Source organism: Cherax quadricarinatus, chromosome 89 (genome assembly GCF_038502225.1).
Source record: "Cherax quadricarinatus isolate ZL_2023a chromosome 89, ASM3850222v1, whole genome shotgun sequence".
NCBI classification, from domain to species: domain Eukaryota; kingdom Metazoa; phylum Arthropoda; class Malacostraca; order Decapoda; family Parastacidae; genus Cherax; species Cherax quadricarinatus.
The window spans coordinates 582,762-643,709 of NC_091380.1; the positions used below are offsets into that span (position 1 = coordinate 582,762).

Consider the following 60,948-nt stretch of genomic DNA (forward strand, 5'->3'; position numbering starts at 1 on the left):
TGAGCCGCCAATTACAGGGAGACCCAGAAGATCCACAAATATGAAGGCCTGCTCCCCTTGCTATAACTTCATCCCAGTAGGGTTGGAGACCCTTGGAGCATAGGGCAAGTGTGCTCTCGAGTTTCTCAAAGAGATGGGTGAAAAATTCGTCACAGAAACCAAGGATCACAGAGAAGCCAGCTTCCTCCAGTGTTATGATCCAGAGGGAAAATGCCTGCAGCATTCTGGGGGGCAATATGGCAGATGTTGCAAATGTATAGAATAGGAAGTAGGTTACCGAAAGGGGTGAAGAGTTTTTATGAGGATAGTGAGGCTCAGGTTAGAGTATGAAGGAGAAAGGAAGATTATTTCCAAGGAAAAGAAGACCTTAGCCAGGGATGTGTGATGTCACCATGATTGTTCAATATACATATTTATAGATGGTATTGTAAGAAAAGTGAGTGTCTGGGTGATGGCAAGAGGTGTGGGGTTAAAAGATAAAGAATCTAACACAAAGTGGGAATTGTCACAGTTGTTCTGTGCTGATGACACTGTGCTTTTGGGAGATTCTGAAAAGTTTCAGATGTTGGCAGACGAGTTTGGTAGGGTATGTAAAAGAAGAAAATTAAAAGTGAACAAAGGAAAGAGTAAGTGATGAGGATAAATTTAGGTAATGAAAGACTGGATATCAGAATAGAAGAAGTATGGAGGAACTGAATGTATTTAGATATTTGGGAGTGGATTTGTCAGCAGATGGAACTGTGAAAGACAAGGTGAATCTTAGAACTGATTTGGGGAAAAAAGGCAAGTGGTGCACTGAGGAATCTGTGGAGACAAAGAAAGTTATCCATGGAAGCAAAGAGGGGAATGTATGCTCTTATAAGGGTGTGAAGCATGGGTGACGAATGTTGTAACAGGGAGAAGGCTGGAGGTAGTGGCGCTGTCTTGTCTGAGGACAACATTCAGTGTGAATATAATGTAGAGAATCTGTAGTGTGGAAATTAGGAGGAGGTGCAGGGTTGCTAAAAGTATTGTCCAGAGGGCTGAGTTGAGGTTGTTCAGACATTTAGAGAGAATGGAATGAAATAGAATGACTTGGAGAGCATAAAAATCTGTAGTGGAAGGTAGGCAGGGTAAGGGTCGGTCTAGGAAAGGTTGGAGGTAGCGGGTAAAGGAGGTTTTGTGTGTAAGGGGCTTTGACTTTCAGCAGGCATGCTGGAGACAAATGGTTTTTGTGACTTCACGTGCTTTTGGAGTGTAAGCAAAGTAACATTTATGAGGTGATTCAGGAAAACAGGCAGGCTGAACTTGAGTCCTGGAGATGGGAAGTACAGTGCCTGCACTCTGAAGGAGGGGTGTTAATGTTGCAGTTTTATAACTGTAATGTAAGCATGCTACTAGCAAGACTGATGGAGTGAAATATGGTGAAAGTGTTTCTTCTTTTTCGGGTCACCCTGCCTTGGTGGGAATCGGCCAGTGTGTTAATAAAAAAATTAAATAAATATTATGAACACATCAAAAGCTATAAGTGATGGTGGAGGGAGGTGGCTGGAGTCAGTGTGAGCTGAGCAGCAGAGAGGAGCAGACGTGTTGCTGGGACTCCCAACCACCACTCCTCATCCATAATGAATGTTCCTTATATACAGCAAAATGTGACCCTATGAGGCACTTAACCCATGGCATCGTTGTGAAGGAGTGCCAATGAGTCACCTCCATGTAGTGGCCCTGGTTTATTTGCTTCAAGATGGCTCTGATCTGGGATATAACATAAATCTTCTCCTCAAAGCTGAAGCCAAACCGGTTGTGGTGTTTGTCTTGAAGCTGGAGTGACCTCGTACAAGAGTGAAGCAAGTGACCTCATACAAGAGTGAAGCAAGTGACCTCGTACAAGAGTGAAGCAAGTGACCTCGTACAAGAGTGAAGCAAGTGACCTCGTACAAGAGTGAAGCAAGTGACCTCATACAAGAGTGAAGCAAGTGACCTCGTACAAGAGTGAAGCAAGTGACCTCATACAAGAGTGAAGCAAGTGACCTCATACAAGAGTGAAGCAAGTGACCTCATACAAGAGTGAAGCAAGTGACCTCGTACAAGAGTGAAGCAAGTGACCTCGTACAAGAGTGAAGCAAGTGACCTCATACAAGAGTGAAGCAAGTGACCTCATACAAGAGTGAAGCAAGTGACCTCATACAAGAGTGAAGCAAGTGACCTCGTACAAGAGTGAAGCAAGTGACCTCGTACAAGAGTGAAGCAAGTGACCTCATACAAGAGTGAAGCAAGTGACCTCGTACAAGAGTGAAGCAAGTGACCTCATACAAGAGTGAAGCAAGTGACCTCGTACAAGAGTGAAGCAAGTGACCTCGTACAAGAGTGAAGCAAGTGACCTCGTACAAGAGTGAAGCAAGTGACCTCGTACAAGAGTGAAGCAAGTGACCTCATACAAGAGTGAAGCAAGTGACCTCGTACAAGAGTGAAGCAAGTGACCTCGTACAAGAGTGAAGCAAGTGACCTCGTACAAGAGTGAAGCAAGTGACCTCGTACAAGAGTGAAGCAAGTGACCTCGTACAAGAGTGAAGCAAGTGACCTCGTACAAGAGTGAAGCAAGTGACCTCGTACAAGAGTGAAGTGACCTCGTACAAGAGTGAAGCAAGTGACCTCGTACAAGAGTGAAGCAAGTGACCTCGTACAAGAGTGAAGCAAGTGACCTCGTACAAGAGTGAAGCAAGTGACCTCATACAAGAGTGAAGCAAGTGACCTCGTACAAGAGTGAAGCAAGTGACCTCGTACAAGTGAAGCAAGTGACCTCGTACAAGAGTGAAGCAAGTGACCTCATACAAGAGTGAAGCAAGTGACCTCATACAAGAGTGAAGCAAGTGACCTCATACAAGAGTGAAGGAAGTGACCTCGTACAAGAGTGAAGCAAGTGACCTCGTACAAGAGTGAAGTAAGTGACCTCGTACAAGAGTGAAGCAAGTGACCTCGTACAAGAGTGAAGGAAGTGACCTCGTACAAGATTGAAGCAAGTGACCTCGTACAAGAGTGAAGCAAGTGATCTCGTACAAGAGTGAAGCAAGTGACCTCGTACAAGAGTGAAGCAAGTGACCTCGTACAAGAGTGAAGCAACTGACCTCATACAAGAGTGAAGCAAGTGACCTCGTACAAGAGTGAAGCAAGTGACCTCGTACAAGAGTGAAGCAAGTGACCTCATACAAGAGTGAAGGAAGTGACCTCGTACAAGAGTGAAGCAAGTGACCTCGTACAAGAGTGAAGCAAGTGACCTCGTACAAGAGTGAAGCAAGTGACCTCGTACAAGAGTGAAGCAAGTGACCTCATACAAGAGTGAAGCAAGTGACCTCGTACAAGAGTGAAGCAAGTGACCTCGTACAAGAGTGAAGCAAGTGACCTCATACAAGAGTGAAGCAAGTGACCTCATACAAGAGTGAAGCAAGTGACCTCGTACAAGAGTGAAGCAAGTGACCTCGTACAAGAGTGAAGCAAGTGACCTCGTACAAGAGTGAAGCAAGTGACCTCGTACAAGAGTGAAGCAAGTGACCTCGTACAAGAGTGAAGCAAGTGACCTCGTACAAGAGTGAAGCAAGTGACCTCGTACAAGAGTGAAGCAAGTGACCTCGTACAAGAGTGAAGCAAGTGACCTCGTACAAGAGTGAAGCAAGTGACCTCGTACAAGAGTGAAGCAAGTGACCTCGTACAAGAGTGAAGCAAGTGACCTCGTACAAGAGTGAAGCAAGTGACCTCGTACAAGAGTGAAGCAAGTGACCTCGTACAAGAGTGAAGCAAGTGACCTCGTACAAGAGTGAAGCAAGTGACCTCGTACAAGAGTGAAGCAAGTGACCTCGTACAAGAGTGAAGCAAGTGACCTCGTACAAGAGTGAAGCAAGTGACCTCATACAAGAGTGAAGCAAGTGACCTCGTACAAGAGTGAAGCAAGTGACCTCATACAAGAGTGAAGCAAGTGACCTCATACAAGAGTGAAGCAAGTGACCTCGTACAAGAGTGAAGCAAGTGACCTCATACAAGAGTGAAGCAAGTGACCTCATACAAGAGTGAAGCAAGTGACCTCGTACAAGAGTGAAGCAAGTGACCTCATACAAGTACAAGAGTGAAGCAAGTGACCTCATACAAGAGTGAAGCAAGTGACCTCATACAAGAGTGAAGCAAGTGACCTCATACAAGAGTGAAGCAAGTGACCTCGTACAAGAGTGAAGCAAGTGACCTCATACAAGAGTGAAGCAAGTGACCTCATACAAGAGTGAAGCAAGTGACCTCATACAAGAGTGAAGCAAGTGACCTCATACAAGAGTGAAGCAAGTGACCTCGTACAAGAGTGAAGCAAGTGACCTCGTACAAGAGTGAAGCAAGTGACCTCGTACAAGAGTGAAGCAAGTGACCTCGTACAAGAGTGAAGCAAGTGACCTCGTACAAGAGTGAAGCAAGTGACCTCGTACAAGAGTGAAGCAAGTGACCTCATACAAGAGTGAAGCAAGTGACCTCGTACAAGAGTGAAGCAAGTGACCTCGTACAAGAGTGAAGCAAGTGACCTCATACAAGAGTGAAGCAAGTGACCTCGTACAAGAGTGAAGCAAGTGACCTCATACAAGAGTGACCTCGTACAAGAGTGAAGCAAGTGACCTCATACAAGAGTGAAGCAAGTGACCTCGTACAAGAGTGAAGCAAGTGACCTCGTACAAGAGTGAAGCAAGTGACCTCGTACAAGAGTGAAGCAAGTGACCTCGTACAAGAGTGAAGCAAGTGACCTCGTACAAGAGTGAAGCAAGTGACCTCGTACAAGAGTGAAGCAAGTGACCTCATACAAGAGTGAAGCAAGTGACCTCGTACAAGAGTGAAGCAAGTGACCTCATACAAGAGTGAAGCAAGTGACCTCGTACAAGAGTGAAGCAAGTGACCTCGTACAAGAGTGAAGCAAGTGACCTCGTACAAGAGTGAAGCAAGTGACCTCGTACAAGAGTGAAGCAAGTGACCTCGTACAAGAGTGAAGCAAGTGACCTCGTACAAGAGTGAAGCAAGTGACCTCGTACAAGAGTGAAGCAAGTGACCTCGTACAAGAGTGAAGCAAGTGACCTCGTACAAGAGTGAAGCAAGTGACCTCCTACAAGAGTGAAGCAAGTGACCTCGTACAAGAGTGAAGCAAGTGACCTCATACAAGAGTGAAGCAAGTGACCTCGTACAAGAGTGAAGCAAGTGACCTCATACAAGAGTGAAGCAAGTGACCTCGTACAAGAGTGAAGCAAGTGACCTCGTACAAGAGTGAAGCAAGTGACCTCGTACAAGAGTGAAGCAAGTGACCTCATACAAGAGTGAAGCAAGTGACCTCGTACAAGAGTGAAGCAAGTGACCTCATACAAGAGTGAAGCAAGTGACCTCATACAAGAGTGAAGCAAGTGACCTCGTACAAGAGTGAAGCAAGTGACCTCATACAAGAGTGAAGCAAGTGACCTCATACAAGAGTGAAGCAAGTGACCTCGTACAAGAGTGAAGCAAGTGACCTCATACAAGAGTGAAGCAAGTGACCTCATACAAGAGTGAAGCAAGTGACCTCGTACAAGAGTGAAGCAAGTGACCTCATACAAGAGTGAAGCAAGTGACCTCATACAAGAGTGAAGCAAGTGACCTCATACAAGAGTGAAGCAAGTGACCTCATACAAGAGTGACCTCATACAAGAGTGAAGCAAGTGACCTCGTACAAGAGTGAAGCAAGTGACCTCGTACAAGAGTGAAGCAAGTGACCTCATACAAGAGTGAAGCAAGTGACCTCATACAAGAGTGAAGCAAGTGACCTCGTACAAGAGTGAAGCAAGTGACCTCATACAAGAGTGAAGCAAGTGACCTCGTACAAGAGTGAAGCAAGTGACCTCATACAAGAGAAGCTGAGGTAAACAAAGGTAAATATTTATCATATATGTTCTAACTAAACACTTCATGGGAGGTAATTCATGACCGTGAAAGGTTTTTGATCCAAAGAATTGAAGCTGCCCTCCCATTCTTACGGGTTTAACGCATAATTTAATAATAATAATAATAATACCCTTCCATTTATTCGACTGAATTTGATAAAGTTCCATTTCTCAGGCGCTGCTGGGCAAATACGGGTTTAGTGCTCCCCATCAACGTAATATGGCTCTTGTGGGTTTAACGCATAGTTTTGATTGTAATAATAATTTTCCGTAATATGTTCATTCATGAGTATCAGAAAACCATTGTTTTCAAGGTGCTTTCATGATAAATGGTTCTTGATCCGTTGAACTGGAGCTACCCCCTCTTCCTCGGATCAAACCTGGTTATTATGTCTTCCAGTCATTGTATGACGCTGGAAGTTAATGATGAAAGTGTCCAGGTGAGCACTCCAGCCAGACACACCTGGAGGGTGTTCCAGGGGTCAACGCCCCCATGACCTGGTCCATGACCAGGCCTTTAACAGTCTGATATTTAACCTCTCAAGGAACAGGTTCCTTGATGTTTCTTCTTCATCCAAGGAATTACACCTGATATCTTTTCCTTGGATTATTATTATTATTATAATCAAAAAGAAGCGCTAAGCCACAAGGGCTATACAGCGCTGCTCTTTTCCTTGGAACAAACCTGAATTTCCTCCTGTTCCCAAGGCTCTGTATGACCCCTACTGATTTAGCGCTCCTCTTGTATTTACGATATTTTACAGTATTTATGTGTATTTTATTTATTAATTTACGGTAACGAGCTCTTCTTCCAAGGAATTGGCCTTATCCTTCCTTTGGAATGACCTTGATGACCTCAGACGCTGTTTGACCCCAGTGAGATTACCGCTTCTCCCCTGATTGACAAAAATCAATCAGACGACTGAGGGTCAACTTCTAATAAGTAAAATGCGGTGAGGTGACACCGTAGACTCTTGTGAATATTGTCTGTTCTATCTTAGGTTGGGTTAGACTTCTGACATGAGCTATGACAGCTCTTAACCTGCGTTGTTATTACTGTTACATCAATGACGATAGGGGAACGACCTCAACTTTCTCCTTCCCCTGGTACTTCCTTACCCCTAACACTCCCCTAACCATCCCATAACCCTACAAAACACCTACCCTCCTACACTTCTTACAGCGCTGTATGACCCAGATGGATGTAGCGCATATGTTGAATATAATAATCACCGGGAAATGCTAAAAACTTCTACGGGTTATACAGTTTAGGGGAATTGTAGGCGATCGGGTTCTATCCCAGAAAAAAGGAATAGGTTCAATTCCTTGAATCAAGAGCCCCCTAACCGGCACCAAGCTTGAAAATTCTTGGCCTATAAATTAAAGGGTAGACTTGCGATTAGACCATTTTTCACTTATTGTCATTTTGGTTATTATTGACCTAGTTGTATGCTTTCTTTTATTGTTTTTGGAGGGAATAATGAAAGTAATACATATTTCTGTTTTTTTTTTTTTGCAGATGAGAAACAGTGGAGTAAGAATATTGTAGGTTTGAGTAGCCAGTTCTGCCATCACTAACTTGGTCAGCTGAGTTCTGCCATCACTAACTTGGTCAGCTGAGTTCACTAACTTAGCACTGATGCCTGTGCTGCAGGTGTTACAGTGTATTTCAGAGCTTCTTGAACTCGGCATGTGTGTCTGTGAGTGTGGAAAATGTCAGTTTCAGGAAAAACTTTGCTTCCGGCCACAGGAGTTGAAAAAAGGGAGCAAGTTTTGTCTTGAGGCTTAAACGCCATGGCTCAGACGTGCGTTATTAAGACCGACTGGTCGAAAGATGGTGCGAGAGACTCGTTAAGGGGAAAGAGACCTCCACTGTGTAGAGTTTCCCCAGAACGTGGCACACAGTCAGGTGGGGTTTGACCGTAGCCCAGCACAGGGGCGGCCATTGTCGTCTCGGTCCACCCGCTGGGAAGTTATCCCTCCCTGTTTATAAAGTGGACGTTGTTTTGCCCCTGCTTTCCTGCAAAAGCCTTTTATTTGGGCAGCATCTCTCTTGGTGCTCAAAATGTTCATTAGATACTGCCATGTCAACAGATTAGCATATATTTGATCATAATTCTCCAGTTTATGAGCACCAACGATATTGTTGGCTCAAATTCTATCACTCCAGTTTCAGTTAAATGACCCAGAATTTAGCGAAGTTACCCACCAGGTGAATCAGTGTCTTTGGTTGAGTTGCCAGAAGATAGCTTTGTCAGAGGATCACGTAAGTGGAGAAACAGTTATCGGTCTGGACTCCAACTTTCACTGCCTGTGCACGCTTATGGGTCGTCTTCAGTTCTGAAGACTAAAACCGCTCAAGATTTTATGTAAACTTTTTTAATACTATGTGAAGGCAAGCTAGATACCCTTAAAAATGTTTGTTGAGGAAGCTGGACACCTTGTGAAGCTCTACTGAATGAAGCTGGACACCCTCTGAGCTGTTTGTCGAGGCAGCTTTACACCTTACGGACGTTCCACTAAGGCAGGCTGTACATCTTAAGGACGTTCCACTAAGGCAGGCTATACATCTTAGGGACGTTCCACTAAGACAAGCCGGGCACCCAAACGCTTCACTAGGACCAGCTCACATACCTTTAGCCTTCCCATTAAGGTAAGCTGGACACTTAGGGTATTCCATTGAGTTAAAGTGGACACCTTGAGGCAAGCCGAACAAACTTCCACCAACACTTTAACTCTTGTGATTTTTTGTGCTTCCATTTACGAAGAGTGTATAACTTAATGTAAATATATATTTAACTGTAAATGAAATGAAAACTCAAGCGGCCTTCACCGATCTTTAAACGGTATTCCTCACCGACAGCCTTTACATTTATATATAACTCTAAGGAGAGCCTGTTTCAAAGTCTTGCTGACTAGTTGCTTGTAATAAGCAGTGAGAAGTTGTGTGTGCTTGCATTAATAGCATCAGAGGTGGAATACTCAGTGTGTAGTCAAGGGAAAAAATCTTTTAAGCATCCGATGTGCTGGTAAGGATTCTTGAAGTTTTTCTTTCGTCTCAGTATCAGATGTGGTGGTAAAAATGGAAGAATTCTTTGGGAGCATTTAGACTGTTCTGTTGTTTCTAGAAGGTAAGGAGCCCTGAACATTTGATAAAGATATTGTTTCTCACCGAATACACTGCCATAGACTTTGATAGGTGTGAGCAATAAGAAACAGTTACTGAAAGAGATAAGAAGTGAACTTAATCTTAGTGTTAAGTTACGCGAGTTGATTCGTTGAAATACGTAAAAAAAATGTGTTTATATTTTGGTATATGATCAGATTTTGAGAAAAAATAGAAGCTTACGTTAAAATGACATAGCTGGAAGACTTGATTTTACTTGGAGATCTCCTTACGAATTCTGTAAGTTGTCATACATACGCTTAAAAGATAAGTCCCCGTGCTGCTGAACCTTGAACACTGAACCTGAGGCACAAATTTTAGAAACCTGTGATATTCCACAAGGAGAGAGGCGACACAGGAAATATGGTAAATAACAGTGTCCAGCGTTTTCTAGGATGAAATCGTCCGGGTTTGCCACGAGGTATTGAAACCATCCTACGGTTTCATTAGAAGGGGAGGATGGACGTGGATTTGGGGTCCCTGCTAACCAGCTTGCTTTTACTGCTGCTGCTGATCGTCTTCGGGGGAAAGCAGGTGAGATTCCTTTTTACAAAAATATAAACTTATTGCGCAAATTTATCTAAATAAATCTGTGTGCACTCACCTACATGTGGTTGCAAGGGTCGAGTGTCTTCTAGTCCCACCCCTCTACTAGATGCTTGCCAGATTCATTCCCACTTTGTCTCATGGCCCCTGTCGCACCTTTTACAACTGTATGGAGTTAACCTGCACTTCATAACGATCATTCTACTTCCTTACCACTGTGAAACTGAAGAAACATTTCCTAACATCACTGTGTCTTATCCGTGACTATAACTTCAGCTATGTCCCCGAGTTTACATTTCTCATCTCTAAAAATAGTTTATCCCTGTCTACCTTGTCACTTCCTCTGATTCTTCTGTTAGATTCAGTTCAGTTAGATTCTCCTCACAGCTCATATCACTCAGTTCTGGAATTAGTCTCCCTATATATACTTCTGCGCTTTCTCCAGCCTCCTGGTCTTTAGCGTTCCTCGTCTTAATTCTTTTAACATCAGTTTTACAGGCTAAGCGTTGTTATCTTACCTCAGCGCATTTTCCTCCCCGGGATGCCACCCACAACAGTAGGCTAATTCCCAGCCTCGTGGTATTAACATGCCTATGCTAAGGTATTCCAAACTTAGTGGTCCTTATCATACTTGTTCTCAATACTTCCAAGGCTCGTGATAATAATTACATCTGTTCTACAGCCTACCAAGCCTATTAATAATAATAATAATATTTATTTACTACCAGTACATGATACAACTTATACAGACCATAAATAACAAAAAAGTCACAATACCGTGACTGGAACGATACACAAATAACCCGCACATAAAAGAGAGAACCTTACGACGACGTTTCGGTCCGACTTGGACCATTTACAAAGTCACACTAACCAGAAGTGGAGCAGGACGGCTATATATAGGCAGGAAGAGGTGGTGGTGGTAGTAGTAGTCGTCGGAATTATATACCATTCTTGTACTACTACTACTACCACCACTACCTCTTCCTGCCTATATATAGCCGTCCTGCTCCACTTCTGGTTAGTGTGACTTTGTAAATGGTCCAAGTCGGACCGAAACGTCGTCGTAAGCTTCTCTCTTTTATGTGCGGGTTATTTGTGTATACAGACCATAGCTGACATCAATGACATACTACTATATAGAAAGTCACTTGTTATGCTGAGCATTTCCCGCAAATTAGGTCAGTTTTGTCCCAGGATGTGACCCACACCAGTCCACTAACCCCCAGGATGTGACCCACACCAGTCCACTAACACCCAGGATGTGACCCACACCAGTCCACTAACACCCAGGATGTGACCCACTCCAGTCCACTAACACCCAGGATGTGACCCACACCAGTCCACTAACAGCCAGGATGTGACCCACACCAGTCCACTAACACCCAGGATGTGACCCACACCAGTCCACTAACACCCAGGATGTGACCCACACCAGTCCACTAACCCCCAGGATGTGACCCACACCAGTCCACTAACACCCAGGATGTGACCCACACCAGTCCACTAACCCCCAGGATGTGACCCACTCCAGTCCACTAACACCCAGGTACCCATTTTGAACAGGGACAGGGACAGCAGGTGTCTTATGGAAACACGTCTCTAATGTCTTCCAGCCGTACCGGAGAAGATTCGAACCCCTGACCTCAGTGTGTGAGATGAGTGCTCTAGCGATCTCAATACTTCCAAGCCTCGTGATCTTAAAGTCGAGTACAGTTTGCTCCACATCTCCAGGCAGGTCATTTCACTTCCTGACCAGCCTGAGGCCGATAAAGCATTTCCTGACATCTCTCCGGCTCATCTGTATCTTCCAGCTCTGTGTGTGTATATATGTGTATGTGTGTATAACTGTGAGCGTGTTAGGATGTGTGTACATGTAAACTAGCGTACGTACGTGTGTGCGTGAGTGTGTGTACGTCAGGACACAGTCAATATTCCGCTTAAAGATGAACTAACGTTCAGGGCCCGCTGGGCCCCATGATTTCCGCCAACACGTTCCAGTCAACTCGTTCCCATCAACTTGTTCCCATCAAAACATACCCATCAACTCGTTCCCATCAACTCGTTCCCATTAACACGTTCCCATTAACTCGTTCCCATCAACTTGTTCCCATCAACTCGTTCCCATTAACTCGTTCCCATTAACACGTTCCCATCAACTCGTTCCCGTCAACACGTTCCCATCAACTCGTTCCCATCACATTCACGCTAATACCTTCTACCACCATTACTACTACTACCACCACTACAACTACCACCATTACTATTACTACCCCATTTTACCACCAGTCCTACTACTACTACTACTACTACTACCAGTCCTACTGCTACTACTACTACTACTACCAGTCCTACTGCTACTACCAACACTACAACTACCACCTTTACTATTACTACCCCACTACTATCACCACCACCACCACTACTACTACTATTACTACTACTACCATCACTAGTACTACTACCACCACTACTACTACTACTACTACCACTCCAACTACTACCACCACTCCTACTACTACTATTAATACCACCATTACTACTACTACTACAATCACTAGTACTACTACCACCACTACTACTACTACCACTCCTACTACTACCACCACTCCTACTAGTACTACTATTAATACCACCATTACTACTACTACCACCACTCCTACTACTACTACCACCACCAGCATCACCGTGCTTCGAAATTTATATATTCTCTCCCATGCATGTAATTATTTACTTATAACTAGAAAAAAACATTCAGAAATAAAATATAACCAAATTGAAAATAAGAACGCCAAACAAGGACCCTTAAACTTATATTCTTTTCGTTGTCAAGTTTCTTATATTTAATAAATTATACAGTGCGAGTGATCTAGACGGCGCCGAGTCTTATTGATTTTAGTTTAGTCAGTGACTGGGCTCTAGCTAATTGATTTCTGGCTTCTCAACCTTACTAGGATCAATGTGGAGTTGATTTCTTGCTTGTCATTCCTTATTAGGATCAAAATAGTGATTTTTTTTGGCTTGGCAACCCATACTAGGATCAACTCTGATTGATCTCTGACTTACGTTCCCATACAAGCATTAAATCTGATTGATTTCTGGCTTACGTTCCCCTACTAGGATTAAATCTGATTGATCTCTGACTTACGTTCCCCTAGAAGGATCAAATCTGATTGATCTCTGACTTACGTTCCCCTACAAGGATCAAATCTGATTGATCTCTGACTTACGTTCCCCTACAAGGATCAAATCTGATTGATCTCTGGCTTATGTTCCCATACAAGGATTAAATCTGATTCTCTGACTTACGTTCCCCTACAAGGATCAAATCTGATTGCTCTCTGGCTTACGTTCCCCTACAAGGATTAAATCTGATTGATCTCTGGCTTACGTTCCCCTACAAGGATCAAATCTGATTGATCTTTGGCTTACGTTCCCCTACTAGGATCAAATCTGATTGATCTCTGGCTTACGTTTCCCTACTAGGATTAAATCTGATTGATTTCTGACTTACGTTCCCATACAAGGATTAAATCGGATTGATCTCTGGCTTACGTTCCCCTACAAGGATCAAATCTGATTGATCTTTGGCTTACGTTCCCCTACAAGGATTAAATCTGATTGATCTTTGGCTTACGTTCCCCTACAAGGATTAAATCTGATTGATCTTTGGCTTACGTTCCCCTACTAGGATCAAATCTGATTGATCTCTGGCTTACGTTTCTCTACTAGGATTAAATCTGATTGATTTCTGACTTACGTTCCCATACAAGGATTAAATCGGATTGATCTCTGGCTTACGTTCCCCTACAAGGATTACGCTTGATTGATTTATAACTGGCGTCCCCCCCCCCCGTACTAGGAACAAAGCTGATTACTTCCCATTTCCCTGAGTGTTACGACCCCCCCCCCCCACACCCCAGGTGGTATATCCGAGAACCCCTTTAAATTTCTTAAAGGATTCAGGAATTATGGGTTGCACACTGGTGCAGTGTACTCTAGTATTGGCCTGAATGACTGGTATATAATGACTGGTATATATTGGAGTTTCTCAGTGTCAGGTTATCTAGCGACGCATACGTAGTGTATATTTATTTTATATCATACAACATTGGCATACACCCACTACCATACACCCACTACCATACACCCACTACCATACACCGTCACCATACACCCACTACCATACACCGTCACCATACACCCACTACCATACACTCACTACCATGCACCGTCACCATACACCCACTACCATACACCCACTACCATACACCGTCACCATACACCCACTACCATACACCGTCACCATACACCCACTACCATACACCCACTACCATACACCCACTACCATACACCGTCACCATACACTCACTACCATACACCGTCACCATACACCCACTACCATACACCGTCACCATACACCCACTACCATACACCGTCACCATACACCCACTACCATACACCCACTACCATACACCCACTACCATACACCCACTACCATACACCCACTACCATACACCGCCACCATACGCCCACTACCATACACCGCCACCATACACCCACTACCATACACCGTTGCCATACACCCACTACCATACACCGTTACCATACACCCACTACCATACACCGTCACCATACACCCACTACCATACACCGTCACCATACACCCACTACCATACACCGTCACCATACACCCACTACCATACACCGTCACCATACACCCACTACCATACACCGTCACCATACACCCACTACCATACACCGTCACCATACACCCACTACCATACACCGTCACCATACACCCACTACCATACACCGTCACCATACACCCACTACCATACACCGTCACCATACACCCACTACCATACACCGTCACCATACACCCACTACCATACACCGTCACCATACACCCACTACCATACACCGTCACCATACACCCACTACCATACACCGTCACCATACACCGTAACCATACACCATAACCACCCACTACCATACACCGTCACCATACACCCACTACCATACACCGTCACCATACACCCACTACCATACACCGTCACCATACACCCACTACCATACACCGTCACCATACACCCACTACCATACACCGTCACCATACACCCACTACCATACACCGTCACCATACACCCACTACCATACACCGTCACCATACACCCACTACCATACACCGTCACCATACACCCACTACCATACACCGTCACCATACACCCACTACCATACACCGTCACCATACACCCACTACCATACACCGTCACCATACACCCACTACCATACACCGTCACCATACACCCACTACCATACACCGTCACCATACACCCACTACCATACACCGTCACCATACACCCACTACCATACACCGTCACCATACACCCACTACCATACGCCGTCACCATACACCCACTACCATACACCGTCACCATACACCCACTACCATACACCGTCACCATACACCCACTACCATACACCGTCACCATACACCCACTACCATACGCCGTCACCATACACCCACTACCATACACCGTCACCATACACCCACTACCAAACACCCACTACCATACACCGTCATCATACACCGTCACCATACACCCACTACCATACACCCACTACCATACACCGTCACCATACACCCACTACCATACACCGTCACCATACACCATCACCATACACCGTCACCATACACCCACTACCATACACCGTCACAATGCACCCACTACCATACACCGTCACCATACACCCACTACCATACACCGTCACCATACACCCACTACCATACACCGTCACCATACACCCACTACCATACACCGTCACAATACACCCACTACCATACACCCACTACCATACACCGTCACCATACACCCACTACCATACACCGTCACCATACACCCACTACCATACACCGTCACCATACACCCACTACCATACACCGTCACCATACACCCACTACCATACACCGTCACCATACACCCACTACCATACACCGTCACCATACACCCACTACCATACACCGTCACCATACACCCACTACCATACACCGTCACCATACACCCACTACCATACACCGTCACCATACACCCACTACCATACACCCACTACCATACACCGTCACCATACACCCACTACCATACACCGTCACCATACACCCACTACCATACACCGCCACTATACACCCACTACCATACACCCACTACCATACACCCACTACCATACACCGTCACCATACACCCACTACCATACACCGTCACCATACACCCACTACCATACACCGACACCATACACCCACTACACATACACCCACTACCATACACCGTCACCATACACCCACTACCATACACCGTCACCATACACCCACTACCATACACCGTCACCATACACCCACTACCATACACCGTCACCATACACCCACTACCATACACCGTCACCATACACCCACTACCATACACCGTCACCATACACCCACTACCATACACCGTCACCATACACCCACTACCATACACTCACTACCATGCACCGTCACCATACACCCACTACCATACACCGTCACCATATACCCACTACCATACACCGTCACCATACACCGCCACCATACACCGTTACCATACACCCACTACCATACACCGTCACCATACACCCACTACCATACACCGTCACCATACACTCACTACCATGCACCGTCACCATACACCCACCACCATACACAGTCACCATACACCGTCACCATACACCCACTACCATACACCGTCACCATACACTCACTACCATACACCGCCACCATACACCGTTACCATACACCCACTACCATACACCGTTACCATACACCCACTACCATACACCGTCACCATACACCCACTACCATACACCGTCACCATACACCGTCACCATACACTCACTACCATGCACCCACTACCATACACCGCCACCATACACCGTCACCATACACCGTCACCATACACCCACTACCATACACCGTCACCATACACTCACTACCATACACCGTCACCATACACCCACTACCATACACCGCCACCATACACCGTCACCATACACCCACTACCATACACCGTCACCATACACTCACTACCATGCACCGTCACCATACACCCACTACCATACACCGTCACCATACACCCACTACCATACACCGTCACCATATACCCACTACCATACACCGTCACCATACACCCACTACCATACACCGTCACCATACACCCACTACCATACACCGTCACCATACACTGTCACCATACACCCACTACCATACATCGTCACCATACACCCACTACCATACACCGTCACCATACACCATACACCGTCACCATACACCGTCACAATACACCCACTACCATACACCGTCACCAAACACCCACTACCATACACCGTCACCATACACCATAACCATACAGTCACCATACACCCACTACCATACACCGTCACCATACACCATCACCATACACTGTCACCATACACCCACTACCATACACCGTCACCATACACCATAACCATACACCATCACCATACACCGTCACCATACACCGTCACCATACACCATAACCATACACCATCACCATACACCGTCACCATACACCATCACCATACACCGTCACCATACACCGTCACCATACACCGTCACCATACACCATCACCATACACCGTCACCATACACCCACTACCATACACCGTCACCATACACCATAACCATACACCATCACCATACACCGTCACCATACACCATCACCATACACCGTCACCATACACCCACTACCATACACCGTCACCATACACCATAACCATACACCATCACCATACACCGTCACCATACACCGTCACCATACACCCACTACCATACACCGTCACCATACACCATCACCATACACCATCACCATACACCATCACCATACACCGTCACCATGCACCTGTGATGTTAACCTCTGTAATATAAAAAATAAGAACATAAAGGAAGAACACTGCAGCAGGCCTGCTGGCCTATAGAATTGGTCATCTGACGGAGGCCTTCCACTGGCTTACCCCTCCACCACTTCAAAAATTATGGTTATCATATGAGTATAACCAGTATGGTTATAATCACATAATAACCAAAAGCTCCAGCTGCAGGTCCTCATATAACTAAGACCCACGTCAGGAAGCACTTGTCCTGTTTCCTGACAAACTTTTGGTCAGGGGCTCTTGATTTAGGGAATTGGATCTGTGCTCCAGTTCCCCGAATTAAGCCTGAATGCCTTCCACATCCCCCCCCAGGTGCTGTATAATCCTACGGGTTTATCGCTTCCCCTTGATTATAATAATAACCGACAAACTTTACCTAACCTAGTTTGTATCTGTTACTGTCTACCTCTAGGCTATTTTCTTTCTCCAACACTTTTTCTCGTTTAGTGAACATCTCCCATCCTATTATTATTATTATAATCAAGGGGGAAGCGCTAAACCCGTAGGATTATACAGCGCTTGTGGGGGGGATATGTGGAAGGTATTCAGGCTTAATTCAGGAAACTGGAGCACAGATCCAATTCCCTGAATCAAGCGCCCCTTACCAGCGTCAAGGAGCCTTCCTTGAGGGGTCTCCCATCCTAGTCGTCATCAATGGCATAAATAACAGGGATGTTTACCCATTTATGAAAAGAGAAACGTGAAGAAAATTGTTTTCTGGACTCTCAGCACTACCATAAACTGTTGTATTTGTGGTGGTCGTCGCTCTGCGGGAAGGCAAAGGATGGGTAGTGTTTTTTTGCTCAATAGGGGGAATGATGTAGGCTTGATTCTCCGTCCTCAGATTGCTAGAAACTCTACTGGAGGTTACTAGTGACTGCGGTAGTGACAGCCGGAAGTATGCAACTCTTTACATGTTTTCGTGTAGGATTCTTCTCGTTATCTGATTTTTTTATTTTATTCTACACGATATTTATTGTGGGAACACCGACAGTGTTCAGCTACTTGGTATGATAGTTACACAGTGGGAACACCGACAGTGTTCAGCTACTTGGTATGATAGTTACACAGTGGGAACACCGACAGTGTTCAGCTACTTGGTATGATAGTTACACAGTGGGAACACCGGCAGTGTTCAGCTACTTGGTATGATAGTTACACAGTGGGAACACCGGCAGTGTTCTGCTACTTGGTATGATAGTTACACAGTGGGAACACCGACAGTGTTCAGCTACTTGGTATGATAGTCACACAGTGGGAACACCGACAGTGTTCTGCTACTTGGTATGATAGTTACACAGTGGGAACACCGACAGTGTTCAGCTACTTGGTATGATAGTTACACAGTGGGAACACCGACAGTGTTCTGCTACTTGGTATGATAGTTACACAGTGGGAACACCGACAGTGTTCAGCTACTTGGTATGATAGTTACACAGTGGGAACACCGACAGTGTTCAGCTACTTGGTATGATAGTTACACAGTGGGAACACCGAAAGTGTTCAGCTACTTGGTATGATAGTTACACAGTGGGAACACCGACAGTGTTCAGCTACTTGGTATGATAGTTACACAGTGGGAACACCGAAAGTGTTCAGCTACTTGGTATGATAGTTACACAGTGGGAACACCGACAGTGTTCTGCTACTTTGTATGATAGTTACACAGTGGGAACACCGACAGTGTTCAGCTACTTGGTATGATAGTTACACAGTGGGAACACCGACAGTGTTCTGCTACTTTGTATGATAGTTACACAGTGGGAACACCGACAGTGTTCTGCTACTTTGTATGATAGTTACACAGTGGGAACACCGACAGTGTTCTGCTACTTTGTATGATAGTTACACAGTGGGAACACCGACAGTGTTCAGCTACTTGGTATGATAGTTACACAGTGGGAACACCGACAGTGTTCTGCTACTTTGTATGATAGTTACACAGTGGGAACACCGACAGTGTTCTGCTACTTGGTATGATAGTTACACAGTGGGAACACCGACAGTGTTTTGCTACTTGGTATGATAGTTACACAGTGGGAACACCGGCAGTGTTCAGCTACTCAGTATGATAGTTACACAGTGGGAACACCGACAGTGTTCTGCTACTTTGTATGATAGTTACACAGTGGGAACACCGGCAGTGTTCAGCTACTCACTATGATAGTTACACAGTGGGAACACCGGCAGTGTTCTGCTACTTTGTATGATAGTCACACAGTGGGAACACCGGCAGTGTTCAGCTACTCAGTATGATAGTTACACAGTGGGAACACCGACAGTGTTCTGCTACTTGGTATGATAGTCACACAGTGGGAACACCGGCAGTGTTCAGCTACCTTGCTCTATGTGATACATAATAGGGACAAAAGCTATCTATGTTGCACTGCCATATATCATCATATACAATGGGTTTGTGTTGGTAACTGCTGACGGTGGTACACGCCTGACATAGTAAGTTTATTTAGGTACAGGCACACATAAATAGAGTTACATAAATTATTATATATAGCAGCATATGTGTAAATTACTTGGGATAACCCAAAAAAGTCAACGTTACTTATTTCCATTGGTAGGAGGTTGTGTTCCCACATGTAAAGTTGAAGGTTAAAACACTGGTGGTGGTTCGACCTGGTAGTACACTGATGGCTTTCTTCAGTACTATTATAGAATGTGTTTCCATTCCTATAATTTATTCTTTTTTTTCCTCTCTGTCCCTTTCCTGAGGTCGTGGCTTGTATCTGGGAAAGCTGCCACTCGCCACGGGGTGCTTACCTGACAGAACCAATCTCTTGCCATAAATGTTTGGGATATTTCCCTTTTCATCTAAATTTGCTGAGATTGCGAATGACATTGAAAGAATTACAAGTATGGATCACGAAATACAAACAAGATGGAAACTGAAGACTCAAATGATGTATAGAGACCTGAGGATGTATTTATCTTTGGATGATAAGAGAACAACGGAGTAACTCAGAAGGTGATGGAGAAAAAACGGTATACACTTCTAAGAACAGTTAGAGTATGGTGGGTGTGTCGAGTCTAGTAAATGTAGGTCAAGATGGGACACAGAAACAAGGGTTCAAAATTGGAAGTTGACGACTCCTATGAGTCAAAACGATGTTAGGAAGTATTTCTTCAGTCGTAGAGTGGTCAGGAAGTGGAGCAGCCTAGAGAGTGACCTAGTGGAGGCAGGAACCATACATAGTTTTAAGACGAGGTTTGATAAAGCTCATGGAGCAGGGAGAGAGAGGACCTAGTAGCAATCAGTAAAGAATCGGGGCCAGGAGCTATGAATCGACCCCTGCAACCACAAATAGGTGCACGCACACACACACACACACTGTGACCTAAATAACGTGTGTGGGAAAGTGACCTTGGAGAGACTCCTGGTTCAATACACTAGTCGCCACACCACGCTACTTCCCCCAACCTCTGCCTCCCCTCACTCATTCTTCCCTTGCTCTCCCTCCCCTCATTCTTCCGTTCCTCTTTCTCCCCCTCCGTCATTCTCCCTCCTCTCCTCTCCACTGCACCATCTGGGTGACACACGTCAGTGTCAGACTTACCTCAAGACTTCCCTTTTATTCCTTAATGTAAATAAGCAGCTAATTACATTTTTTCTGTTGTCTGCTTTTGTTATTGTGTTTGTAACGAGTTACAAGAACACTTCCCGTATTGTGTTTGTTTTTGCTGTTTGCAACAGAAGGTTGCAAAGGTACTGTCAGTGTTACTTTGTTGTGTTTGTAACAGTATGTTACAAGGACACTGTTTTTGTCTGAATGTAACAGCAGTTTACAAGGACAGAACAGGCTACAAGGACACTTTCCCAGGTGTGACTTTGTCCTCTTGTTGGGGTTTTGTTCTGAAGTTTCCTGATTTAAATTGTGGGTCACGGTGGATACTAATAAGCGTGTTGACGACCCCATCTTTATTTTACACACACACACACACTTTATGTATCTTTGTGTAAAGGAGGGAGAGAGTGAGAGGCTGAAGAAATTAGAAAGCTTCAGAAAGCTTTAGAAAGCTTTAGTTTTATAATAAAAGAAAGCTTGATATATCATCAGTATTCTGTTATACTGTTGTATATGATAGTGGGAACGTAAGCTATGTTTTTCTGTCATATTCCTTCAAACAGGATGATTTCTGTATAGCAGGAAGAGATGAGAGAGAGAGAGAGAGAGAGAGAGAGAGAGAGAGAGAGAGAGAGAGAGAGAGAGAGAGAGAGAGAGAGAGAGAGAGACAGACAGAGAGACAGAGAGACAGAGAGACAGAGAGACAGAGAAACACTTTTTGCAAACCTTTCCATTGCTCTTGTACTCCGCAGGTAAAAAAAAATCTAGTATTGTATTGGCAGCTGTTGTTTCTTAGTTTATAGTTTATAAGGCAGTGAGAGCAGTTGCATGTATAAAAGCAATAGTTGTGGTGGTTGATGAGGCCTGGTAACCCACTCCCAGGGAGGGAGGTCACGCTACGTGTAGCAGGGGGGAAGTTATTGGCAGGGGGGAAGAGGGGAAGGGGTTAGAGAGGGAAGGAGGTCAGAATTGGTGGATGAAAGGGAGGTTAGTTAGGTTAGGTAAGTTTTGTCAGGAAATAGGATAAGTGTTTCCTGACGTGGGTCTTAATCGTGTGATGACCCGAAGTGGGAACTTTAAGCCAACTGATGGAGGCCTTCTACTAATGTTTCAGGGAAAGAGAATGACTTGAAGGAGGCGGGAGGGCGGCCAGGATACATGGAGAGGGAGATGGAAGGAGGGGAAGATCAAAACAGATGTAAGAGAGGAAGATTGGAAGGAAGGAGGCGGAAAATTTAGCCTTGCTAACTCCCTCACTACAACACGCTACTGCCTCTTATTTTCACCAGAACTGTCGATTCCTTGACCTTATTATTTTTTTTAACCTGATCACGCAAACTGCACTAATTTGCTTATTCGTTCTAGTACGATATTATTGCAAGAAACTGAGTGGCAACCCTCGTAGCTCACTGGTCAGCGTGAAAGCGAAATCTCCTGGGATCAGTCTAGGAGAGGAGACATACGATAAATCTTGTGTTTTTTTAAAAATTCGCCGGTATTCTCCCAGCCCGGGCCTTTTCCAAGTGGTGGCCCGGGCCTTAGCTGTCTAGGGAGTGTCTGAGACCTAAATCTGCCATGGGAGGAGGCACAAGTACCCCCTCATCTCTGGGACCAACTGTCCCCAGGCCTAACTTCCCGTAGAGAGAAGCTAGGCCTCTATGGTCTAATAAATCTTGTAACATTTGTTGTCCCTGTTGCAAAACTCCTCGAAAGTGGCCACAGGTTGCACTTGTAGTTTCTGAAACCATACCGGGGAACCAATCAACCAACAGTATCATTATCAGAGACTAGGCTGTAATTACTTCTTAGAACCAAGCCCGGTGGTCTGGTGGCTATATGCTCCCGCTTCACACACGGAGGGTCCGGGTTCGATTCCCGGCGGGTGGAAACATTTCGATGTGTTTCCTTACACCTGTTGTCCTGTTCACCAAGCAACAAGTAGGTACCTGGGTGTTAGTCGACTGGTGTGGGTGGCATCCTGGGGGACAATATTCAAGGACAACAATGGAAATAAGACAGACTTTCTTGGGTTATCCTGGGTGGCTAACCCTCCGGGGTTAAAAATCCGAAGAAAACTTTATCTTATCTTGGAAACCAATCAACCAGCTGTATCATTATCAAAGACTAGGCTGTGATTACTTCTTAACAACCATCCTTGGGAACCAATCAAACAGCAGTATTACTTATCAGAGACTAGGCTGTAATTACTGCTCAGTCGATCAAGCTTCCACTAGTCCTTGTTATGAATGACCCACGAGGGTTTAGCGCTGTTTATTAATATAATACTAGACCAATATACACTTGACACATGTCAGTAAGATGAATGCAAGCAGGAGCCTTGTTAATCCAGTCCATCAATAAAACAGCAGCTCTTACACCAGATAGTTGATAGTATTTAATACCAGCTCTTACACCTGATAGTTGATAGTATTTAATACCAGCTCTTACACCTGATAGCTGATAGTATTTAATACCAGCTCTTACACCTGATAGTTGATAGTATTTAATACCAGCTCTTACACCTGATAGCTGATAGTATTTAATACCAGCTCTTACACCTGATAGCTGATAGTATTTAATACCAGCTCTTACACCAGATAGTTGATAGTATTTAATACCAGCTCTCACACCTGATAATTGATAGTATTTAATACCAGCTCTTACACCTGATAGTTGATAGTACTTAATACCAGCTCTTACACCTGATAGTATTTAATACCAGCTCTCACACCTGATAATTGATAGTATTTAATACCAGTTCTTACACCTGATAGCTGATAGTATTTAATACCAGCTCTTACACCTGATAGTTGATAGTATTTAATACCAGCTCTTACACATGATAGCTGATAGTATTTAATACCAGCTCTTACACCTGATAGCTGATAGTATTTAATACCAGCTCTTACACCAGATAGTTGATAGTATTTAATACCAGCTCTCACACCTGATAGCTGATAGTATTTAATACCAGCTCTCACACCTGATAATTGAGAGTATTAATACAAAATCTTACAGTATATCTAATAACTGATCAAATACCAGCTTTTATATCTGACAAAAGTGAAATATATTTTTAGCTGTAGTTAGTTTCAACTACATAAATAACGAGCAGTCTGTGTGCCTCACTGACATGTCCACACGATGGCTTATGGGCTGAACAATAAATTATTATTATAATCAAAAAGAAGCGCTAAGCCACAAGGGCTATACAGCACTGCACTTCTGTGGCAAAATCTAAATCTAATCATTGACTTGCGTTTATTTGTTTTATCAGTATTTGTCTCCTTCCTTCAGGTATCTTCACAGCCTTGTGATGTCGGCCAGATTTAGTAAGTATAATGAACTTCCATATTTTTTTCTATGATATTATTGCCTTTATATAGTCTTTTATCTGTGCCTCTCTATCTTAATCCCTCTGTTTCTTTCATACCTTCCCTCTGTATAACCTTTTCCCTGTGCCTCTCTCAGTACTTTCCTCTGCCTCCCTCTGCATTAATCTCAGTTTCTATTTATTAGAAATTTAATACAAATTAGTTTTCTCATATTTTATACATTTAATAGTTGTGTTGTAATGTTTATGGTATCTGGAATACAGTAGTTGTTTCAGTTGTTATATCTGGGGTACAGTAGTTGTTTCAGTTGTTATATCTGGGGTACAGTAGTTGTTACAGGTGTTATATCTGGGGTACAGTAGTTGTTTGTTGTTATATGGGGTACAGTAGTTGTTTCAGTTGTTATATCTGGGGTACAGTAGTTGTTATATCGGGTACAGTAGTTGTTATATCTGGGGTACAGTAGTTGTTATATCATCTGGGGTACAGTAGTTGTTATATCTGGGGTACAGTAGTTGTTATATCTGGGGTACAGTAGTTGTTATATCATCTGGGGTACAGTAGTTGTTATATCATCTGGGGTACAGTAGTTATATCTGGGGTACAGTAGCTGTTATATCTGGGGTACAGTAGTTGTTTCAGTTGTTATATCTGGGGTACAGTAGTTGTTTCAGTTGTTATATATGGGGTACAGTAGTTGTTATATCTGGGGTACAGTAGTTGTTATATCTGGGGTACAGTAGCTGTTATATCTGGGGTACAGTAGTTGTTATATCATCTGGGGTACAGTAGTTGTTATATCTGGGGTACAGTAGTTGTTATATCTGGGGTACAATAGTTGTTATATCTGGGGTACAGTAGTTGTTATATCTGGGGTACAGTAGTTGTTATATCATCTGGGGTACAGTAGTTGTTATATCTGGGGTACAGTAGTTGTTATATCTGGGGTACAGTAGTTGTTATATCTGGGGTACAGTAGTTGTTATATCTAGGGTACAGTAGTTGTTATATCTGGGGTACAGTAGTTGTTATATCTGGGGTACAGTAGTTGCTATATCTGGGGTACAGTAGTTGTTATATCTGGGGTACAGTAGTTGTTATATCTGGGGTACAGTAGTTGCTATATCTGGGGTACAGTAGTTGTTATATCTGGGGTACGGTAGTTGTTATATCTGGGATACAGTAGTTGTTATATCTGGGGTACAGTAGTTGTTATATCTGGGGTACAGTAGTTGTTATATCATCTGGGGTACAGTAGTTGTTATATCTGGGGTACAGTAGTTGTTATATCTGGGGTACAGTAGTTGTTATATCTGGGGTACAGTAGTTGTTATATCTGGGGTACAGTAGTTGTTATATCTGGGGTATAGTAGTTGTTATATCTGGGGTACAGTAGCTGTTATATCTGGGGTACAGTAGTTGTTATATCTGGGGTACAGTAGTTGTTATATCTGGGGTAGTTATTACAGTTTTTAAATACTGGATCAAACCTCATTACAGCCTGTTAAGATACTGTATTATAACCCGTGTGACATTTAATATTGTATAGAAGTTAGTAGGTAACTTTATATAGGCACAGGTACACATATATACAATCATCATACATAGTGTAAATTACCCAGGATAACCCAAAAAGTCAAAGTGACTTATTGTAGAAGTTATAGTGACTTATTGTAGAAGTTATAGTGACTTATTGTAGAAGTTATAGTGACTTATTGTAGAAGTTATAGTGACTTATTGTAGAAGTTATAGTGACTTATTGTAGAAGTTATAGTGACTTATTGTAGAAGTTATAGTGACTTATTGTAGAAGTTATAGTGACTTATTGTAGAAGTTATAGTGACTGATATAATGAAGCAGTTATAGTGTTTGATATTGTCAGGTAATGTGGTAATTATTATTATTATTATTAATATAAAAAAAGTGCTAAACCACAAGGGCTATACGGTAATATGGTAATATACCGTTATTTTTCAGTTTATGACTTAAGTAATGAGTTCGTTGAGGTGTGTAATGAGTTCGTTGAGGTGTGTAATGAGTTCGTTGAGGTGTGTAATGAGTTATCATCATTATTACAGCTGTGAGGAACATGCCAGCAAGTGTTGTGACACACCAGAGCGGCCATGGCCGCCACAAGTGGCACCTCAGCCCCGCCTCACCAGTCATCAAGGTAGTGTCCAGGCACAGCCACTACCCCTGCCACGTAACACTGATCACCACGTGCCGCCCCTACCACAGGGTGCTCCCCTGCCTCAAAGTGTACCCCCACCACAGGGGGCTCCCCCGCCACGTAACATTAATCATCAAACTCTGCCGCCTATGCAGACTCCGGCCATTTATCTCCACGCTCTACCTCTCTGGACAAACTGGTACTTTTGGTAAGTGGCACAGTGACCTACCTAAATCACAGACACTCAAAAACTGCTTGGAGTCACATACTGCATACAATGTCATTGTACAATATTATTATTATTATAATATTAGTATTATTATAATCAGGGGTATGCAAGTGTTGGATAAAATATGAATTGTATCTAATTTTGTTATAATTATAAATATTATTATTTTAAGATAACTGAACATAGTTCCTTGATAATGTGAGAAGTCACGAAAGCGCTTGGAATATCGCTAATCTTTCACAGCGGTTATTTTGCATATTCTGATATCACCTGTTTACTGTGATCTTATTGCATATATATATATATATATATATATATATATATATATATATATATATATATATATATATATATATATATATATATATATATATATAATATATATATATATATATATATATATATATATATATATATATATATATATATATATATATATATATATATATATATATATATATATATATATATATGCATGCAACATAACCACAGTGAAAATACAGTCAACTCCAAGCGCTTGAAAATGTGAGAAATCACGAAAGCGCTTGGAATTCACTATTTCTCCACTTGGTTGGTTATTTTGCATATATGTATAAACGCACATATATAGTTTTCATCCTGCAGGAAGTTTGTACTCTAGGATGCATTGTTCTCAGTGTATTTGCTAATCAATGTTGTGTGTGCAGGGTGACGGTGGCGCTGCTGGTGGTGTCCTGCCTGGCTGGTTGTGGTTACTGGCGAAGGAGGAAGATTTACGAGTCCTCAGCCTCACAGACCTTGGGTCACACCCACGCTTATGTCACACCCACGCCCTCAGATGACACGCCCATGTATGGCCCGCCTTTGCCCTTTCTGCCACCCACGCCCTATCCTGCCCCGCCGCCCTACAGTGAGGCAGCCAGACCTTCCTTTGACCCACTAGAGCAGCACCTCTATGATGCTATGTTGTCAGGTGGGTACTGAACTTGATACGGGGAGAGTTTTTGGTCTAGGGAGTCGGAGTTACCTTTACTTTTCCCGGATGTAAGGTTATTTCCTAGTTCCCAGGTGCTGGGGACTAGTACTTTCCTAGTCCACAGGTGCTGGGGACTAGTACTTTCCTAGTCCACAGGTGCTGGGGACTAGTACTTTCCTAGTCCACAGGTGCTGGAGACTAGTACTTTTCTAGTCCACAGGTGCTGGGGACTAGTACTTTCCTAGTCCACAGGTGCTGGGGACTAGTACTTCTCTAGTCCCCAAGGTACTAGGGACTAGTACTTTCCTAGTCCCCAAGGTACTAGGGACTATTACTTTCCTAGTCCACAGGTGCTGGGGACTAGTACTTTCCTAGTCCGCAAGATACTAGGGACTAGTACTTTCCTAGTCCACAGGTGCTGGGGACTAGTACTTTCCTAGTCGACAGGTGCTGGGGACTAGTACTTTCCTAGTCCCCAAGGTACTAGGGACTAGTACTTTCCTAGTCCCCAAGGTACTAGGGACTAGTACTTTCCTAGTCCACAGGTGCTGGGGACTAGTACTTTCCTAGTCCCCAAGATACTAGGGACTAGTACTTTCCTAGTCCACAGGTGCTGGGGACTAGTACTTTCCTAGTCCACAGGTGCTGGGGACTAGTACTTTCCTAGTCCCCAAGGTACTAGGGACTAGTACTTTCCTAGTCCCCAAAGTACTAGGGACTAGTACTTTCTTAGTCCACAGGTGCTGGGGACTAGTACTTTCCTAGTCCCCAAGATACTAGGGACTAGTACTTTCCTAGTCCACAGGTGCTGAGGGCTAGTACTTTCCTAGTCCACAGGTGCTGGGGACTAGTACTTTCCTAGTCCCCAAAGTGCTGGGGACTAGTACTTTCCTAGTCCCCAAGGTGCTGGGGACTAGTACTTTCCTAGTCCCCAAGGTGCTGGGGACTAGTACTTTCCTAGTCCCCAAAGTGCTGGGGATTAGAACTTTCCTAGTCCATAAAGTACTGGGGACTAGTACTTTCCTAGTCCCCAAGATACTAGGGACTAGTACTTTCCTAGTCCACAGGTGCTGGGGACTAGTACTTTCCTAGTCCCCAAGGTACTAGTGCTATCCTAGTCCCCAAGATACTAGGGACTAGTACTTTCCTAGTCCACAGGTGCTGGGGACTAGTACTTTCCTAGTCCCCAAGGTACTAGGGACTAGTACTTTCCTAGTCCCCAAGGTACTAGGGACTAGTACTTTCCTAGTCCACAGGTGCTGGGGATTAGTACTTTCCTAGTCCACAGGTGCTGGGGACTAGTACTTTCCTAGTCCATAGGTGCTGGGGACTAGTACTTTCCTAGTCCCCAAAGTGCTGGGGACTAGTACTTTCCTAGTCCCCAAGGTGCAGGGGACTAGTACTTTCCTAGTCCCCAAGGTACTAGGGACTAGTACTTTCCTAGTCCCCAAAGTACTAGGGACTAGTACTTTCCTAGTCCACAGGTGCTGGGGACTAGTACTTTCCTAGTCCACAGGTGCTGGGGATTAGTACTTTCCTAGTCCCCAAGGTACTAAGGACTAGTACTTTCCTAGTCCCCAAGGTACTAGGGGCTAGTACTTTCCTAGTCCACAGGTGCTGGGGACTAGTACTTTCCTAGTCCACAGGTGCTGGGGACTAATACTTTCCTAGTCCACAGGTGCTGGGGACTAGTACTTTCCTAGTCCACAGGTGCTGGGGACTAGTACTTTCCTAGTCCACAGGTGCTGGGGACTAGTACTTTCCTAGTCCACAGGTGCTGGGGACTAGTACTTTCCTAGTCCCCAAAGTGCTGGGGACTAGTACTTTCCTAGTCCCCAAGGTGCTGAGGACTAGTACTTTCCTAGTCCCCAAAGTGCTGGGGACTAGTACTTTCCTAGTCCCCAAAGTGCTGGGGACTAGTACTTTCCTAGTCCTCAAAGTGCTGGGGACTAGTACTTTCCTAGTCCCCAAGGTACTAGGGACTAGTACCTTCCTAGTCCCCAAAGTGCTGGGGACTAGTACTTTCCTAGTCCCCAAGGTACTAGGGACTAGTACTTTCCTAGTCCCCAAGGTACTAGGGACTAGTACTTTCCTACTCCCTAAAGTACTAGGGACTAGTGCTTTCCTAGTCCACAGGTGCTGGGGACTAGTACTTTCCTAGTCCCCAAGGAACTAGGGACTAGTACTTTCCTAGTCCCCAAGGTACTAGTACTTTCCTAGTCCCCAAGGTACTAGGGACTAGTACTTTCCTAGTCCCCAAGGTGCTGGGGACTAGTACTTTCCTAGTCCCCAAGGTGCTGGGGACTAGTACTTTCCTAGTCCACAAGGTACTAGGGACTAGTACTTTCCTAGTCCCCAAGGTGCTGGGGACTAGTACTTTCCTAGTCCCCAAGGTGCTGGGGACTAGTACTTTCCTAGTTTACAAGGTACTAGGGACTAGTACTTTCCTAATCCCCAAGGTGCTGGGGACTAGTACTTTCCTAGTCCACAGGTGCTGGGGACTAGTACTTTCCTAGTCCCCAAGGTGCTGGGGACTAGTACTTTCCTAGTCCCCAAGGTACTAGGGACTAGTACTTTCCTAGTCCCCAAGGTACTAGTACTTTCCTAGTCCCCAAGGTACTAGGGACTAGTACTTTCCTAGTCCCCAAGGTGCTGGGGACTAGTACTTTCCTAGTCCCCAGTGCTGGGGACTAGTACTTTCCTAGTCCCCAAGGTACTAGGGACTAGTACTTTCCTAGTCCCCAAGGTGCTGGGGACTATTACTTCCCTAGTCCCCAAAGTGCTGGGGACTAGTACTTTCCTAGTCCCCAAGGTACTAGGGACTAGTACTTCCCTAGTCCCCAAAGTGCTGGGGACTATTACTTCCCTAGTCCCCAAAGTGCTGGGGGACTAGTACTTTCCTAGTCCCCATGGTACTAGGGACTAGTACTTCCCTAGTCCCCAAAGTGCTGGGGACTAGTACTTTCCTAGTCCCCAAAGTGCTGGGGACTATTAATTCCCTAGTCCCCAAAGTGCTGGGGACTAGTACTTTCCTAGTCCCCAAGGTGCTGGGGACTATTACTTCCCTAGTCTCCAAAGCGCTGGGAACTAGTACTTTCCTAGTCCCCAAGGTGCTGGGGACTAGTACTTCCCTAGTCCCCAAAGCGCTGGGGACTAGTACTTTCCTAGTCCCCAAGGTGCTGGGGACTAGTACTTTCCTAGTCCCCAAAGTACTAGGGACTAGTACTTTCCTAGTCCCCAAAGTACTAGGGACTAGTACTTTCCTAGTCCCCAAAGTGTTGGGACTAGTACTTTCCTAGTCCCCAAAGTGTTGGGGACTAGTACTTTCCTAGTCCCCAAAGTACTAGGGACTAGTACTTTCCTAGTCCACAGGTGCTGGAGACTAGTACTTTCCTAGTCCACAGGTGCTGGGGACTAGTACTTTCCTAGTCCCCAAAGTGTTGGAGACTAGTACTTTCCTAGTCCCCAAGGTGCTGGAGACTAGTACTTTCCTAGTCCACAGGTGCTGGGGACTAGTACTTTCCTAGTCCACAGGTGCTGGGGACTAGTACTTTCCTAGTCCCCAAAGTGCTGGGGACTAGTACTTTCCTAGTCCCCAAGGTACTAGGGACTAGTACTTTCCTAGTCCCCAATGTGCTGGAGACTAGTACTTTCCTAGTCCACAGGTGCTGGGGACTAGTACTTTCCTAGTCCCCAAGGTACTAGGGACTAGTACTTTCCTAGTCCCCAAAGTGCTGGGGACTATTACTTCCCTAGTCCCCAAGGTGCTGGGGACTAGTACTTTCCTAGTCCCCAAAGTGCTGGGGACTATTACTTCCCTAGTCCCCAAGGAACTAGGGACTAGTACTTTCCTAGTCCCCAAAGTACTAGGGACTAGTACTTTCCTAGTCCACAGGTGCTGGAGACTAGTACTTTCCTAGTCCCCAAAGTGTTTGGACTAGTACTTTCCTAGTACCCAAAGTGTTGGGGACTAGTACTTTCCTAGTCCCCAAAGTACTAGGGACTAGTACTTTCCTAGTCCACAGGTGCTGGAGACTAGTACTTTCCTAGTCCACAGGTGCTGGGGACTAGTACTTTCCTAGTCCCCAAAGTGTTGGGGACTAGTACTTTCCTAGTCCCCAAGGTGCTGGAGACTATTACTTTCCTAGTCCACAGGTGCTGGGGACTAGTACTTTCCTAGTCCACAGGTGCTGGGGACTAGTACTTTCCTAGTCCCCAAAGTGCTGGGGACTAGTACTTTCCTAGTCCCCAAGGTACTAGGGACTAGTAGTTTCCTAGTCCCCAATGTGCTGGAGACTAGTACCTTCCTAGTCCCCAAAGTGCTGGGGACTAGTACTTTCCTAGTCCCCAAGGTGCTGGGGACGGGTACTTTCCTAGTTCCCAAGGTGCTGGGGACTAGTACTTTCCTAGTCCCCAAAGTGATGTGACTAGTACTTTCCTAGTCCCCAAAGTGCTGGGGACTAGTACTTTCCTAGTCCCCAAGGTGCTGGGGACTAGTTCTTTCCTAATCCACAAGGTACTGGGGACTAGTACTTTCCTAGTCCCCAAGGTGCTGGGGACTAGTACTTTCCTAGTCCCCAAGGTGCTGGGGACTATTACTTCCCTAGTCCCCAAGGTGCTGGGACTAGTACTTTCCTAGTCGCCAAAGTGCTGGGACTAGTACTTTCCTAGTCCCCAAAGTGCTGGGGACTAGTACTTTCCTAGTTCCCAGGTGCTGGGGACTATTACTTCCCTAGTCCCCAAGGTGCTGGGGACTAGTACTTTCCTAGTTCCCAGGTGCTGGGGACTATTACTTCCCTAGTCCCCAAGGTGCTGGGGACGGGTACTTTCCTAGTTCCCAGGTGCTGGGGGCTAGTACTTTCCTAGTTCCCAGGTGCTGGGGGCTAGTACTTTCCTAGTTCCCAGGTGCTGGGGACTAGTACTTTCCTAGTCCCCAAGGTGCTGGGGACTAGTACTTCCCTAGTCCCCAAGGTGCTGGGGACTAGTACTTCCCTAGTCCCCAAGGTACTGGGGACTATTACTTTCCTAGTCCCCAAGGTGCTGGGGACTAGTACTTTCCTAGTTCCCAGGTGCTGGGGACTATTACTTCCCTAGTCCTCAAGGTGCTGGGGATGGGTACTTTCCTAGTTCCCAGGTGCTGGGGACTAGTACTTTCCTAGTCCCCAAGGTGCTGGGGACTAGTACTTCCCTAGTCCCCAAGGTGCTGGGGACTAATACTTCCCTAGTCCCCAAGGTGCTGGAGACTAATACTTCCCTAGTCCCCAAGGTGCTGGGGACTAATACTTCCCTAGTCCCCAAGGTGCTGGAGACTAATACTTCCCTAGTCCCCAAGGTGCTGGAGACTAATACTTTCCTAGTCCCCAAGGTGCTGGGGACTAATACTTTCCTAGTCCCCAAGGTGCTGGGGACTAATACTTCCCTAGTCCCCAAGGTGCTGGAGACTAATACTTCCCTAGTCCCCAAGGTGCTGGGGACTAATACTTCCCTAGTCCCCAAGGTGCTGGGGACTAATACTTCCCTAGTCCCCAAGGTGCTGGAGACTAATACTTCCCTAGTCCCCAAGGTGCTGGAGACTAATACTTCCCTAGTCCCCAAGGTGCTGGGGACTAATACTTCCCTAGTCCCCAAGGTGCTGGAGACTAATACTTCCCTAGTCCCCAAGGTGCTGGGGACTAATACTTCCCTAGTCCCCAAGGTGCTGGGGACTAATACTTCCCTAGTCCCCAAGGTGCTGGAGACTAATACTTCCCTAGTCCCCAAGGTGCTGGAGACTAATACTTCCCTAGTCCCCAAGGTGCTGGGGACTAATACTTCCCTAGTCCCCAAGGTGCTGGAGACTAATACTTCCCTAGTCCCCAAGGTGCTGGGGACTAATACTTCCCTAGTCCCCAAGGTGCTGGAGACCAGTACTTTCCTGTGAATATACGGTAACAGTATTTTCCTTTATTCATCAGGTCGTAGTGTGTACGACTTCTATGATCGGCGGCACCCAAACGCCTACTACGACCGCTACTTCCTGCCAGATGATACATCATCAAGTGAAACCACGTCACTTCTCTCTTATGGCCTCCATCGTTCATGTTCCGCCCACCTGCCTCGTCATCACTCCATCAGGAAGTGTGATATGCGTGCTCCTCCGCCTTACTATGAGGTTACTGCCTCCACGTGTGTGTCTGTGTGTATACTTGTTGCATAAATGGTTGAGTAGGTTACAAACTTGCCTGGAGTTTTACGACACGCCATGAGTTCAAACCCAACCCAAATCGTGTTATTACGATTTCGTTAGTTCTGAGGTTGTGTATTAGCTTCTGGTCCTCGCCACTCAACTTGCAAATTTCGAGATTAACTTAGGGGCCTGTCATACCTGCTCTTAAAACTACGTATGAAGCCTGCTACCACCACTTCTTCGTCGAAATTATTTCATTCCCTAACCACCCTGAGGTTTAAGAAATATTTCCTGACATCCCTGTGGCTCATCCGTGTTTTTAATTTCCAGCTGCGCCCCCTGTGTACATCTTTCCCACCTCTCAAACAACCTATCCCTGTGTACCCTATCAACCTCCGTGTGTCTTGTCTCCCTTGCTTCTGTCCTAAAACATCGCTAGGTTCAATTTCGTCAGCCTCGCCTCATAATTCCTACTCCCTTACCTCAGGTACAAGCCTCGTTACATACCTCTGGACTCGTTTTTTTTTTTTCAGGTGTGAGTTGCATGCTGGTGCTGCAGTCTGCCAGACATATTTGTAATGCGAGTTTTTGCGTGCAAAATATATTTATCATTAGTACTACGTTCATTTGAAGCCGAACCCCCCCCCCCCCTTCAAGAGAGGTTCCTGGATGCTGGTGATGGGTTCCTGAATACCTTCCATCCCCCACCCCCCGGCAGGCGCTGTATAATCATACGGATTTAGCGCTTCCATATGATTACAATAATAATAAAGAAGCCGAACTCGATTTTTTTTTAAATCGCTGGATAATCAGTTCCGAGATTTACAGTGATTAAGAATTAGGTAGCAGTTGTGTACTATACAGCATTGTATGCTATATAAAGGGCCGACCCGGACTGACACTGTCGAGATTCAGCTACTTTTAGATTTGCCAGACAAGCATTGGCTGCAGAGGTTATTTAGTACAGTTTATGTCAACTTTGCTGACCCCTCAGTCTTTAAATGAGTGAGGTTTGAATTATTATTATAATCAAAAAGAAGCGCTAAGCCACAAGGGCTATACAGCGAGTGAAGTTTGAAGCCTCTCGTCTCTGTTTATAGCTGTGTGTATGATTGTATTTGTGTGTGTATAGTTGTAATTTGTGGCTAGCAGTGTACAGTTGTGTGATGATGTGAGTATGGGCTGGCTGTATACTAAATTGTAGTTGTATGTGTAACTGTATACAGATGAGGTATCTGCAGTTATCACTGAATAATTTGCAACTCCAGGAAGAGAGGCTACCTCAAGGTGTCACATATTTGATACTTATCCTATGCAGAGAATTTTTTTTCTAAATTTTTAGCGGCTGAAGCACTTGCTAATTAAGTTTATTCAGGTATACACAAATAGATTTACACAGATTATCATACATAGCAGCATATGTGTAGAGAACCTGGGATAACCCCCCCAAATTATTATTATTATTATTATTAAAGATTAGCTGGTATTCTCCCGGCCCGGGCCTTTTCCAAGTGGTGGCCCGGCCTTGGCTCCCTCTTTAGGGATTGTCTGAGACCTAAGTCTCCCATGGGAGGAGACACAAGTACCTCCTCATCTTTGGGACCAACTGTCCCCAGGCCTAGCCACAGGCTAGGCCTCTCTGGTCTGCCATCCCCGCCCCAAGGGGGCTAATGGGAATGACAGTCTTATGAGCTAAAGGCTCGGACTCAGGCGCCTACCCTACCCTAGAAGTGTTAGGCATGGTATCGATCGACCCCCCCCCCCCCAAAAAAAAAAGTCAGCGACTTATTTCTCCTCTATCAATAACGTCGTTCAACATCTCTGTGAGGAACTTGATGCTATTATCTTTAATTTATACATGGAGAGGTCTTGCTAATTGAAAAATTTTGAGTGTGGTTCATTGTATATACGACTAGTTTAATAATGATAATTGTGAGAAATTATGTTGGAGAGGTTCACAGGTATAATCCTGAATTATTTCACCCACATAACTACCTGGGGTATACCTGGAGAGATATTCGGGGGTCATCGCCCCCGCGGCCCGGTCTGTGACCAGGCTTCTAGGGTGAATTCTGGGCACATTATTATTATAATCAAGGGGAAGCGCTAAACCCGGAGGATTATACAGCGCCTGGGGGGGGGATGTGGAAGGCATTCAGGCTTAATTCGGGGAACTGGAGCACAGATCCAATTCCCTAAATCAAGAGCCCCTCACCAACATCAAGGAACCTTCCTTGAGGGGATTCTGGGCACAACTAAAACAGATATTACACTTACTGGTATTAGCTGTACGTGGGAGACAAGTGGGACTTGTACGTGGGACAAGTGGGACTGTTGTACGTGGGACAAATGGAACTGTTGTACGTGGGACAAATGGAACTGTTGTACGTGGGACAAATGGGACTGTTGTACGTGGGACAAATGGAACTGTTGTACGTGGGACAAATGGAACTGTTGTACGTGGGACAAATGGGACTGTTGTAAGTGGGAGAGAAGTGGGGCTTGTACGTGGGACTGTTGTACGTGGGAGACAATTGGGACTGTTGTACATGGGAGACAAGTGGAACTAGTATTATAATCATAGGGGAGCGCTAAATCCGTAGGAATTATACATCACCTGTGGGGGGGATGGAAGGTACTGAGGCTCAATGGCGCGAACTAAAGCACAGATCCAATTCCCAAGATCAAGAGCCTGTCACCAGCGTCAAGGAACCTCCCTTAAGGGTTGACAAATTATATGTAGTATAAAAAATTAAATGCATATATATATATATATATATATATATATATATATATATATATATATATATATATATATATATATATATATATATATATATATATATATATATATATTACAAAATGGTCATTAAGACACCCAACTATTCCTTGGGCTTTACATCATAACGCCTCCCTATGGATAGGCAACAAATATTGTCTAATAATGAGTTATCTTACCTATTATGTGAGAATTAAAATTCAGTGGGAGGCGAAAGAATCATTAATATCCACGCGGTAGACGGTCCTTGATCCTGGCAACCCGCACCTCATTTTCTATCCATTATCAACCGCCTCAATCTTGACATTTTACATTACACATCGGTATTATTCCCGATGCTCGCCATAGTATCTCATTTTCCAGAGCCAGATTTACGCTGATATTATTCCAACAAATACGATTAGTCACGATTAAATTAACAGCACTCACAAGAGTAACACGTTACGCCATTGTCCTCGAGACGTCGACTGAGACGTCGGTTCTTTTTTGACTTTACATAAACACTATATATTTATACTACCTTATATAAACAATATTATATCATTTAGTTATTACACTAATTGCAGAAAAGTTATAAAAAATCTCAACAATAATAATAATAGCAATAATAATAGCATTAATAATAATAACAACAGCAATAATAACTAATAAAAATAACAGTAATAATAACAATAATAATAACAGCAATAACTAACAATAATAATAATAACTAACAGTAATAATAATCATAATAATAATCATAATAATAACTAACAGTAATAATAATCATAATAATAATGTCATGGATTAATTAATTAGCATATATTGTAGCCTTGTTGTATGGTATACATATCTAGAATGTATTCCAGCACAGGTGGCAGCTAAACCAGAGTTGTATCCAGTGGTGGTGATGAGACAAGGCATCACTGACATCAACTCCACTAAGTCCATGAGTGATGGTGCTGGCATCACTCATCATCCTGGTGTCTGGCACCATCCTCCGTGTCACCATTATATTTACAGATCAGGTGAGTCTCTACTCTTACTCCTCTTCCAGTTGTATCACCTTGTAGACTAGTTGGAACAGGTTGTAGACTAGTTGGAACAGGTTGTAGACTAGTTGGATCAGGTTGTAGACTAGTTGGATCAGGTTGTAGACTAGTTTTAGTCCGGTTGGATCAGGTTGTAGACTAGTTTGTCCGGTTGGATCAGGTTGTAGACTAGTTTTAGTCCGGTTGGAACAGGTTGTAGACTAGTTTGTCCGGTTGGATCAGGTTGTAGACTAGTTTGTCCGGTTGGATCAGGTTGTAGACTAGTCTTAGTCCAGTTGAATCAGGTTGTAGACTAGTCTTAGTCCAGTTGAATCAGGTTGTAGACTAGTCTTAGTCCAGTTGAATCAGGTTGTAGACTAGTCTTAGTCCAGTTGAATCAGGTTGTAGACTAGTCTTAGTCCAGGTATATCAGGTTGTAATTAGTCTTAGTCCAGCTGAATCAGGTTGTAGACTAGTCTTAGTCCAGTTGAATCAGGTTGTAGACTAGTCTTAGTCCAGGTATATCAGGTTGTAGACTAGTCTTAGTCCAGTTGAATCAGGTTGTAGACTAGTCTTAGTCCAGTTGAATCAGGTTGTAGACTAGTCTTAGTCCAGGTATATCAGGTTGTAACTAGTCTTAGTCCAGTTGAATCAGGTTGTAGACTAGTCTTAGTCCAGTTGAATCAGGTTGGAGACTAGTCTTAGTCCAGGTATATCAGGTTGTAGACTAGTCTTAGTCCAGCTGAATCAGGTTGTAGACTAGTCTTAGTCCAGTTGAATCAGGTTGTAGACTAGTCTTAGTCCAGTTGAATCAGGTTGTAGACTAGTCTTAGTCCAGTTGAATCAGGTTGTAGACTAGTCTTAGTCCAGTTGAATCAGGTTGTAGACTAGTCTTAGTCCAGTTGAATCAGGTTGTAGACTAGTCTTAGTCCAGTTGAATCAGGTTGTAGACTAGTCTTAGTCCAGTTGAATGAGGTTGTAGACTAGTCTTAGTCCAGTTGAATGAGGTTGTAGACTAGTCTTAGTCCAGGTGGATCAGGTTGTAGACTAGTCTTAGTCCAGGTGGATCAGGTTGTAGACTAGTCTTAGTCCAGGTGGATCAGGTTGTAGACTAGTCTTAGTCCAGGTGGATCAGGTTGTAGACTCCCCAGGAAATTGAGTGATTGCGTCAGAGACATGGCTGGGGTTTTCTAATGCCCTTCTGTAACCTGATAAGAAAGATGCGGTTGAAGAGAGGAACTTACTGAGATATTTCGTCTGAGGAGCAGACTTCTTCAGTCTGGGAAGAATTTGGCCTAAACACCACAGTAAAGTTATTCTCTGAAATTGTCTTTGACCCGGTGGCCTGGTGGCTAAAGCTCCCGCTTCACACACGGAGGGCCCGGGTTCGATTCCCGGCGGGTGGAAACATTTCGACACGTTTCCTTACACCTGTTGTCCTGTTCACCTAGCAGCAAATAGGTACCTGGGTGTTAGTCGACTGGTGTGGGTCGCATCCTGGGGGACAAGATTAAGGACCCCAATGGAAATAAGTTAGACAGTCCTCGATGACGCACTGACTTTCTTGGGTTATCCTGGGTGGCTAACCCTCCGGGGTTAAAAATCCGAACGAAATCTTATCTTATCTTATCTTATATCTGAGGGTGTAACACCACTAGACATTCAGATTGAACACTTGTGTACTTACCACCACTTAAACTGCAGTTCAGCTGATTACCTTCCCTGACTCCCTTTATAGAGATCAGCAACAAGCCCACATGGAATAAAAAAAATGGAAAGAGGAGTACTGTGTGTTCCATGGTAGAAATGAGGTCCTCATCAGCAGATTACAAGAGGCAGTGCTTTATTTGTTGGCCAAAATATACAGTACTGTACTTATTATTATTAAGGTCGTGGGCAAGCGTTAAACCCGTAAGGGGACTGCAGATTTGACTCAAGGAAGGGAAGGTTAGCTCCAGCTCCTTGGATCAAGAATGTTTTACCAGCATCACTGAAGGGAGTACTGTTCTTCACTATTAAATGATAATGTCAACTGAATGTTCCCTTCACTACTGTCTGGAACCATTGTTAGTTCCCTTCACTACTGAATGTCTGGAACCATTGCTATTGTTCCCTTCACTACTGAATGTCTGGAACCATTGTTATTGTTCCCTTCACTACTGAATGTCTGGAACCATTGTTATTGTTCCCTTCACTACTGAATGTCTGGAACCATTGTTATTGTTCCCTTCACTACTGAATGTCTGGAACCATTGTTATTGTTCCCTTCACTACTGAATGTCTGGAACCATTGTTATTGTTCCCTTCACTACTGAATGTCTGGAACCATTGTTATTGTTCCCTTCACTACTGAATGTCTGGAACCATTGTTATTGTTCCCTTCACTACTGAATGTCTGGAACCATTGTTATTGTTCCCTTCACTACTGAATGTCTGGAACCATTGTTATTGTTCCCTTCACTACTGAATGTCTGGAACCATTGTTATTGTTCCCTTCACTACTGAATGTCTGGAACCATTGTTATTGTTCCCTTCACTACTGTCTGGAACTGTTGTTATTGTTCCCTTCACTTTTAAATCAGTTAGTGTCTACATATTCTCAAAGATATTTGTATATATTTTTTTATGTACATTGATTTTAGTTACTGTGACTTCAGTGGCCATTGTATCTTTTTCCATTGTTCCTGGACTGGGTTATAGATACACATAGGTAGATTATTATAATCAAAAAGCACTAAAACAAAAATGCTCTATATATGTATTTACTTTTAACTTGTGTGTAATTTTTAATGTCATGTTTTCTGTGGTTCTCTGACTACCCTTTGAAGCCTAGTTCCTAGGCCTTTTGTGTATCCATAGGCTGTTGCGCTACCATCCACAGGATGGATATGGGGTGCATAATAAACTAGCCACTTCAGTGGCAAAATCTAAAATCTCTAATCTTCTGACTACCTGTGTTCCATGTGACACTTTCAGACTCGGTGTTGTGGATTAAAGTTGAGTCGGAGAGAGTGCAGTGGCGACGGCCCCTCACAAGTAGCAGAGGTAGTCAAGGAGCACCAGTGCTACTGATCCTCCTCTGTAATGCTTTTGTTTCACATTTACAAACACAAACACTTATACTATCATAATTTCTCCCTCTCACTCCTAAAGATTTGTATGTTAAATAGTCTGAGTTAATAATACAAGTTTATCTCAGTTGAAGGCAGAAAAGAGATAATGGTTAACTATTATCATAATTTTTAAGGGGTGGAGTGGTCAGCCAGCAGAAGGCCTCGGTCAGATGGCCAAAAGCTCCAACAACGGGTCATCATATAACTAAGACCCCGCGTCAGGAAACACTTGTCTTATTTCCTGGCAAACCTTATCAGGGAGAAAAGATTACCATACAAATCTTAAAGAGTAGCAGTACATGCACTTGGAACACTAGAAGCAGATCACAGGTATAACTGGGTAGTGCTGACCTCTGCTTGTCCCACTGCTGCACTCCACACCACTGACACCATGTCACTGGACAGTGACTTGCAGTAGATGAATCACCTAGGCAATACAACAAGCATTCACAACTTACCTGCAAACCACGGAACGGCTGGAATTTGAACCCGTGGAGAGAGAGTCTTAAAACTCCAGGCCACGTTTACGACTCACTCTCCGTGGTTTCAAACTCCACCTGTTCTGTGGTTTGTCTACAGTCATTACGATTTCGAGAACTTACCTATAGTTTTCTTAAGGTCTGACCCTGGTTCATCCTTGAACATTATCACGTCACAACTTGTGTTGAGTCTCGTAAAGTTTTCCTCTCCAGTTGTGAGTTGTTTTAGCCATGGTATTATAAAGTTTAATCTTAAAGCAATAGACTGCACTAGTCAAAGTGCCTCCAACTGCCCGGCCCCTGAGTTGCATGGTTGCTACTTTGCAGATTGCATGTTTGCAAAGTTCTTGTTTTTGCAGGGAACTGCCAGCAGCATTGTCAGCAAGTAGAGGAAATATTACTAATGTTTATTGTGATGTACACTGCCAGCAGCATTGTCAGCAAGTAGAGGAAATATTACTAATGTTTATTGTGATGTACACTGCCAGCAGCATTGTCAGCAAGTAGAGGAAATATTACTAATGTTTATTGTGATGTACACTGCAGACACAACTCCAATTCTCATGTTATTATTGTGATTTTCAGATTGTAATACTGAACATGTAACACTGTACATGTAACACTGTACATGTAACACTGCATGTAATACTGTACATGTAACACTGTACATGTAACACTGTACATGTAACACTGTACATGTAACACTGTACATGTAACACTGTACATGTAACACTCTGCATGTAATACTGTACATGTAACACTGTACATGTAACACTGTACATGTAACACTGTACATGTAACACTGCATGTAATACTGTACATGTAACACTGTACATGTAACACTGTACATGTAACACTGTACATGTAACACTGTACATGTAACACTGTACATGTAACACTCTGCATGTAATACTGTACATGTAACACTGTACATGTAACACTGTACATGTAACACTGTACATGTAACACTGCATGTAATACTGTACATGTAACACTGTACATGTAACACTGTACATGTAACACTGTACATGTAACACTGTACATGTAACACTGTACATGTAACACTCTGCATGTAATACTGTACATGTAACACTGTACATGTAACACTGTACATGTAACACTGTACATGTAACACTCTGCATGTAATACTGTACATGTAACATTGTACATGTAACACTCTGCATGTAATACTGTACATGTAACACTGTACATGTAACACTCTGCATGTAATACTGTACATGTAACACTGTACATGTAACACTCTGCATGTAATACTGTACATGTAACACTGTACATGTAACATTGTACATGTAACACTCTGCATGTAATACTGTACATGTAACATTGTACATGTAACACTCTGCATGTAATACTGTACATGTAACACTGTACATGTAACACTGTACATGTAACACTGTACATGTAACACTCTGCATGTAATACTGTACATGTAACACTGTACATGTAACACTGTACATGTAACACTGTACATGTAACACTGTACATGTAACACTGTACATGTAACACTGTACATGTAACACTCTGCATGTAACACTGTACATGTAACACTGTACATGTAACACTGTACATGTAACACTGTACATGTAACACTGTACATGTAACACTGTACATGTAACAATATACATGTAACACTGTACATGTAACACTCTGCATGTAATACTGTACATGTAACACTGTACATGTAACACTGTACATGTAACACTGTACATGTAACACTGTACATGTAATACTGTACATGTAACACTGTACATGTAACACTGTACATGTAACACTGTACATGTAACACTGTACATGTAATACTGTACATGTAACACTGTACATGTAACACTCTGCATGTAATACTGTACATGTAACACTGTACATGTAATACTGTACATGTAACACTGTACATGTAACACTGTACATGTAACACTGTACATGTAATACTGTACATGTAACACTGTACATGTAACACTGTACATGTAACACTGTACATGTAACACTCTGCATGTAATACTGTACATGTAACACTGTACATGTAACACTGTACATGTAACACTCTGCATGTAATACTGTACATGTAACACTGTACATGTAACACTGTACATGTAACACTGTACATGTAACACTGTACATGTAACACTGTACATGTAACACTGTACATGTAATACTGTACATGTAACACTGTACATATAACACTGTACATGTAACACTGTACATGTAACACTGTACATGTAACACTGTACATGTAACACTGTACATGTAACACTGTACATGTAACACTGTGCATGTAACACTGTGCATGTAACACTGTGCATGTAACACTGTACATGTAACAATATACATGTAACAATGTGCATGTAACACTGTGCATGTAACACTGTATATGTAACACTACAAGTAGCACTACAAGTAACACTACAAGCAACACTACAAGTAACACTACAAGCAACACTATAAGTAACACTATACAAGCAACACTACAAGTAACACTACAAGTAACACTATACAAGTAACACTACAAGTAACACTACAAGTAAAACTACAAGCAACACTACGAGCAACACTACAAGTAACACTACAAGCAACACTATAAGTAACACTATACAAGCAACACTACAAGTAACACTACAAGTAACACTACAAGTAACACTACAAGCAACACTACAAGTAACACTACAAGCAACACTATAAGTAACACTATACAAGCAACACTACAAGTAACACTACAAGTAACACTATACAAGTAACACTACAAGTAACACTACAAGTAAAACTACAAGCAACACTACGAGCAACACTACAAGTAACCATACAAGTAACATTATACAAGTAACACTATACAAGTAACACTACAAGTAACACTACAAGTAACACTACAAGCAACACTACAAGTAACACTATACAAGCAACACTACAAGTAACACTATACAAGCAACACTACAAGTAACACTACAAGTAACACTACAAGTAACACTTATCCGAAGATAAGATTAAAATGAAGCAAATTTCACATTAAATATTTGGTTTATTTTCATAATGTGTTACTCTGGAGAGACAGGTTTCAGTCCTACATTATGGACAGGTTTCAGTCCCACATTATGGACAGGTTTCAGTCCCACATTATGGACAGGTTTCAGTCCTACATTATGGACAGGTTTCAATCCCACATTATGGACAGGTTTCAGTCCCACATTATGGACAGGTTTCAGTCCCACATTATGGACAGGTTTCAGTCCCACATTATGGGCAGGTTTCAGTCCCACATTATGGACAGGTTTCAGTCCTACATTATGGGCAGGTTTCAGTCCCACATTATGGACAGGTTTCAGTCCTACATTATGGACAGGTTTCAGTCCCACATTATGGACAGGTTTCAGTCCTACATTATGGACAGGTTTCAGTCCCACATGGACAGTTTTCAGTCCCACATTATGGACAGGTTTCAGTCCAACATTATGGACAGGTTTCAGTCCCACATTATGGACAGGTTTCAGTCCTACATTATGGACAGGTTTCAGTCCCACATGGACAGTTTTCAGTCCCACATTATGGACAGGTTTCAGTCCAACATTATGGACAGGTTTCAGTCCCACATTATGGACAGGTTTCAGTCCCACATTATGGACAGGTTTCAGTCCCACATTATGGACAGGTTTCAGTCCCACATTATGGACAGGTTTCAGTCCTACATTATGGACAGGTTTCAGTCCTACATTATGGACAGGTTTCAGTCCCACATTATGGACAGGTTTCAGTCCCACATTATGGACAGGTTTCAGTCCTACATTATGGACAGGTTTCAATCCCACATTATGGACAGGTTTCAGTCCCACATTATGGACAGGTTTCAGTCCCACATTATGGACAGGTTTCAGTCCCACATTATGGGCAGGTTTCAGTCCCACATTATGGACAGGTTTCAGTCCTACATTATGGGCAGGTTTCAGTCCCACATTATGGACAGGTTTCAGTCCTACATTATGGACAGGTTTCAGTCCCACATTATGGACAGGTTTCAGTCCTACATTATGGACAGGTTTCAGTCCCACATGGACAGTTTTCAGTCCCACATTATGGACAGGTTTCAGTCCAACATTATGGACAGGTTTCAGTCCCACATTATGGACAGGTTTCAGTCCTACATTATGGACAGGTTTCAGTCCCACATGGACAGTTTTCAGTCCCACATTATGGACAGGTTTCAGTCCAACATTATGGACAGGTTTCAGTCCCACATTATGGACAGGTTTCAGTCCCACATTATGGACAGGTTTCAGTCCCACATTATGGACAGGTTTCAGTCCCACATTATGGATAGGTTTCAGTCCCACATTATGGACAGGTTTCAGTCCCACATTTTGGACAGGTTAGGATGGTATGTACTGTCAAGTATGGTAGACAGGATGACAGGTACTGTCAAGTATGGTAGACAGTAGGATGACAGGTACTGTCAAGTATGGTAGTCATGATGACAGGTACTGTCAAGTTTGGTAGACAGTAGGATGGTAGGTACTGTCAAGTTTGGTAGACAGTAAGATGGTAGATACTGTCAAGTTTGGTAGACAGCAGGATAGTAGGTACTATTAAGTACAGTAGAGAGTAGGATGGTAGGTACTGTCAAGTATGGTAGACAGGATGGTAGGTACTGTCAAGTATGGTAGACAGTAGGGTGGTAGGTACTGTCAAGTATGGTAGACAGTAGGGTGGTAGGTACTGTCAAGTATGGTAGACAGTAGGATGGCAGATGTTATCAACAATTATGGTAGACAGGCTGGCAGGTACTGTGAACAAGCATAGTAGACAGTAGGATGGCAGGTCACACAAGCATGGTAGACAGTAGGATGGCAGGTCACACAAGCATAGTAAACAGTAGGATGGCAGGTCACACAAGCATGGTAGACAGTAGGATGGCAGGTCACACAAGCATAGTAGACAGTAGGATGACAGGTCACACAAGCATGGTAGACAGTAGGATGGCAGGTCACACAAGCATAGTAGACAGTAGGATGACAGGTCACACAAGCATGGTAGACAGTAGGATGGCAGGTCACACAAGCATGGTAGACAGTAGGATGGCAGGTCACACAAGCATGGTAGACAGGATGGCAGGTGTTGCCATCCTACTGCCATTCATCACATCAAGACCTGATACTGCTCTGCTCAGAGAATAAAGTCGTATCTAACATAACTAGACCCAACACCAGATCAACAGAGTTATTAATGTATTTCTGAAGTAAAATTATATATTAATCATGTGAAGAACTGCTTTCTGTAGTTATTAGGAGCAACTTAACACCTGTTTTAGAGTTAAGAGTAACTTAATACCTGTGTTGGAGTTAAGAGTAACTTAATACCTGTGTTGGAGTTAAGAGTAACTTAATACCTGTGTTGGGGTTATTAATGATGATATTTTTTATGTTTGGGAGGTTCAGTCTCGATTCATTACACAATCTGACCCCTCAAGGGAGGTTCCTTGATGCTGGTGAGGGGCTCTTGATCTAGGGAATTGGATCTGTGCTTCAGTTCCCTCAATTGAGCCTCTATACTTTCCATAATCCCCCCCCCACAGGTGCTGTATAATCCCTACGAATTTAGTGCTCCCCCATGATTATAATAATACACAATCTGACATATAGAGCATTTGCAAGTGTACTAAGAAAGGCAGGCAGAGTGTACTGAGAAAGGCACACAGGCAGCCAGTATACTTAGAAAGGCAGGCAGGCAGGCAGGCAGGCAGGCAGGCAGGCAGGCAGGCAGGCAGGCAGGCAGGCAGGCAGGCAGGCAGGCAGTATACTGAGAAAGTTAGGCAGCCAGTATACTGAGAAAGGTAGGCAGCCAGTATACTGAGAAAGGTAGGCAGCCAGTATACTGAGAAAGGTAGGCAGCCAGTGTATTGAGAAAGGCAGGCATGTACTAAAAAAAGGGACTTTAGAGTTGTTATTCCTATCTCTAAGTGTGGTTGAAATAAACGAATACTAATTTTTAAAGGGGTAGACCGGTTAGCCAGCAGAAGGTCTCAATCAGATGACCAAAAGCTGCAGTGGCAGGTCATCACATGACAAAGACCTACGTCAGGAAACACTTGTCCTGTTTCCTGAACAGTCTTAACTAACCTTTAAGTGTGAGTTATCTGTGAAATGTTCCAACCATGGTACTGTTACTTTAGTAAGTTTATTTAGGTACAGGTACACATAAGTATAATTCTTTCTTTTCTTTTAACACACTGGCCGTATCCCACCGAGGCGGTGTGGCCCACCGAGGCGGGGTAGCCCAAAAGGAAAAACGAAAGTTTCTCCTTTTACATTTAGTAATATATACAGGAGAAGGGGTCACTAGCCCCTTGCTCCCGGCATTTTAGTCGCCTCTTACAACACGCATGGCTTACGGAGGAAGAATTCTGTTCCACTTCCCCATGGAGGTAAGAGGAAATAAACAAGAACAAGAACTAGTAAGAAAATAGAAGAAAACCCAGCGGGGTGTGTATATATATGCTTGTACATGTATGTGTAGTGTGACCTAAGTGTAAGTAGAAGTAGCAAGACGTACCTGAAACCTTGCGTGTTTATGAGACAGAAAAATGGACACCAGAAATCCTACCATCATGTAAAACAATTACAGGATTTCGTTTTACACTCACTTTGCAGGACGGTAGTACCTCCCTGGGTGGTTGCTGTCTACCAACCTACTACCACAGGATGGTAGTACCTCCCTGGGTGGTTGTTGTCTACCAACCTACTACCACAGGACGGTAGTACCTCCCTGGGTGGTTGCTGTCTACCAACCTACTACCACAGGATGGTAGTACCTCCCTGGGTGGTTGTTGTCTACCAACCTACTACCACAGGATGGTAGTACCTCCCTGGGTGGTTGTTGTCTACCAACCTACTACCACAGGACGGTAGTACCTCCCTGGGTGGTTGTTGTCTACCAACCTACTACCACAGGACGGTAGTACCTCCCTGGGTGGTTGTTGTCTACCAACCTACTACCATAGGACGGTAGTACCTCCCTGGGTGGTTGCTGTCTACCAACCTACTTCCTAGGATAAGTACAATTATCATACATAATGTAAATTACCAGTGATAACCCAAAAATTCAAAGGAACTCTATTTTGACTGGTTCTTTTTAATTTTTGAAACTTACTTTTTATCTATGTATTTGCATTTGCGCTTATGTATTACTATGCTTCGTGACTCCTTCAGCTGGGAGAGAGAGAGAGCAGCTGAGAATGGCAGGTGGTGGCGGCACAAGCACCTTCTAATCACTAGGACAAAATGAGTTCATCCCTCCCTATCCTTTCCCTTCAGTCTCTTCCCTTCCCTCTCCTTTACCCCTCTCTATCCTACTCTCTGCCCTTTGCATGATACTGACCTTTCTGCAGCCTCTAGCCTTTTGCATGACTTATGTTATCCATGTTGATAATACTCCTCTCTGTCAAAACTTTCTCTCCCTTTGTGATAACTTTCTTCCCTCACTGATAGCTTTCCTGCCCTCAGTGATAACTTCCATCTGTAGTGATAATACTGTCTCTGGTTATTCAATCCTCCCTCCATCATAATACCCTCCCTCTCTTTATGGTGATATCCTCCTCCTGTGGTAATAACATCCTCCCCCTACAGTAATAACATCGTCCTACGAAAAGAGCCTCCCTCTGGTGACAATATCCTCCCTATACGATAATATCCCCCCCTTTATGGTAACAATAACTTTTGTTTGGTAGCTAATGTGTCGTGTGTTGCAGGGTCAGTGTCAACACCTGACGGCTCCCAGAGTTCCAGTATAACTTATGGCACGGCTCTCCAGGTACGTATGTACAGGTGTTTTCTGATGTAAGTACTACCAAGGGTGTATGTCAGGGGTGTACTCAAAAGGGTGTATTCAAAGAGTGTACTCCAAAGGGTACTTTCTTAGGGTATTGTCTAGACTAGAAAGTGCTTGCCTAGGGTGTATTTTAAAGAGTGTACAGTACCCAGTGGGTATACTGTAGTGTCTTCTGAGGATACACTCAGAGTATTTTCAAATGTTGCACTCATATAGGTATACTTTTAAGGGAGTACTCCTAAGGGTTGTAATTTAAAAGTCACATTCTCAGGGTGTATTGCAATAGAGATTACAGCAGAACCCTCGTATCTACTGATTCAGTAACAACGGTTTCAGTTATCCACAGTTTACTGTGGCCCAAAAATACCTGTTAATTTTACATATAATGGACCCAAAGTGCAAAAGTAGAGAAGCTGACAGTTCCTCAAAGCCCAAGAGAAGCTGTGAAGTGCTTCCCATCAGTGAAAATGTTAATTCTCCACTTACTGTAAATTATTTATCAGTAAAACTTTATAACAGGTGTGTATATATAGGGTTTACTACTATCCACGATTTCGGTATCCATGGCAGGTCCTTGGAACCTATCCTCCGTGGATACAGGGGTCCTACTGTACTTCAGTTTAGAGAAGACTTACATTAGCTAGTTAACAGTAGCAGATGTACTGTGTGGCTTCCCATGATGCTAGTGGAGAGCTCTTCATCAAAGATACTGAAGCTACCCTCCCATTCCTTGGTCCAATCCTGATATTCTGCCATTCCACAGGCAATGAATGACCCATACACATAATACTGGTACTGGAGTCTTAAGACTCACTCACCATGGGTTCAAAACCCATCCGTTCCATAGTTTAATAATAATAGAGTACCACATTATTATTATTATTATTATTATGTAGTAGTAGTAGTAGTAGAAGTACTATTCCTGGGGTATCATTGAATTTGTAGGAATTATAAAGTACATGGGGAATGGGAGGTAGCTCCAGTTCCTTGGATGAAGATCTGTTGAGGTAGTAGGGTGAGTACTAACTTGTTATGGTGGTGCACCTCAGTGTGATGGTCGTGGTGGCAGCAGCAGTGGTGGTGGTAGTGGTGGTGGTTGTGGTGGTAGTAGTGGTGGTGGGTACAGAGTGTGGTCTCCTGGCTGTGTCTTGGCACTAGCTTCTCCAGCCTCGTCTGTGGGACCCCACGCCTCTGATGTGTCCAGCCTGCCTCCCACCTCGCCGCCCTCACCACCAGCACCCACCTCGCCCACCCTACCGCCCTCACCTGCCACCAAGGAGCTACGCGACGTTCTTCACAAGATCAGTCAGTTGCCTGGGGCGGCCTCCCCCCCACCCACAGCTGCCCACACTCCGCTATCCACCCACTACCTCCCACCCTCCGGCCACGTTCACTATTGCCGTGGGCGGCGTCCGCTAGGAGCTTCACTCTCCCTTGAGGCTTCAGGTCCCTCACGTCCACGGTCACTGCCCCTGAGTGCTGCTACACCGTCATCCCCACCATGTCTGGATGACCCTCCATCACCTCTCCTTACAGCATCCACCTCCACCCCAAATTTGGCTGCCGCTTGGCCCTCGTCACCTGCCCACACCCATCTGGTGGCTACCCTGGTGGGTGGCTCACATGTTCTTCACCACCCAGCTGCACATGATCACACTCCAGACCTCATGCCAGCCCATGGTGTGTGGGGGAGGGATGCCACTGACTCTAGGTTTACATGGAGAGCGAGAAACAGGGCAGGGGAGCGGGTGTAGACTCCCCCACACACACACACACACACACACACACACACACAGGGCCAGGAGCTGTGAATCAACCCCTGCAACCACAAATAGGTGAGTAAACACACACACGTGCATATCATGTACAAAGTACTGAGAGGAATTGACAGGGTGGACAGGGAGAGTCAGAGAGGTTGGTTTCAGGTATGGGAGGTCACTATTACAAATTAAAATTTTACACAGATGAGTCACAGGAATGTTAAGAAATACATCTTTAGCCTTAGAGTGGTCAGGAAGTGGAATGACCCAGACAGCAAAGTGGTAGAGGCAGACTGTACATACCTTTAAGAATAGATATGACAGGGCTCATGCACCCAGGAGAGTGAATCTAGTAGTGGCTAGCAGAAAGACAGGACCAAGAGCTGTGACTTGATACCTACAACCACAGTTAAGTGAGCGCACACATACACAGAATCTATATTACATAGCTTTAAAAGGAGGTACTGCAAAGCTCGTAGAGCAGGGAGAGAGTGGACCTAGTAGTGACCAGTGAAGAGGCAGGGCCAGGAGCTGCAACTCGACCCCTGCAACCACAAATAGGTGAGTATACACACATTAATGGAAGAAGTGGAGTTCCTTTCACTTCCACAAAGGGGACTCAGAAAATGGATCGCTATTGTAGAAATATCAGTCAGCAAACTCACCCTGCAACAGGAACACCAATTTCTCTTTTAGTTACCCTTAGTAGCCATGAATATTTATTTATATACAACATATACATCTACTGTTTTGTGCAGCTGTGTAATTTTCCGTGGTTTAAAAACCACGTTTCTGGCTCTAGAATTTGATAGCTAAGACATACATCAAAACTATACAATTATTTTTATGACATATTCACATCCCAAATTGTGTTTTTGGTTATAAGAGATATTATTGAGATGAACAGTCTTCATTTTTGTCTATTTCAATACGTTTATTAATGAACTTGTTCATTAAGTGAACAACTCAAGTGACTAAGCAATGCACTGGATGGGTGACAAGTGTTATAAAATTAATTAAATACTACTGTTTTAGACATACACTGTCTTAACTGGAAATATCTGAAGTTGTTTGTAACTACGAAGACTTTTGTTTGCATATATGTTGTGGATTGTGACAGTTGTTAGGGTGAAAAAGATGGTGATTAAAGTGTTTGTATTGAGTGTAGTGTGTTAGGATAATTACACTGTTAATGTTTTATAAGTAACCCACACTTAGAGAGGAGCTTTACATGACATTTTGGACTTTCCTGGACATTGTCAAGTCACAGTTGGAAAATGGCAAAGAAGAGCTGAAGACAGGTTGGTAAGATGTAAGAGAGAAGGAATTAGTAATGATAATACAGCCTTTCCTCACTTAGCGACGTACTCATTTACCGACGACTTGGACTTATGAAGGGCTCTCTGACCAATACGCATACCTAAATAATGTTTATTACAATATACAGTACACTACTGTATAAACATTTAAAAATATACTAAAATGTTATAAATTGTACAAAGATGACATTAAAATAATATCAGAGATGGTTGACACAAACCCAATGCCATTATAGTATGCTCCTCACTTATGACAAATTCCTTCACCGATGTGGTCTTAGGAACACAACTCCGCCGTTAAGTGAGGAGAGGCTGTAGTGTGTATTACATTGTCTTCTGGAGAAGCTGTCAACTTCACCTTCTAACTAACCCATGTTTCCAAATTCCAATGAGCTCATGAAGGAATAGTAAGAAGCACTGTAGTTAGCCTGATGTCTCTTACTATGAAAGAAAGAAGGGTAAGATAAGAGAAAGAGAGAAGATTCTGTTGGGATGTTTAACCCGAGAGTGTTAGCCACCCAGGATAATCCAAGAAAGTCAGTGGGTCATTGAGGACTGTCATATTTCTGTTGAGGCCCTTCAGTCTTGTGCCCCAGGATGCCACCCACGCCAGTCCAATAACAATCAGGTACCTACTTACTGCTAGGTGAACAGTGACAACAAATGTAAAGAAAAGAGGAATAAGAATACGTACATGACAGATGATTAAAAACAGTGAGAAGACAAAGGCAAGATCCACTGGGAGTCCTGGTCAAGGACTGGGCCATGAGGGCATTGACCCCCTAACACCCTCCAGGTAGGTAGGCAGGCCAAGTCATGAATGTTCTTAGGATCAAGAGTATCTGGCAGTGAATTAAGTAACAGATATCCACTGAAACAAAACCAACACTAAAATTCAGGCTATAAATGTGTATAAGAGTCAGTTCAACAAAATGGTGTCTGTGAAGACTAGTCTTGTCAGACGACCAGTTTATAGGATGGCTGTGATCTCTTAACAGAAGAGAGGGTTGTAAGTTGTTAACACTTCTTTTGGGTTCTTTAAGTCTACCAGAAAGAGCAGTCAGTTTCAAAAAAGCATTGAAAATAGAAAGAACAAGAAATAAAGTAGGCATCAGTAGCACCAGTAACAGAAGTATGAACTAGGTTACTATGAAGTGTATTTAGTTTGGTAAAATGCAAGTTTGATATTCAGAGAATGGAAGGCATTATTAAGATTTGGTTGATTAAAAATACGTATAGGTAAGGCAAAGTCCAGGAGTTTTTGCAGAAGTGGATGTAAGAGAGAAGAAAATCCACTTTAGCATATTAAGAAGCAGTGTGTTTGAAATTGGAGAGGATACCCAAGGCTAGGTTGGTAGGGTGGTAGACAGCAACCACCCAGGGAGGTACTACTGTCCTATAAAGTGAGTGTATTTGTTTTACATGATGGTAGGACTGCTAGTGTCTTTTTTCTGTCTCATAAACATGCAAGATTTCAGGTACATCTTGCTACTTCTACTTACACTTAGGTCACACTATACATACATGTACATGTACACATTTATTGTATACACACTCATCTGAGTTTTCTTTGATTTTATCTTAATAGTTCTTGTTCTTATTGCTTTTCCTTTTATAACTCAGACAGGATGGGACTTATTCAGACAGGATGGGACTTACTCAGACAGGATGGGACTTACTCAGACAGGATGGGACTTACTCAGACAGGATGGGACTTGTGATGAATGGTTTGAAAAACCGACAAGTTGAACAAGTGTAGAAGAATTCTTTGTAACAAGATCCCATGATGCTGCAGTGTCTGACAGTTGTGATGAATGGTTTGAAAAACCGACAAGTTGAAGATTCATCACAACTGTCAGACACTACAGCATCATGGGATCTTGTTACAAAGAATTCTTCTACACTTGTTCAACCTTTGGACGAAGACCTACTTCGACTAGTGGATGGTACCACTATGACCCCGCCTCCGCCTGCTTCACCTCACCTCACTACAGTATATAAGCCACGTCTACGGCCCTATGCTGTACATTCTACAAGATTGATGGACTGAACACATCGACTCCAGGCTGAGGGACTGATTACCTCATACTCCACCTCTCCTTACGCCTTCCTCTTTGTATTGGACTGATGAAGCCACTGTGTGGCGAAATGTTTCCTGAATAAAGATTCCCATATGCTGCATAGGATGGGACTTACTCAGACAGGACTGGACTTACTAAGACAGGATGGGACTTACTCAGACAGGATGGGACTAAGAATGGAATAAGAATCTTTCCTCCATCAGCCATGCGTGTTGTAAAAGTCAACTAAAATGCCGGGAACAATGGGCTAGTAAACCTTTTTCCTGTATAGCTTACTAAAGAGAAAAAGAAGAAAACCATCAAAGTGGGATGTCTGAATGTGCGTGGATGTTGTGTGAATGATAAGAGAGAGATAATTGTGGATGTTATGAATGAGAAGAAGCTGGATGTCCTGGCTCTAAGTGAAACAAAGCTGAAGGGGGTAGGAGAGTTTCAGTGGAGAGAAATAAATGGGATTAGGTCAGGGGTTTCAAATAGAGTTAGAGCTAAGGAAGGGTAGCAATAATGTTGAAGGATAAGTTATGGCAGGAAAAGAGGGAATATAAATGTGTTATTTCAAGGATTATGTGGAGTAAAATTAGGGTTGGATCTGAAAAGTGGGTTATAGTAAGCATTTATGCACCTGGAGAAGAAAGAAGTGTAGAGGAGAGAGAGAGAGATTTTGGGAAATGTTGAGTGAATGTGTGGGGAGTTTTGAATCAAGTGTGAGAGTACTTATGGTTGGGGCTCTCAATGCTAAAGTGGGTAAAAATGTTGTGGAGGGAGTAGTAGTTAAATTTGGGGTGCCAGGGGTAAATAAAAATGGGGAGCCTTTAATTGAGCTATGTGTAGAAAGAGGTTTGGTAATAAAACATATTTTATGAAAAAGAGGATAAGTAAGTATACAAGGTATGATACAGCACATAATGATAGTACGTAGTTTATTAGATTATGTATTGGTGGATAAAAGGTTGATGGGTAGGCTTCAGGATGTACGTGTTTACAGAGGGGCAACTGATATATCGGATCATTATTTAGTTGTAGCTACAGTTAGAGTAAGAGGTAGATGGGACAAAAGGAAAATGGCAACAGCAAGTAAGAGAGAGGTGGTGTATAAACTAAGGGAGGAGGAAGTTAGGGCGAGATATAAACAACTATTGGCAGAAAGGTGGGCTACTGCAAGTATGAGTAGTGGGAGGGTTGAAGAGGGTTGGAATAGTTTCAAAAATGCAGTATTAGAATGTGGGGCAGAAGTTTGTGGCTATAGGAGGGTGAATGCAGGAGGAAAGAGGAGTGATTAGTGGAATGATGAAGTAAAGGGTGTGATAAAAGAGAAAAAGGTAGCTTATGAGAGGTTTTTACAAAGCAGAAGTGTTATAAGAAGAGCAGAGTATATGGAGAGTAAAAGAAAGGTGAAGAGAGTGGTGAGAGAGTGCAAAAGGAGAACAGATGATAGAGTGGGAGAGGCGCTGTCAAGAAGTTTTAATGAAAATAAGAAAAAATTTTGAAGTGAGATAAACAAGTTAAGAAAGCCTAGGGAAAGAATGGATTTGTCAGGGGAGTTAGTAGATGGGGAGATGGAGGTATTGGGTAGATGGTGGGAATATTTTCAGGAACTTTTAAATGTCGGTGAAGAAAGGGAGGCGGTAATTTCATGCACTGGCCAGGGAGGTATAACATCTTTTAGGAGTGACGAAGAGCAGGATGTGAGTATGGGGGAGGTGCGTGAGGCATTACGTAGAATGAAAGGGGGTAAAGCAGCTGGAACTGACAGGATCATGACAAATGTTAAAAGCAGGGGGAGATATAGTGTTGGAGTGGTTGGTATTTTTGTTTAATAAATAAATGTATGAAAGAGGGGAAGGTACCTTGGGATTGGCAGAGAGCATGTATAGTTCCTTTATATAAAGGGAAGGGGGACAAAAGAGATTGTAAAAATTATAGGGGAATAAGTTTACTGAGTATACCAGGAAAAGTGTAAGGTAGAGTTATTATTGAAAGAATTAGAGGTAAGACAGAATGTAGGATTGCAGATGAGCAAGGAGGTTTCAGAGTGGGTAGGGGATGTGTAGATCAAGTGTTTACATTGAAGCATATATGTTAACAGTATTTAGATAAAGGTAGGGATTTCATTGTATTTATGGATTTAGAAAAGGCATATGATACACAAATAACCCGCACATAGAAGAGAGGAGCTAACGACAACATTTCGGTCCGACTTGGACCATTTACAAAGTCACACTGTGACTTTGTAAATGATCCGAGTCGGACTGAAACGTCGTTGTAAGCTCCTCTCTTCTATGTGCGGGTTATTTGTGTATCGTTCCAGTCATGGTATTGTGCTTTTTTTTTTGTTATTTAGAGTGGATAGAGGAGCAATGTGGCAGATGTTGCAAGTACATGTATATGGAATTGGTAGTAAGTTACTAAATGCTGTAAAGAGTTTTTATGAGGATAGCGAGGCTCAGGTTAGGGTGTGTAGGAGAGAGGAAGATTACTCCCCGGTAAAAGTAGGTCTTACACAGGGATGTGTAATGTCACCATGGCTGTTTAATATATTTATAGATGGGGTTGTAAAAGAAGTAAATGCTAGGATGTTGGGTAGAAGGGTGGGATTAAATTATGGGGAATCAAATACAAAATGGGAATTGACACAGTTACTTTTTGCTGATGATACTGTGGTTATGGGAGATTCTAAAGAAAAGTTGCAGAGGTTAGTGGACAAGTTTGAGTGTGTAAAGGTAGAAAGTTGAAAGTGAACGTAGATAAGAGTAAGGTGATGAGGGTATCAAATGATTTAGATAAAGAAAAATTGGATATCACATTGGAGAGGAGTATGGATGAAGTGAACATTTTCAGATATTTGGGAGTTGACTTGTCAGCAGATGGGTTTATGAAGGATGAGGTTAACCATAAATTAATGAAGGAAAAAAGGTGAGTAGTGCGTTGAGGAGACAAAAAATGTTATCCATGGAGCCAAAGAAGGGAATGTACGAAAGTACAGTGGTACCAACACTCTTATATAGGTGTGAAGCTATGGTTGTGAATGCAGCAGCGAGGAGGCGGTTGGAGGCAGTGGAGATGTCCTGACTAAGGGCAATGTGTGGTGTAAATATTATGCAGAAAATTCGGAGTGTGGAAATTAGGAGAAGGTGTGGAGTTAATAAAAGTATTAGTCAGAGGGCTGAAGAGGGGTTGTTGAGGTGGTTTGGTCATTTAGAGAGAATGGATCAAAGTAGAATGACTTGGAGAGCGTATAAATCCGTAGGGGAAGGAAGGCAGGGGAGGGGTCATCCTCGAAAAGGTTGGAGGGAGGGGGTAAAGGTGGTTTTGTGGGCGAGGGGCTTGGACTTCCAGCAAACATGTGTAAGTGTGTTAGATAGGAGTGAATGGAGATAAATGGTTTTTGGGACCTGATGAGCTGTTGGAGTGTGAGCAGGGTAATATTTAGTGAAGGGATTCAGGGAAAGCGGTTATTTTTATATAGCTGGACTTGAGTTCTGGAAATGGGAAGTACAATGCCTGCACTTTAAAGGAGGGGTTTGGGATATTGGCAGTTTATAGGGGTGTGTTATATATGCTTCTAAACTGTTGTATCTGGGTGCCTTTGTAAAGGCAGTGATTATGTGTGAGTGAGGTGAGAGTGTCAAATGATGATGAAATTATTTTCTCTTTGGGGATTTTTTTTTTTCGGGGTCACCCTGCTTCGGTGGGAGACGGCCGACTTGTTGGAAAAAAACAAAATGATAATTTAGCCAAGGCTTGAGAATGAGTTGTGAAGAGTGAAAATTTCAAATTCAAGAAATTGAGGATCACACACTGTAGTGTGTTCTGTATTCTTCAGAGCACTACAGTGTGTGTGTTCTACAGAACACAAAGGAGTGTGTGTTGCACAGAACACACAACAGTGTGTGTGTTGCACAGAACACACAACAGTGTGTGTGTTGCACAGAACACACAACAGTGTGTGTGTTGCACAGAACACACAACAGTATGTGTTGCACAGAACACACAACAGTGTGTGTGTTGCACAGAACACACAACAGTGTATTGCACAGAACACACAACAGTGTGTGTGTTGCACAGAACACACAATAGTGTGTGTTCCACAGAACACACAACAGTGTGTGCATTCCACAGAACACACAACAGTGTGTGTGTTGCACAGAACACACAACAGTGTGTTGCACAGAACACACAACAGTGTGTTTCACAGAACACACAACAGTATGTGTGTTACACAACACTACAGTCATGATCATGCTCTTTCTTCTTCTCTTTCCAAAGATCTGTGTAACCTTGCTGCCATTGCATTCAACACTTCACCTTAATTCAGATCTGCATTCCTCAGGTGTAAGATCCCTACGGGTTCAGCGCTCTCCCATTTATATACGTAATAATACAGAAGCATCTTATATGTTGCGTACACCCCAGAATGTTGCAAGCGGTGGTATTATTATAATAAAAACTAAGCACTAAACCCTTTCTGAGTGGTAATAATTTCTCCTCTTGATCTTTTATTATTATTATGGGGAGCGCTAAACCCGTAGGGATTATACAGCACCTGTAGGGGGGGGTGGAAGGCATTCAGGCTTATATTCTGGGAATTGGAGCAAATTCAGTTTCCTAGATCAAGAGCCCCCTCACCAGCATCATTCCCCTCAAGGAAGGTTCCTTGATGTTGGTGAGCGGCTCTTGATTTAGGGAATTGGATCTGTGCTCCAGTTCCCCGAATTAAGCCTGAATGCTTTCCACATTCCCCCCCCCCCAGGCGCTGTATAATCCTCCGGGTTTAGCGCTTCCCCCTTGATTATAATAATAATAATCACCAGCATCATTATTATAATCAAAACTAAGCGCTAAACCCACAAAGGTCTCACCAGCATCAAGGAATCTCCCTTAAGGGAGCCTCTTGGTCTATACTCTTCCAGATCTGCCAGGTCAGGTTAGCTGTGGTGCAACAATTAAATGCAAAGTATGTAGCATTTATACTTATGACTCACTAATTCCCTGCTTGTAGACCCTATTGTGGTGTATAGAGTCCGCTCTGCCATTTTATTTGGTTTAAAACGAAGCGTGAGCAAACACTAGGACATGTTAGAAAATGGTTTGGTCCTGGGACCTTGATCACTTGTCTTTCCACTTCCATACCATCCTAAATCTGAAGAAATATTTCTTGGCATCCGTGATTTTACGTCTTAAATTCTTTAACTTTGGTCTAGATCTCTGTCTCAAATGCCTATTTCCTAGGCACTGTATGACTCCTCAGGTGCTTTATGAACCCTACAGGTTTAGCACTTCCATATATAATACATAACCCCTTTGGGTTTTAGCCCTTTCCCTTTGATTATAATTATCTGCAATCCCTGTTGCTGTCTGCCCTATCAAGTTCTTCGACTGTCTTGTATTTTTTTTAAATTTTCCTGGTACATATTTCCTCTGGTTCAATTCATCTCATTGATCAGTCCCGTTATCTCCATGACTAGTATAACTTTGATCAGGTGTGGGCTGCACACTGGTGGGGTATTCTCTATTATTATTACATTCATGGGGGAGTACTAAACCTGTAGGGGTTGAGACCTTATTAAGCTACTTACATATGTGATCATAATGGCAATACATACAGGTACTCCTGACTTAACGACCTAACTGTACAACGACCGCTCGGAGTTACGACTACCACTCCGATTAGTGTACTGTATGTCTATTTTACTTTCTTATTGTTGTTAATGCCTAGTTCTGTTTTTAATATACTAAAACAGTTATAAATGGTGCAAAGGTGACACTAAAACAATATGTAAAAATAGTTGACACAAACCCATTACTAGTACAGTATGCTGGAAATATCAGTAAGAGGCGGCTCCTCACTTAACAACTAATTCGCTTACCGGCGTACTCTTAGGAACGGAACTCAGTTGTTAAGTGGGGAGTACTTGTACCTTTCTGAGTTAAGTTGAAATATGTTGGAAAATCTAAGTAATAACCCACAAGGAGACAAACACAAAAAATGAAGTTGGGTTGTGTATTTCAACCAACTGGAGTCTTCAGTTGTTTGAGGTTGAAGGAGAAAAAGGAATTATTTTGTGTGTTTCTGTCTCCATATGGGTTGTTACTTAGCATCAACAATGCTCATACTCTTAAAGTGGTTATTGATGTTGAAAAAATGTGAGGCATTAATATAAGGGATATTAAGTGAATGGGTGCAAATCTTGGATGATATTACATCAAGGAAACACGGTGTAAACAATCTGACAATACAATATTAAATTGAAAAAAAGATTAGTCTAATTGATATCAAATTTGTGAGGGGAGGCTCCTGATCCATCGACTTGGACCTCACCTCCCCTTCCTTAGACTGATCTTAATCGCCACCAATTTCCCAGGTGCTGTATGACCCCCTACTGGTGTAGCAGTCCCTCATAAGAATAATAATAATATAAAAAATTTCAAAGGTAGCTATAATACTAAATAGTATACTAGAATACAGTATATTTTAAAACTAAATAAATGCCATTTATGTATTTATCAGCTCATATTAACCTAAATTTCAGCATGTAAAGTTGACAACTAAATTACCAGGCTATTGCA

General features: G+C 43.3%; 1 protein-coding gene across 1 annotated transcript; it reads left to right on the forward strand.

Annotated features, from left to right (window-relative positions):
• Positions 1-7,452: 7,452 nt before the first annotated feature.
• LOC128697190 (proline-rich protein 36) lies at positions 7,453-58,475 on the forward strand. Its single transcript, XM_053788742.2, has 8 exons — positions 7,453-9,609; positions 24,459-24,493; positions 26,575-26,874; positions 27,582-27,847; positions 33,805-34,001; positions 37,649-37,802; positions 49,142-49,203; positions 50,271-58,475. Exons 1-8 carry the CDS (start codon positions 9,535-9,537, stop codon positions 50,973-50,975), a joined length of 1,794 nt encoding a protein of 597 aa, XP_053644717.2. The 5' UTR covers positions 7,453-9,534; the 3' UTR covers positions 50,976-58,475.
• Positions 58,476-60,948: the final 2,473 nt, after the last annotated feature.

Excerpts from the sequence above, each read along its gene's own strand:
- LOC128697190 (XM_053788742.2), top strand. The coding sequence starts at position 9,535 with ATGGACGTGGATTTGGGGTCCCTGCTAACCAGCTTGCTTTTACTGCTG. Across the intron at positions 24,494-26,574 it reads TGTGATGTCGGCCAGATTTA|CTGTGAGGAACATGCCAGCA; the intron begins GTAAGTATAATG and ends TCATTATTACAG. Across the intron at positions 49,204-50,270 it reads CTTATGGCACGGCTCTCCAG|TGTGATGGTCGTGGTGGCAG; the intron begins GTACGTATGTAC and ends GGTGCACCTCAG.